The sequence below is a fragment of the Oryctolagus cuniculus genome, chromosome 12 (assembly GCF_964237555.1).
Source record: "Oryctolagus cuniculus chromosome 12, mOryCun1.1, whole genome shotgun sequence".
Lineage (NCBI taxonomy): Eukaryota > Metazoa > Chordata > Mammalia > Lagomorpha > Leporidae > Oryctolagus > Oryctolagus cuniculus.
This window is the reverse complement of record NC_091443.1, coordinates 30,400,466-30,472,554: the sequence shown is the minus strand read 5'-3', so window position 1 is coordinate 30,472,554 and position 72,089 is coordinate 30,400,466. Positions and strand designations below refer to the sequence as shown.

At 39.0% G+C, this 72,089-nt stretch overlaps 1 non-coding gene and 3 pseudogenes across 1 annotated transcript; 1 reads left to right on the top strand and 3 right to left on the bottom strand.

The window, feature by feature from the left end:
* LOC138844794 (large ribosomal subunit protein uL6 pseudogene) overlaps window positions 1-12,459 on the bottom strand; it is a 17,075-nt pseudogene extending 4,616 nt beyond the window's left edge.
* LOC127483881 (U6 spliceosomal RNA) lies at window positions 649-752 on the bottom strand. The gene has a single exon (XR_007910673.1). It is a non-coding gene; the product is annotated as a U6 spliceosomal RNA (small nuclear RNA).
* A 2,267-nt stretch (window positions 12,460-14,726) lies between the features above and the next one.
* Window positions 14,727-15,952, bottom strand: LOC100343746 (CYFIP-related Rac1 interactor B pseudogene; annotated as a pseudogene).
* A 1,851-nt stretch (window positions 15,953-17,803) lies between these two features.
* On the top strand, window positions 17,804-39,527 carry LOC103351246 (calcium uptake protein 2, mitochondrial-like; annotated as a pseudogene).
* The last annotated feature ends 32,562 nt before the right edge of the window (window positions 39,528-72,089 follow it).

Sequence of the window (72,089 nt, the reverse complement as noted above, 5' to 3'; positions counted from 1 at the left end):
CTTTACCTGCTGCACTACAGCGTCAGCCCCATAATCTTAAAATGTAGCTAAAGATACTATTGACAACTCTATTATCTGAATCTCTCTTCTTTATTCTTTTTTTAAAGATTTATTTATTTTATTTGAAAAGAGAGAGTGAACGAGATAGCAAGAGAGAGAGAGAGAGAGATCGAGAGAGAGATCAGTCTTCTATCCACTGGTTCATTCCTCAAATGGCCGCAACAGCTGGAGCTGGGCTGATTTGAAGCCAGGAGCCAGGAGCTTCTTCCAGGTCTCCCATCTGGGTGGCAAGGATCCAAGAACTTGGATCATCTTTCACTGCTTTTCAAGGCAAAACAGCAGGGAGCTGGATCAGAAGTGAGCAGCCAAGACTTGAACCAGCGCCCATATGGGTGGCTGGCATTGCAGGTGGCTGCTTTACCTGCTATGACACAGGACTGGCCCCCTCTCTTCTTCATTCTTGCATCTCTAGGGCCTACAACAAGGCCATGAACATAACAGATGTTCCATAATTATGTGATGAATGGATGTGACCAAATGAACAAAGTTTCTGTTTATGGATACTTAGTAAAGTTCTCTTGATAAAAGATACTTTAATAGAATCATCTTGGAGAAATCAAAGCCAATTTATTTTTTTTTCTATTTTTTTAAAATATGGAACACTTTACGAATTTGCATGTCATCCTTGTGCAGGGGCCTTGCTCATGTTCTGTGCATTCCAATTTTAGTATATGTGCTGCAGAAGTGAGCACAAAAGCCGATTTCTTATTCCTTTTGATTTGCTTTTTCCCCCAATGAATCTAGAAGATGTTAAATTATTGATGTGATGTCCCAAAATTAGGTAACATAAAGTACCAATGAAGAAAAATAAAATGGATGTTAAGTCCTATTAGCATCAGTAAAGCATATATTCCTAAAGAAGTCGTTATGATATTAACCCCTTCAGTGGTTAGAGATTTCATTATTAAGATAACTGTGCGAAAGCAGTAGCTTTTTTTTTCTACCAGTAGCAAGGTTTGATGTATCAGAAATATTTTATTGCCATATCCTCTGTATTTGCTTTCCTACTACAAAGCCATATACCCAACACAATGTTTCTCTAGCAATTTTTGTTTCCTGAACTAGGAAGCGTTGAAATAGAACTATTTCTAAATGGAAAAGGACCATGATGATTTCAACTTTATTATGAACAAGTGACCAAAATGTTGAAAACAATGATAGTAAATCAGGACATTAGGAACTTATGAGCTCAGACTCTGAGCTTTCTTACTAACCAGAGGGGATTTGGAAATATTTTACACTATGCTTTTATGGTATTACTGATGATGATAGACTCAGTCTGTATGTTAATTCAGTCTCTCTCTCTCTCTCTCTTTCTCTCTTTCTCTCTCTTATACTTGAAACATACATATGTTTCTAAAATCTTTTCCAGAGATACTGCAGTACTCATGTTGGAGATTAGTTCAACAGTAATAAATTATTGAGTACATCAAGCCAAATGCACTCCTTTGGCTATATCTAGACAAGGGCCATGGCTAATATTTCATCCTGCTTTGTAGTCCTCTGTGGTTGTGTATAGTTGCACTTCTGAAGTCTCAAAGTATTTGGAGTCTTAGATCTTCAGAATCACATCTGCACCTCAATATTTCCTTTCATTTGGATGCAGAGAAAATTTTAAATGGAAGTTATTGAGCAAGAGGACTATTGGACAGACATGTCATCATAGAAAAGATGATAACAAATTTTGATCTCAAGAATAATGTAGTAAGTGAGAATAATAAAGCTTCCACTGAATTCACAGCATTGCTTTGTTAATAGTAGCTATCTTGCATTTTTGTACTTTTCTAAAACATGAAAAAGATGGCTTATGTAAATGAAATATACAAGCCTGAAATATACAATGCTGAACATACTCAGCATGGCTTAACACATGTATTGAGAAAGCATTCCACATTTTGGCATGATATGGACCTGAATATATTTTTTTCTGCATCTTTTCCCTGTAAGACAAGATGTGCCTGCCAAATCTATGATTTATGATTTTTTGGAACATTTATCTGGAGATTCTGTTTATGTTTTACAATTTAAGTTTAACATTATCAAAGTGCCAAGACTAATAATTAATAGACAGGATAGGGAGTGGGAAGAAAGGAACTTTTGGCCCTGAATATGTGGTTTCATTTATTTGGAATCTCCCCTCTCCCACCTTACATATTCTGATTATAAAATTAATAAATTTGTCGGCTGGCGCCGCGGCTCACTAGGCTAATCCTCCACCTAGCGGCGCCAGCACACCAGGTTCTAGTCCCGGTCGGGGCGCCGGATTCTGTCCCAGTTGCTCCTCTTCCAGGCCAGCTCTCTGCTGTGGCCAGGGAGTGCAGTGGAGGATGGCCCAAGTGCTTGGGCCCTGCACCCCATGGGAGACCAGGAAAAAGCACCTGGCTCCTGGCTCCTGCCATCGGATCAGCGCGGTGCGCCGGCCGCGACGGCCATTGGAGGGTGAACCGATGGCAAAAGCAAGACCTTTCTCTCTGTCTCTCTCTCACTGTCCACTCTGCCTGTCAAAAAAAAAAAAATTAATAAATTCAAGGCAAGGGGAACTTGTAAACTATAGAAAATTATTGAAGGAAACATTATGCTTCATAGAAAACCACTGTTAGTTAACAGTTTGAAATTTCTTTCTATTCTAAATTTGCAGATTTTATAGATGTAATTTGTAAATATATCTTATAAACATTTTACATTTTTTCCCATGTAAGACCTTAGAAATAGAATTATTAGTTCAAAATTAATGTATATTATAGATGTACTTAATAAATATTTACATTGTTCTCAGAACCTTGATTTTTTGGATAAGCTCATTTTGCTCTTTGATAAATTGCTATTGCCTTAAAATTATGATTACATTTAAATACTTAAAAGTATATCCCAGGAACTTAATATCTTTGTGTACAAATATGCATTTTAGTTACCTAAGTTAATTTTTTATTGTAAGTGAAAGTCTTAAAGGGGATGCCAAGAGATAATCTTTGAAGTTCTGATGCCAGGAAGTCTCACAGGCTTGAGCATTTGTGAAAATCTCGATTCTTTTTTTTTTATTTTTTAAGAGTTATTTTTATTTATTTGAAAGGAGGAGTTACAGAGAGGCAGAGGCAGAGAGAGAGAGAGAGAGAGAGAGAGAGTGAGAGAAAGAGAGAGAGGTCTTCCATCTGCTAGTTCACTCCCTAGATGGCTGCAATGGCTGGAGCTGAGCCAATCCGCAATCAGGAGCCAGGAGCTTCTTCAGCGTCTCCTGTATGGGTGAAGGGACCCAAGCATCTGGGCCATCTTCTAATGCTTTCCCAGGCCATATCAGAGAGCTGGATTGGAAGTAAAGCAGCCAGGATTTGAACCAGCGCCCATATGGGATGCCGGCACTGCAGGCAACAGTCTTATTCGTTGCTACAACGCCGGCCCAAGAGTCAGAGCCTTGAGAGTTTTTCAAGGGGTTTGGAAGTATTAAAATATAGTGATGTGTCTTATATAGAATAGAATAGCTGCTAAAATATCAAGTTTGGAATTGGACCTCATTGCTTTCACTCCACCTCAACATGAATGTCATAAGTACCCATTTTCTTATTAGGCCAATATGGGTAAGTATCCTAGTGAGCTGAATAATTCATGGTGAATTTGTTTAATCAGTTCTCTTCAAAAGATTAGATTTCATTAACTTTCTAAAGTTACTCATGAATAAAAATAATAACAATAAAAATGATATAATAAAAGATTATAGTAAATTTGAATACAAATTATGTATATTCACAATGATTCTTAAACAACTACAAACAAGCCCCCTCACCCTTTTTAATATATATTTTATTTATTTGAAAGACAGAGTTACAGAGAGAGGTAGAGACAGAGAGAGAGGTCTTCCATCTGCTGATTCACTCCCCAATTGATGGCAATGGCTAGAGCTGCACCAGTCCAAAGCCAGGAGCCAGGAGCTTCCTCTGGGTCTCCCATGTAGGTGTAGGGGCCCAAGGACTTGGGCCATCTTCTACTGCTCACCCAGGCCATAGCAGAGAGCTGGATAGGAAGTGGAGCAGCCAGGACTAGAACCGATGCCCATATGGGATGCTGGCGCTTCAGGCCAGGGCTCTAGCCTGCTGCGCCACAACGCTGGCCCCGACAAACAAACCTATTGTGGTAGGAAAGCTACCACCTTCACAGAAATTTGGCAATGCTCAAAATGGGTGAAATTAAAGATGGGTATTTATAGACTTTTAGGCCTGGAATAAGTGATAATTTTTATCATTTTACAACTGTCGCTCCCCCTCTTCGTGGAGGAACGACACAGGACCCTACGCTGTTCTTTCGTCTGCTCGGCCCTCCCCGGGTTTGCTGCTGGTTCTTCCCGGGTTGGCTACTATCCCTTCCACCTCCGTGGAAGGGCAGTTCCCCCTGGCCACATTCCCCACTTCCGCAGGGGAGCGGCACACCGCCGGCCGGCTCTCTTCGGGGGCTGCACGGGTTCCCTTAGATGTTCCCCATAGATGTTCCTGGTGCATGCCGTCTCTCTCCTCCTTTATAGTCCTCCTCCGCCAATCCTAACTCGGCTGCCCACACGCCGAGTACGCTGCTCTCCTCCAATCAGGAGCAAGTCCTGCTGTTTATTGGTTGAACTGGAGGCAGCTGTGCGGAAGCTGTTTACTTCTCTCCCAGCGCCATATTGTGGGAGAGCAGATGCATAGAATAAGTCTTAATTTCAGTAACTTAGTCCAGTCCGGATTGCTCCCCAGAGATCCCCCTTTCTTTTTATTTTTGGCGTTGATATGCGCCTGTCTTCGGTGTCCCGCGGCACACACTCTGCTCTACTTGCTAGAGTTGCCACAGGCTCTTACAAGTCCTATCAATCAGGCAAACGAATCCGGGTCCTCTCTTCGCCATTGTGAGGAGGTTTTTAGGCGCTGATGCGTGCCTGTGTTCGGTGCCCTGCAGCGCATGCTCTGCTCTGCCCGCAGGGGCTTACAAAACCTATCAGGCAAACCGAATCCAAGCCTTCTCATTGCCTTTTTGTGGGGAGGCCTTACTGATGTTAATTCGTGCCTGTCTTCGGTGACCTGCGGCACATAAGCTGGTAGCTGCCCGCAGGTGCTCATCGCCTCACTTAATTAGGCAGACCGAATCCAAGCTCTCACATTGCAGTGTTGTAGGGAGGCCTTTTTATTTCTCTATTTCTCTATCTCCGGGCATTCCTATTTCTCCCATTTTACTTCTATCTTCCAGCATTCCTATTTCTCACTTCACTTCTAAACTTCTGTTTCTCTTATCCCTGCGGCTTTCCGGCACCTCGCCCCGCCGGCGGGTTCCCGGCTCTGCGCCGCTTCAGCCCGCGCGCCTCTCTCATCTGCGCAGCTTCCCAGCTTTGCGCGGCTCGGCTTCGCGCGCTCCGCGGTCTCCACGCTTAACCCTTTCGCGTCTGAACCACGGCCTACGCCAGCCCCGTTCCCTATTTATTCACGCCCCGTGCTCTCTCTGCACAAGGCGGCTTCCGCGAATGTTTCCGCCACCACCGGCATTCAGTCCAAGTTCCCCGGACTAACCTGGCGAATTTCAACCTGGCGGCCCACGTCTCTGCTTCTGGTTCCAGATCTTCGCCTCTTGCTCCCCGGAGTGACTTGAAGAATTCCAAGGTGGCTTATGTCTCCGCCTTGGCCTGCACTCGCGGCTTCATCCTCCCTAACATTTTTCTCTACCCGGTATGTTTCCTTAAGTTTTCTTCCAACAATATTCCTCTCATTTCTCCTGGCTACTCCCCACAGTCCGTATCCGAGTCCAAGCCTCCTCCAGGTTTCACTTTCGCTTTCAGTCTCCTAGCTTCCCCGCCATAGTCCGCATCCGAATCTATGAAAGCTTTCACTTTCTCTTTCAAATCCTGACTTCTTTCCCACAGTCCATATCCAAGTCTATGCCTAGGCTTTCAATAGCTTCTTCCGGCACCTTTCTCGTCCCGCTTTTCCCTAGGCTGTTTGCTAGTCTCTCTCTCCGGTATTTTCCCTAGGCTGTTTGCTAGTCTCTCTCTCCGATATTTTCCCAATTCTTCCCGTTTCTTCCCTCCTAAGTTTGCTATCCGTCCTAGGTTTCCTATCCGAGTCACGTTTCTTATCCGAGCTAGGTTTCCTGTCCGAGTCACGGCACCATTATGTCGCTCCCCCTCTTCGTGGAGGAACGACACAGGACCCTACGCTGTTCTTTCGTCTGCTCGGCCCTCCCCGGGTTTGCTGCTGGTTCTTCCCGGGTTGGCTACTATCCCTTCCACCTCCGTGGAAGGGCAGTTCCCCCTGGCCGCATTCCCCACTTCCGCAGGGGAGCGGCACACCGCCGGCCGGCTCTCTCGGGGGCTGCACGGGTTCCCTTAGATGTTCCCCATAGATGTTCCTGGTGCATGCCGTCTCTCTCCTCCTTTATAGTCCTCCTCCGCCAATCCTAACTCGGCTGCCCACACGCCGAGTACGCTGCTCTCCTCCAATCAGGAGCAAGTCCTACAGTTTATTAGTTGAACTGGAGGCAGCTGTGCGGAAGCTGTTTACTTCTCTCCCAGCGCCATATTGTGGGAGAGCAGATGCATAGAATAAGTCTTAATTTCAGTAACTTAGTCCAGTCCGGATTGCTCCCCAGAACAACTATTAGAATTAGACACTTTAGGGGCTGGTGCTATGGTGCTATGGTGCAGTAGGTTAATCTTCTGCCTGCAGTGCCAGCATGCCATATGGATGCCTATTCTAGTCCCTGCTGCTTATCTTCCTATCCAGCTCTCTGCTATCACTTGGGAGAGAAGTAGAAGATGGACCAGGGGCTTGGGCCCAGCACTCACATGGGAGACCTGGAAGAAGCCCCTGACTCCTCTATGGAGCAGCCGGGACTTGAACTGGCAACCATATGGAATGATGTGCTGCAGGGCGAGGCTTTAACCTGCTGCACCACCGGACCAGCCCCTGAAGGGAAATTTTAATATTTATCTCTATTTAAAGTAGATTTTCCTAGCAGTAGATTTGTCAGATGTTTTAATGGGTTACTTCAATCTGATTGTTACTGAGTTCAGAATAACCATCTATATTGTATACTTAGGGGAAAATCTCAACATGACAGCATGATTAACAGATAAATTCATTGTGGACACTCCTTAAATGAGAAGGTCAGGATGATTTAATTCTGATATTTTTAATAGTATATTTATATGAATAGAAGACACCTCAGGGATAACAAAATAATCACCACCTCCTAGGCATCCCCCTTTTACTGCTATACCATGGTAATGATTCTCACTGTTAGAAGGCTGAACATAGTACAGTAGGTGATCAGACATATTTTTCAATTGTGTTGAAAATCTTTTGAAAGTGTATGATAATCAAATACTAACTAAAAAAATTCCATTTATAGCAGCATTAGAAAATTTGTAGTGTGAAATCTTGAAAGATAAATTTATTTTGAAAATAGAGTTCTTCAAAGATGAAAAATTATGCAAAAATACATTTTGGGATTATAAATATTAGGCAATGAGAAATAGTTTTTATTTTCTTTTTCTGTCAAATCAACAAAATATTAGCACACTTGCGATAACTAGAGTCTCTTTTTTAATTTATTTATTTGGAAGACAGAATTACAGAGAGAGAGAGGGAAGAGAAAGAGAGAATCTTCTATCTGCTGATACACTCCCCAAATAGCTACAATGGCTGGGGCTGGGCCAAGCTGAAGCCAGGAGTGAGGAACTTCTTCCACGTCTCTCATGTCGGTGTGGGGGCTGAAGTATTTGGGCCATCATCTTCCATTGCTTTCCCAGGCACATTAGCAGGGAGTTGGATTGGAAACTTAATAGCTGGGATTTGAATTTGAGCCCAAATGGGCTTCCAACATTGTAGGCAGTGGTATAACCCACTGAGCCACAATGCTGGCCCCCAAATATTGTACATTTAACAGACTAAATAACTAGTTTACCTAAAACTTTATACTGAAATATTTTTTATTCTAATCAGTTGTACATTTAAGGATGCTAACAAACCAAAGGAAAAAAAAATAACTGTTCAGCAAAATCTGTTTTGCCGCTACTTCAATGATTATGACAAGTTCTTTTCAATTATTTGAAGTCAGTTTTATAGAGGTTGCCTAGGTGACTTTAAGATGGGCCTCACAGATGGTAGGCAGGTTGACTGGTCAGATTTTATGACATAATAGCCTTGGCTTGATGGAAAGAGCATAGTGTAGGCTTTGAAGGGGGAGTTCATAAGTAAACTGTTGCTTGATAAGTGAGCTGTCTGCCCAAGTGAATAGGATGTTGTTTCAGATATTGATTTCCAGGGATTTCAAGCAGTAAAGTTTATTTGTTGGTTTATAACCCTACCTTTTTTGGCAAATAGCTCGGTCATGTTGACCATGTGTGTCTAATTTCTTAGTTCTAATAGTAATATATACAGGTGGTCACAGTTCTTGATGTTTTATATAAACTTTTACTTAGCATATATGAGAATACTTCAAAATATTCCCAGAAAAAAGAAATTAAAAGATGTTTATTTTGGTGCAAAATTTTATTTCATATATGCTGAAAGTTAGTACAAGAAGACATGAATCTCAAGTAGATATAATCTTTTCTTGGAGAGGCCTCTAAAATATACACAAAAGGGACATCAGTACATGGGAAAAACTGTACAGTTTTAGTTGAGCAAATGCCTGGCAAGATGTGCATGTGGCTTATCCTTGAGATTCAAACACAGTTTGTCTTTCCAGCCCTAAGTTCCATCTTAACTCAAGTCAGCTGCCAAACCTGAAACAATAACTACATCAGGTGCTTGAGGGAACAAAGAATAGCGAGTATACCGGCCAGATCGTAGGTGGTCCAGGCTCCATTTACAAATCCAGTAGCTTGGAAAGAAAGTAAAGATACAAAAATGATTGAAGTGTGATGTCCTTTCACATAACCAGAAAGCATTCAGGGATGTGATTAAACCAATTAACAATTCTTAAGGGCAAGAATGGGGGTGGGTAAGAGAGAATCAAGATGGAAAGTAAGCAGAAGAATACAGCTTTTCTTTATTCCCTGAATGGAAACCTTCCTCTTCTGAGAGCACAGAGGATTATTTTTTGTCATTCAAAGTTCAACAAGAACATCTTTTTAAATGGTTCAAAGAGTAAAGTTCAGAATAAATACCCTTGGTATTAAAATGTTAAAAGTATGACTCATTAAGAAGTACACTATGCAGTCAGATAACACTATTGCCAATAAATAATTCAGGTTACTTTTATTTTTAATTATTTTAGTATAAGCTGTATCTTTTCTCAAACTATCTTATCTCTTTTTTGTGTGTAATGCATTTTGACTTGGGATTTATCTACCCTGCTATTGCAACCTGTGGATGAAAGATTAAAACCTAAAGGGCTAAATATAAAAATTCTAACAATAGGAAACAATCAAGCAAAAATCTGAGGGATTAGGTGAATGCATTAGAATTTTTATAACAAAGAAGAGGTGTGTGTTATTAGACTGTCCCTGTTTGCTCTGGTTCAAGATGAGTCTTAGGAGTTTTGGGTCATGAAAGGGAAAAATCTCTCCAAAATATACTGACAATACACCAAAGAACAGCTGTTCAAAAATGGAACTCAGAATTCCTGAATGAGACTTGTGCAAAGTGTGAAGGGTTAAGAAAAACAGGTCATTTAAGAGAACAAGTCTGAATGTCCTTTTTAACAGTTGAAGGCAATTTAGCTGAATATGCAAGTAGGGAGGTTCAGCAAGGAGGGAGAAGAAAGGAAAGTGCTGGCACAATTGAGAGCTGCTTTGGGGTTATAGAGAGAGTATATGCATTTTGAGTGGACTAAAAATTGAGGTCCCTTTACATCAATGTCCTTTAACTATTTGTTTAACATATATTTTGGGAATCAGGGAGTAATTTCTATTTTTAATAATGATAACAGAAGTTTTCACTATTTGGTAGGCATTATTACAACCTCTTCACAGTGTTTACTCATTTAATTTTCTTTTTTTTTTTTTTTTTTTTTTTGACAGGCAGAGTGGACAGTGAGAGAGAGAGACAGAGAGAAAGGTCTTCCTTTGCCGTTGGTTCACCCTCCAATGGCCTCTGTGGCCAGTGAGCTGTGGCTGGCGCACCGCGCTGATTCGAAGGCAGGAGCCAGGTGCTTCTCCTGGTCTCCCATGCAGGTGCAGGGCCCAAGCACTTGGGCCCTCCTCCACTGCACTCCCAGGCCACAGTAGAGAGCTGGCCTGGAAGAGGAGCAACCGGGACAGAATCCGTCACCCCGACCGGGACTAGAACCTGGTGTGCCGGTGCCGCTAGGCGGAGGATTAGCCTAGTGAGCCGTGGCACCGGCATACTCATTTAATTTTCATAACAATTGCTGTGGTTTATATGCACCCTAAGGTTGCATGTATTGCAGTTTGATTCCCATTGCGAAATAGAGTGGAAACTTAATCTGACCATAGTGTTTACAGAAGGGATCTTCCAGAATTGATTGGGAATAGGTAAATTCACTAAAGTACAGCCCACTTGATTGATTTCTGATAGCTTAATAAGAAGAGGGAATAAACTTAGAAGAGACAGACACAGACAAATGCACTCCCTGTCGCTTGCCATATGATGCCTGTGTCATCAGTTACTCTGCCAGCAGTAAGGCCATACCAGAATTATAGAAAACTGTTTTTCTAATTATATAGAGAATATCATTGGTATTTTACAAGAGATTGTGATAGATGAATAGATTTGTTTAGGTTGTATGGATCTTTTATTTTTATTTTTTAATTATTTATTTATTTTTTTGACAGACAGAGTGGACAGTGAGAGAGAGAGACAGGGAGAAAGGTCTTCCTTTGCCATTGGTTCACCCTCCAATGGTACCGCGGCCGGCGCGCTGCGGCCAGCACACCGCGCTGATCCGATGGCAGGAGCCAGGTACTTATTCTGGTCTCCCATGGGGTGCAGAGCCCAAGCACTTGGGCCATCCTCCACTGCACTCCCCGGGCCACAGCAGAGAGCTGGCCTGGAAGAGGGGCAACTGGGACAGAATCCGGCGCCCTGACCGAGACTAGAACCCGGTGTGCTGTCGCCGCAAGGCGGAAGACTAGCCTACTGAGCCGCGGCGCCGGCCAGATCTTTTAATAATATTAATTCTTTTACTCCATGAATAAGGAATATCTGTCTAATTTTTGTGTCCTCTTAATGATTTTTTATCAGTGTTTTAAAAATATCATTGTAGAGATTTGTAGATTTCTTTGATTACATTTACTCCTAAATATTTAAGTTTTGTAGCTATTATGAATGGGATTTCTGTCTTGATTTCCCTTTCAGCAAGATGATTACTGGTGTATAAAAATGCTACTTTTTTTGTATGTTGATGTTGTATGCTATGACTTTACTGAATTGATTTATCAGTTCTAGTAGCTTTTTGGTGAAATGTTTGATTTTTTCTATGTACAAAATCATGTCATATGCAAATATGGATAATTAGACTATCTTCTTTCCAATTTTGATGTTCTTTATTTAATTTTCTTACCCAATTGCTTTTAATAGTGTTTCTAATTGTATATTGAAAAAGAGTATTGAAAATGAATGTCCTTGCAAACTGTTGAAATACTTACTTAAGGTATACTAAGCTGATCTTCTGTATATTAAGATAATCGAAAATGAATCTTGATGTGAATGAAAGGGGAGAGGGAGTGGGAAAGGGGAGGGTTGTGGGTGGGAGGGACGGTATGGGGGGGAAGCCATTGTAACACATGAGTCGTACTTTGGAAATTTATATTCATTAAATAAAAGATAAAAAAAAAAAAAAAGAAAATGAATGTCCTTATATTATTCCAGATCTTAGGGAAGTGCTGCAGAACTTGATGAGAATGCTCCCAGTTCCCTCATGGCATGCATGAGTGACACTGAAACTTGCAGTCTGGCCACCCAGCACCCTGAGGAAGGGGACTCCCTCAAGCCTGGTCATCTGGAATTGTGCATTGGCTTCTGTTGGTGCAGAGCCCCAAGAAACACAGGGAATGTCACTAGGTCTTATAGAGTGAGTCTGGAGCTTGTGCTGAGCAGTCCCAAAGCTTCAGGATTCACAGAGGCTTGCTGTCTGTTCTCTGAAGTGCCCTGGCTTTGGGAGCTTCTGGTGGCAACTTCAGTACCTAATACAGAACAAAGTTCATCAGCAGCTGTGCTGCCGCAACTTGGATCTGGGACTTTGATAAGGAGGCAATGGGGGTTCCTATTTTGAAGCAAAGCAATCTCTAAAACCCAGCCATCTTTCTGGACTGGACTTACAGACGCTGGGGACTGTGGGATTCTCCTGTAATCAGGACTACCCATCTGCAGTGACGGTGCAAGTTTTGGATCTTTCTGCTTACCTTTTCCTTGCAAAATGGAGCTCCCCTAGCTGGGGAGCCAGAATGGAGCTGTGGTGTGTGCTTTTTTTTCCTCTTCCCATGCTAGCTTTTCAAGTCTGTGTTGTTTAGTGTTCCTGTCACTTTTTTTCCTGAAGTTTTCCTTCAGTCAATCTCTTGGCATATTTTTATTTCTATAGTGGTTCAGACTTCCTTTGTGACTCTGGTTCTTCTCTGTGATGGAGGTGAGGGCAGGGCCTCTCTATTCAGCCATCTTGGATCTTGATAGGTAACATTTTTTTCTCCATTTTATTGAGGAGGAAATTTGAGGGCAAGGTTATATGTTATATAGTTAAGTATTTTTTAGCTCTTTATTTTTAACCTTTTTTTTGTCAGCTTTTCCCTTGTCTGCTTCTTAGAGGCATCCATTAAAGAAACTACTCTCATAAGAAAACTATTGAAGAAAGAGAATTTAGTTGTCATTTGGTAGGAAAGGATGGGAGAGTTGGAATGCTCAACGTTTCTCTAGAAAAATCTCCATTGCTAGTACCTCTTCAAATTTCTTTTCTTTGTCTTGTAACACATTTTCTCTTCTTTCATTGCTTCTGGTTTTTTCCCTTTGAAGCTTCTCAATCTTTTTGTTTTTTCCAACATAGAAAATTTTAGCTCTACTCCAGCTTCCATGAGTAAATTCATATCTTCTACCAACTCCTCAGATTGGCAAAAGCGAAAGCCACCATCTTTCTGTACCAAAATCTCAGAAGAAGCAGTCCCTACACCCTGCCTATATAAGGGTAAACATTAGGAGGCCAGATTCATTCAATACTACTTTGACATTTATGTAGTGTAGTCCACTCCCTTGAATGAGATTAAGATATAAAGAATCTAATAAAGAGTGAAGGTCTGGACTCAGATCAGCAGGGTTCTCATTCCAGATTTTTCAGTTTCTTTTCTGTGATTGTGGGCATTTCTTTATCTTGATGTCCTTGTCTGTTAAATCAGGATAACTTCTGCCTCAGATAAGGTTATGATAACTAAATGAGAAAGGATTTTAGAAGCCTATGGCAGTTGACACATTGAATGCATCATTATACAAGGAATACTTTGCCAAAAAAAAAAAAAAAACCACCACATTTAAAACATTACACCAGGGTTTTTAAAGTACTACTTCCAGATTTGCATCCCAGATGGCTGCTTTAATGCCATAACCTATTTGAAGATGATCAATTAGAAAATGGAAGATGGATCAGCGAAGAATCTGGAGAATTTCTGCACGAGTAGATCACAGAAAGCAGCTCTTTCAAGCTGAATTTTGAAGGCCTCCATTCAACCTGACTCTGTCTTTAATTCCTTGCTTGTAGTATCTTCAATTTGTCTCTGATTTGATAGAAACAAAAAGTTGGAGAACACTATCTGTAATGGCTGCTATTTATTTCAATAAAACAGTACTCTATGCACTAACTGGTTAGCTGTGATGAAAACTGTCTATTCAGCTGTCAAACAGAAATTTAAAGTAGCTTTGATGCTATATAGTGAGGATTATAAATTACCTATCTAAGTGTAGAAGTAGAATTTGGAAGGAATGCATGTTTACCACTCTAATCTACTGTCTTAAATCTCTTATTTTCTACTTTAATTTCTCTTTTCTCTCATCCTTTCTTCTCTCAATCATGATAAATTACAGTTCTTAATCATGGTATTTTGATGCTTTTGACACTGCCTACCAGCTTCTTATCCTGTGTGGTTTTCTATGTGACAGATTTGCTGTGGAGAACTAGTATTTTTTTTTTTTTAGAAAAATGAAAGCTGATTTTTATTTTATCATCAACAGCCATTCTTTAAACATGAACATGCATACGTAATATTCTACGCACACATCACAGTTTTTAACGTTAGTTAATAAAGGTTAAACACACAACATACATCCTTACAAAAAAAGTCAAAATGCAAAATTAAAACTTTAAACAAAAGTCTTACTAATTTAAAAAACGTTTGTGTTGGGTACCATTTGTACAACACAATTAATTTAAACATTTTCATTTTGGCTGCACATGAAAAAAGCGGCAGTAGAAAATAAAGTTGTTGAGGGCTTTTAAATAGCAGAATAGGCAGTTTTGCCATGCAGGAGAAGCAATATTAAATATTAGTTTTCAAAAAAAATCCACATTTAAAAATATTTAGTTCAAGTCACAGAATTTTTCTCAGTAGAGACCCCAATGCAATGCATAATTAGCTGCCTTAGATGGCCTTTTTGAAAGGACAATATCCCTTCAGAGTGTAACTTTACTGATTTTGGCACAGAAAAGAAGTCTTAAGAACAAGAACATGATTAAAAAAGAGGGAAGAGAAATAAAAGCAAGAATAAATGAGATAGTAATTGCAATCACTAAAAAACTGTGCATTCTCAGTCATTGCAGAACACTGTCTTCTGTCCACAGCAGGGCCCACTCCAGGACTGTTACTGCAGCATGGATTTAATTTGCTTGGAGGTAGTCTCATCATTCAAATGTTTTGTTGTGTACCTGAGAGCATTTAGAAGACCTTCTACACTGTTGGGAGGCTGGTCCTTAAGAACTTTGATACAACCTTTCATATCAATTTTGGAGGTTTTGGCAAATGCTCCTACTGGATGCACATGGTCATAGAGGATGATAAGACCCACCATTACTCTCAAGCAGAAGGATACTGTTTCTTCATTTGTAAACCTGCTTCTGTATTCTGGTGTTTCAAGCATGACTCTGCAAACACTAGCCATGGTGCTTAGACAATCTGTGGTATTTTCTATTGGTAAATTTTTATTCTCTGAGACAAATTTTGTCATGGCATCACTTAATGTTTTCAGCATTGGGGTTGCCTCAGCATAAAACAAAGACATTCGATTTGCCAATTCATTATTTACTTCATTTTCTCCTTCTGCTGGAACATTATTAATCCTCATCCGACTCAACATTCTTCTGTAATAACTGAAATCGTTCTGTATGGCAGGATTCGTCATCTTGAGTTCATCAAACCGGAGTGTAAAATGAAGAATTTCTGCAAACTGTTTAGCAAGAGCCTGCTCTTGCTCTAAATGCTGGGTGGGAGAGTACGGGGTACTTGTCAAGGCTCCCAAAAGACCTCGTAGTGCTGCTTCTAACCTCTGAGAAAATTCATAAAATTTCTTTAATTTGCCTACTAGTGGAACAACGGCACCCCATGCCTTCTCTTGCAACTTCTCATCTGCTGGATGCTGGATTGCCTCACGTATTTCATGGCCAGCTCCTCTGTATGACTGCAAGTCTTCCAAGATGCCTTCTGCATCTTTTAAGACTACATTCACCTGATTATAAATTTCCTTCTCAGACTCTGTAGGCTGGGCATTTTCAAAATCAAGGAAAAAAATTTGGCCCCTGCTCAAGGTCTGTGCATGTCAAAACTTTAAGAAGATTCCCCATGTTAAGGTACCTTCAGCCAGTGCTGGTGATTCTGTCATTGTCCTATCAACTCGGTTACCTTGAACGTGTTATTCAAACTCCACGCCTCAGTTTCTTTTCCTTCGAGAAGCCTAACCAGCGCTCGCACAAAAGGAGGACGCTGCCGCCTACGCGCCTCCCCCCCGCCCGGCCCCGCCGCATCGCGGGGGCCGGGCGTCAGCGCGCGCCGCGCCCGGGGACCGCCCGAGCCGGCCCCCACCCCAAAACCCGCGGCGGGGCTCGGCGACCTTGGGCGAGTCACCGCGGGCCCGGAGGAGGCTGCGAGAACTAGTATTTTGAAATTCTCTTTCTGTATATGAAGTATATATTCAATGGTAAACTTTTGGCTAATGGCATTAGCACATTTTCATACCATTCTGATTTTTTTATTTTCTTAATTTAAGGAAAGCAAGATGATTCATAATCTGGCAACTCAAATATATGTTCTGTTAACATTTGGCATTTGAGACATTCTCTTTCTCTCTTTCTCTATTTCTTCCTTTCCTTCTACCATATAACATAAATACAAACAATATGCAATTTGACATTGTTTTCCATACCATGAAATTTATAAAACAAGCACTTTGTAAAATTAGAACATATACACATGACTTTTTTCACTTAGTATTTTATTAAATTAATAGAAAAATTTCAAATATTTTCTAAAGCTTGTGAAATATATTTCACTCATATTTTGAATATTTTAATCTATCTACTTTTGCATGTGTTTATTTCAATTGTTTCTAATGGTGTTTAGATTATAATAGATTAATAATAAATGTATTTATTCATAAATCTTGCTGTATTTCTATTTATTTCCTTAGTTTAGGTATCTGCGAATGGAATTGGTAAGACAAACACAATGCCACTCTTTATACATATATCTTTTTTTAATGTAATACATAAATGTATAAAATAAATTTATACATAGATAAAACTTTAAGAATACAGTGGTTCTTTCCTCCATACCCACCACCCCGCTCCCATCCCACCTCCCATTCCCTCTTCCATCTCCTTCTTCATTATGGCTCATTTTTAGTATGACTTTATATACAGAGGACCAACTCTATGCTAATCATATATTTCAACAATTTGCCCCATGCCCACACACAAAATATAGAGTACAGTTTGGGGAGATAATTTGCAGTTGATTCTCATATCACAATTAAATAGGGACAGAGGTCCTACCTGGGGAGCAAGTGCACAGTGACTATTTTTCCTTTAACAATTAACACTCTTTTTTGTGATGCCAGTGATCATCTGAGGCTCTTATTGTGGGCTGGTAGGGCTGTGGAGGCCTTTTGTGACCATAGACTCCATCGGTATTTGGACATGGCCATAAGCAAAGAGGATGTTCTCCTCTCCCTTCAGAGAAGAGTGTCTCCTTCTTTGATGACCCTTCCTTTCCTCTGAGGTCTCACAGAGATTCTCTGTGTAGGATTTTTTTCCCACATAGTCTTGTCTTTCCACGCTTGAGATACTCTTGCAGGCCTTTCAGCCCGACCAGGAAGCCTTATGGCTTGATTCTGAGGTTAGAGTGTTATTTACTGGGAAAGTCATTCTAGGAGTCTGCTGTGTGGACTGCTTCCCATGTTGGTCCTTCCTTCCTTTTAAACTTAGACTGGACTATCTGTTGCCTGTAACATTTAATATGACCATTGTAACAGTGAAAATGGTGTTTATACCACTGATTCTAATGGGTTTGGAGCCCTATGATTAGTTCTTAGGCTGTACCCTGAGAGGTAAGTATATATGCCTGTATGCAGAACTATACTGTCTCACAGTTTTAGACTACCTCTTCCATCTCTTATTCCCTCCCTTGTTTTTAACTGGGATCTTTTTCCAATTGCTTTAAAATACATATAATTAACTCTGAGTTACATAGAGAGTTCAGCATATAGTGTGAAGTAGAGAGATGAGAGAGAGAGAAATAAAACAGAAAAAAAAAACAACTGACAAAACAAAACAAAAATGATATATACAGTAAAAGGTAACAATGGTTTACTGTCTCTCGACAATCAGATCAAGGATTCTTGAGGACATTGGTCTTAAAAGTGAGTATTTTGCTTCTTTAGCTCTCATTTTAGCTGCACTATTATTTCTCCCAAATCAGGGAGAACATATGGTGTTTGTCTCTTTGGGACTGGGTTATTTCACTAAGTATGAGGTTTTCCAGCTTGCTCCATTTTGTTGAAAAGGACCCGATTTCATTTTTTTTTTTTACTTCTGTGTAGCATTCCATAGTGTACATTTCCCACAATTTTTTTTATCCAGTCTTCGGTTGATGGACATTTAGGTTGCTTCCATGTCTTAGCTATTGTGAATTGAGCTGCGATAAACTTGGAGGTGCAGATAGTTCTTTTGTTTACTGATTTCATTTCCCTTGGGTAAATTCCCGGTAATGAAATGGCTGGGTCATATGGTAGGTCTATATTCAGGTGTTTGAGGTATCTCCATACTGTTTTCCACAGTGGCTTTATTACATTCCCACCAATAATGGGTTAGGGTGCCCTTTTCCCAGCATTCTCTCCAGCATTTGTTGTTTGTTGATTTCTGTATGAGGGCCACTCTAACTGGGGTGAGGTGAAGCCTCATTGTGGTTTTGATTTGTATTTCCCTTATGGCTAGAGATCCTGAGCATTTTTTCATGTGTCTGTTGGACATTTGGATTTCCTCTTTTGAAAAATGTCTGTTAAGGTCCTTGGCCCATCTTTTTATTGGATTGTTTGCTTTGTTGCTGTGGAGTTTCTTGATTATTTTATAGATTCTGGTTGCTAATTCTTTATCAGTTGTGTAGTTTGCAAATAATTTCTCCTATTCTGTCAGTTGCCCCTTCACTTTCCTGACTGTTTCTTTTGCTGTAAAGAAACTTCTTAATTTGAGATAATCCCAATTATTCATTTTGGATTTGACTACCATTTATTGAAGAAGCTGTCCCTGTTCCAGGAGTTGCTTTTAGCTCCTTTGTTGAATATGAGTTGGTTATAGATGTTTGCATTAATTTCTGGTGTTTCTATTCTGTTTCATTGGTCTATCCATTTGCTTTTGTACCAGTACCAGGCTTTTTTGATTATAACTGCCCTATAGTATGTCTTGAAGTCTGGAATTGTGATGCCTCTGGTTTTGCTTTTACTGTATAGGGTTGCTTTAGCTATTCTTGGTCTCCTGTCCTCCATATGAATTTAAGCATAATTTTTTCCAGATCTGAGAAGAATGTCTTTGGTATTTTGATTGGTATCACATTGAATCTAGAAATTGCTTTTGGGAAAATGGACATTTTGATGATATTAATTCTTCCAATCCATGAACATGGCAGATTTTTCATTTTTTTGTGTATTCTTCTATTTCTTTCTTTAATATTTTGTAATTTTTGTCATAGAGATCTTTGACATCCTTGGTTAAATTTATCCCAAGGTACTTGATTGATTTTGTGGCTATTGTTAATGGGATTGATCTTAGAAGTTGTTTCTCGGCCATGTGTATACAAAGGCTATTGATTTCTGTGCATTGACTTTGTATCCTGCTACTTTACCAAACTCTTTTATGAGTTCCAATAGTCTCTTAGAGGAATATTTTGGATCCCCTAAATTAAGAATCATATCATCTGCAAATAGGTATAGTTTAACTTCCTCCTTTCCCATTTGTATCCCTTTAATTTCTTTTTCTTGCTTGATGGCTCTGGCTAAAAGTTCTAGGACCAAATTGAATAGCAATGGTGAGAGTGGACATCCTTGTCTGGTGTCAGTTTTCAATGGAAATGCCTCCAACTTTTCCCCATTCTATATAATGCTGGCAATGGGTTTGTCCTAAATTGCCTTAACTGTGTTGAGGAATGTTCCTTCTAAACCCAATTTGCTTACAGTTTTCATCATGAAAGGGTGTTGTATTTTATCAAATGCTTTCTCTGCATCTATTGAGATGATCATATGATTTTTGTTTCTCAATTTGTTAATGTGATGTATCACATTGATTGACTTTCGAATATTGAACCATCCCTGCATACCAGGGATAAATCCTACTTGGTGAATGATCTTTCTGATTTGTAGTTGGATTCAGTTGGCCATGATTTCGTTGAGTATTTTTGCATCTATCTTCATCAGGGAACTAGGTCTGTAGTTTTCTTTCTCTGTTGTTTATTTTCTGGGTTTAGGAATTAAGGTGATGCTGGCTTCATAGAAAGAATTTGGGAGGATCCTTCCCTGTCAATTGTTTTGAATAATTTGAGAAGAACTGGGATTAGTTGTTCTTTAAATGTCTGGTAGAATTCAACAGTGAAGCCATCCGACTCTTCTTTTAGTAGCGCGTTTATTACTGATTCAATTTTTTTCATGGTTATGGATCTGTTTAGATTTTCTTTTTTTAATTTTAATTTTAATTTTTTAAATTTTTTTATTTAGTAAATATAAATTTCCAAAGTACAGTTTATGGATTACAATGGCTTCCCCCCCCGATAATTTCCCTCCCACTCGCACCCCTCCCATCTCCCGCTTCCTCTCCCATTCCATTCACATCAAGATTCATTTTCAGTTCTCTTTATACACAGAAGATCGATTTAGTATATATTAAGTAAAGATTTCATCATTTTGCACCCACTCAGAAACACAAAGTGTAAAATACTGTTTCAGTACTAATTATAGCATTACTTCACATTGGACAACACACTAAGGACAGATCCCACATGAGAAGTAAGTGCACAGTGATCCTGTTGTTGACTTAACAATTTGACACTCTTGTTTATGGCGTCAGTAATCTCCCTAGGCTCTAGTCATGAGTTGCCAAGGCTATGGAAGCCTTTTGAGTTCGCCGACTTCGATCTTATTCTGAGAGGGTCATAGTCAAAGTGGAAGTTCTCTCCTCCCTTCAGAGAAAGGTCCCTGCTTCTTTGATGGCCCTGTTCTTTCCACTGGGATCTCACTCACAGACATCTTCCATTTAGGTCTTTTTTTTTTTTTTCCAGAGTGTCTTGGCTTTCCATGCCTAAAATACTCTCATGGGCTCTTCAGCCAGATCCAAATGCCTTAAGGGCGGATTCTGAGGCCAGAGTGCTATTTAGGACATCTACCATTCTACGAGTCTGCTGTGTATCCTGCTTCCCATGTTGGATCGTTCTCTCCATTTTGATTCTATCAGTTAGTATTAGCAGACACTAGTCTTGTTTGTGTGATCCCTTTGACTCTTAGACCTATCAGTGTGATCAATTGTGAACTGAAATTGATCACTTGGACTAGTGAGATGGCATTGGTACATGCCACCTTGATGGGATTGTATTGTAATCCCTGGTATGTTTCTAACTCTACCATTTGGGGTAAGTCCGATTGATCATGTCCCAAATTGTACATCTTCTCCCTCTCTTATTCCCACTCTTACATTTAACAGGGATCACTTTTCAGTTAAAATTTAAACACCTAAGAATAATTGTGTGTTAATTACAGAGTTCAACCAATAGTACTAGCACAAAAGAAAGAAAAAATACTAAAAGGGATAAAGTATTACATTGTACATCAACAGTCAGGACAAGAGCTGATCAAGTCGCTGTTTCTCATAGTGTTCATTTCACTTCAAGAGGTTTCCCCTTTGGTGCTCAGTTAGTTGTCATCAATCAGGGAGAACACATGATATTTATCCCTTTGGGACTGGCTTATTTCAGTCAGCATAATGTTTTCAAGATTCCTCCATCTTGTTGCAAATGACCGGGTTTCATTGTTTTTGACTGCTGTATAGTATTCTATAGAGCACATGTCCTATAATTTCTTTATCCAGTCTACTGTTGATGGGCATTTGGGTTGGTTCCAGGTCTTAGCTATTGTGAATTGAGCTGCCATAAACATTAATGTGCAGACAGCTCTTTTGGTTGCCAATTTAATTTCCTTTGGGTAAATTCCAAGGAGTGGGATGGCTGGGTTGAATGGTAGGGTTATATTCAGGTTTCTGAGGAATCTCCAAACTGTCTTCCATAGTGGCTTAACCAGTTTGCATTCCCGCCAACAGTGGGTTAGTGTCCCTTTTCCCCACATCCTCTCCAGCATCTATTGTCGGTAGATTTCTGAATGTGAGCCATTCTAACTGGGGTGAGGTGAAACCTCATTGTGGTTTTGATTTGCATTTCCCTGATTGCTAGTGATCTTGAACATTTTTTCATGTGCCTGTTGGCCATTTGGATTTCCTCTTTTGAAAAATGTCTGTTTAGGCCGTTGGCCCATCTCTTAAGTGGGTTGTTTGTTTTGATGTTGTGGAGTTTTTTGATCTCTTTGTAGATTCTGGTGATCAACCCTTTATCTGTTGCATAGTTTGCAAATATTTTTTCCCATTCTGTCGGTTGCCTCTTCACTCTCCTGACTGTTTCTTTTGCAGTACAGAAAATTCTCAATTTGATACAATCCCAAATGTTAATTTTGGTTTTGACTGCCTGTGCTTCTGGGGTGTTTTCCAAGAAGTCTTTGCCAGTACCTATATCTTGCAGGGTTTTTCCAATGCTCTCTAATAATTTGATGGTGTCAGGTCATAGATTTAAGTCTTTAATCCATGTTGAGTGAATTTTTGTGTAAGGTGAAAGGTAGGGGTTTTGCTTCATACTTCTGCACATGGAAATCCAATTTTCCCAGCACCATTTATTGAATAGACTGGCCTTACTCCAGGGATTGGTTTTGGATCCTTGATTAAATATGAGTTGGCTGTAGATGTTTGGGTTGATTTCTGGTGTTTCAATTCTGTTCCATTGGTCTATCCATCTGTTTCTGTACCAGTACCATGCTGTTTTGATTACAACTGCCCTGTAGTATGTCCTGAAATCTGGTATTTATGATGCCTCTGGCTTTGTTTTTGTTGTCCAAGATTGCTTTAACTATTCGAGGTCTCCTGTGTCTCCATATGAATTTCAGCATCATTTTTTCTAATGATTTTCTAATAAATTTTCTATATATATTTTCTTTTTCCTTTTTTTCTTTTTTTTGACAGGCAGAGTGGACAATGAGAGAGAGAGACTAGAGAAAGGTCTTCCTTTGCCATTGTTTCACCCTCCAACGGCTGCCGTGGCCGGTGCGCTACGGCCGGTGCACCACGCTGATCCCATGGCAGGAGCCAGGTACTTCTCCTTGTCTCCCATGGGGTGCAGGATCCAAGCACTTGGGCCATCCTCCACTGTACTCCCTGGCCACAGCAGAGAGCTGGCCTGGAAGAGGGGCAACTGGGACAGAATCTGGTGCCCCGACTGGGACTAGAACCCGGTGTGCTGGTGCCGCAAGGCAGAGGATTAGCCTAGTGAGCCATGGCGCTGGCCTCTATATATATTTTCTAATATATGGTTTGAGTTCCCTGTGATCTTTTGCTGTGAGGTTTCCTTACTTTACCTTCTTTCATATTGATGACTGTGTTTCTGTGTTCCTGTGTGTAACACATCTTTAAGCATCTTTTGCAAGTCTGGACGAGTGGCGACAAATTCTTTCATTTTTGTTTGCTATGAAAGGTCTTTATTTCACCTTCATTCTCAAATTAAAACTTTGCAGGATATAATATTCTGGGTTGGCAGATTTCTCTCTTAGTACCTGGGCTATATCTTGCCATTCCCTCCTAGCTTGTAGGGTTTCTGATGAGAAATCTGCTGTGAGTCTAATTGGAGATCCTCTGAGAGTAATCTGACATTTCTCTCTTGCACATTTTAGAATCTTTTCTTTATGTTTCACTGAGGTGAGTTTGATTACAACATGTCATGGTGAGCATCTCTTTTGGTCATGTTTACCAGGGGTTCTATGAGCTTCCTGTACTAGGATGTCTCTGTCCTTCTCCAAACCCGGGAAGTTCTCTGCAAGTATCTCACTAAAAAAACCTTCTAATCCTTTCTCTCTCTCCATGCCTTCAGGAACTCCTAGAAGCCGAATGTTGGGTTTTTTAATAGTATCCTGTAGATTCCCAACAATATTTTTTAGATTTCTAATTTCCTCTTCTTTTCTTTGGTTTGACTGTATCCTTTCCTCTCTGTCTTCTAAGTCCAATATTCTCTCTTCTGTTTCACTGACTCTGTTTTTAAGGCTCTCTAATGTGTTTGCCATTTGATCTGTTGAGTTCTTCATTTCTTTTTGATTTCTCTTCACTATCACATTTTCCTGTTCTACTAGTTTCTGCGTTTCATTTTGATTCCTCCTTAAGATTTCATTTTCTCAAAGGAGATTTTCTATCTTGTCCAGTAAGGAATTCTGTACCTCAGGCATTTGTTTTTGAAAACTCCTAAATGTTCTTATCACAAATTTTTTGAAATCCGTATCTTTCATTTCTTCCATCTCATTATTTTCATAATCTTGGCTTGGGGTGTCTTGTTCATTTGGGGGTGTCATAATGTCTTCCTTGTTCTTGTTTCCTCGGTTTTTGCGTTTGTTGCTTGGCATTGTGGAGATATCTTTGGATTCCTCTTCCCTTGCTGTGGTGTTTTTTCTTGTTATACTGTGACTGTATTAAGTGGACTGTCTGCTTTTGATGGAGCCTTAGAGGCTTGAGATAGGTGTGGCCTGAGAGCTCTGTTTGGTTCCTCAGGGTTAAGGGTATGCCAAAGGTGACACTCCCAGGTTAGGCATGGTAAATCTCTCTCTCTCTTTCTTTCTTTCTTTTTTTGATTCAGAAGGGAAGTAATTCTGTACAGCTGAAAGGAATTGGAGGTAGTTAGCAGGCGAGTGATATACCCACAGGATCCAGAGATGGGAAGCTCTTTCCCAAGGACCACACAGGGAATCTTTGTTGCCCTCAGTGTGGGCTCAAATTCTCCTGCAGTCTCCCACTGTGTTGCCAAGGTTACGAACTGTAGCATCTCTGGAGAGTATTCAAGTGAATTCCATGAGTTCTCTCCCCCACCATCTCTTTTTTCACAGTCTCAGTTCATTACCACCACACATTCACTAGGTCCTAATCTCCTGTTATTGCTCCCCCCACCCCCCCACCCCTGCCCAGAGTCAGGTTTTTCTGCCAAGCTGAGGGCCGGTGCAGACCTGAGGTCACCCTGCTTATGATGTATGTCCAAAATGGCACCTGCTCTTTGTCTTGCTCACCTTTGAGAGGTGAGCGGAGAGAGACAAACTCGTGTCCGTATCAGTCACTTTTTTTTCCTCTCTCTTCTAGTTAGCCTGGTGATCTTTTCCCCACAGGGTTTCAAGCCTCGTTCCCTCTGGTCTCCTCTTTCCACTTGCCCACTGGTGTCTCGGACTATTGAGGTTCAGCTCACCTCGCGTTCCAGCGCTGGTGTGTTGATTCTGCCACTGGTGTCCCGAACTGTGGGCTCCCATGCTCTCCATGAAGGTCCACTGTGAATTACTAGTTCTGGAAGAGTTTCCTCTGCTGTTTCTTCCCCTACTCTTCCTTGAACCTGCAGTATCTCCACTTTTATTAAACTGTCTCTTCCTGGACTATCAGTGTGCTCCCTTCCTATTCCACCATCTTGCCGCTCTCTCCCACTTCTAAACTTTCTAGAATTGTTTTGTTTGAGTTGTTAGCAATTAATTGATTTTTTTATGGACAGGAAAGGAAAAACTGTCAAAGAGAACAACAGAATTCCTAATGCATACATAAGAGAACAATTATGACTTTACTTTCTGCTTCTACTTTGGTTAAGAAAGTGCTCCTGTTTAGATTTTCTATGTGTTCATGGCTCAGTTTCTGAAGGTTGTGTGTGTACAGGAATCTATCCATTTCTTCTAGGTTTCCCAATTTGTTGGCATACCACTCTTTGTAGTGGTTTCTGATGATTCTTTTTATTTCTGTTGTGTCTGTTGTTACATTTCCATTACCATCTTTAATTTTACTGATTTGAGTCTTCTCTCCTTTTTTGGGTAGTTGGGCCAATGGTGTGTCTATTTTGTTTATTTTTTTCAAAGAACCATCTCTTGGTTTTGCTGATCTTTTGTATTGTGTTTTTGGCTTCAATTCTGTTTATTTCTTCTCTAATCTTTAGTATTTTTTTTCTTCTGCTGTATTTGGGTTTGGTTTGCTGCCGCTTTTCTAGATCCTTGTGGTGCATAGAGAGGTCATTTATTTGGTACCTTTCCAGTTTCTTGATGTAGGCAACAATTGCTATAAACTTTCCTCTTAGCACTGCTTTTGCTGTATCCCATAAGTTTTGATATGTTGTATTGCCATTTTCCTTTGTTTCTAGAAATTTTTTGATTTCTCTTTTGTTTTCTTCTATGGCCTACTGTTCATTCATAATCATGTTGTTCATTCTCCGTGTGTTTCCATATGATGCAGAGATTCTTGAGTTGTTGATTTTGAGTTTCTTTGTATTGTGGTCTGAGAAGATGCATAGTATAATTTCAATTTTTCTGAATTTGCTGAGGCTCCCTTTATGGCTTAGCATATGATCAATCCTAGAGTAAATTCCATGTACCGGGAAGAAATACGTGTACTCTATGGCTGTGGGGTGGAAGGCTCTGTAGAAATCTACTAGGTCTATTTAATTCATAGTGTCAATTATCTCTTTTGTTTCCTTGTTGGTTTTCTGTCTGGTTGATCTGTCCATTGGTGAAAGTGGGGTATTGAAGTCCCCTGTTACTATTGTATTTGGGTCTTTATCTCCCTTTAAGTCCTTTAATAATTCTTTCAAGTAGCCAGGCACCCTGTAATTAGGTGCATATACATTTATAATAGTAATGGCTTTGTGTTGGATTGATCCTTTAATCATCTTCATCTCTTTTAATAGCTTTTGTGTTAAAGTCTATTTTGTCTGATATTAGGATGGCCACACCAGCTCTTTTTTGGTTTCTGTTAACTTGGAATATCTTTTTCCATCCTTTCACTTTCAGTCTGCATGCATCTTTGCTGGTGAGATGTGATTCCTGAAGGCAACAGATAGATAGGTTTTCTTTTTTAATCCATTCAGCTAGTCTGTGTCTTTTGACTGTAGAGTTGAGACCATTTACATTCACTGTGACTATTGTTAAATACTGTCAATAGGAGCCTAAGATCAGAGCTCAGTACAGTTCTGATGACATTTCAGCCAAGTCATGGGGAAGTTCTTTGTCAAATTGCCCATCAGAGAACTCACATTTGAAGCCAGGACCAGTTGGCGTGTGAACCCAACTGTACTCGTGGGAGCAGCAGCTAGGGGCTGTTAACTCCACAGCAGGTTCTTTTGAAGAAGATGTTAGTGGTACACTGCCATGACAGCCTTAGTTATACATGTACACAGCTTAAAAATAAAGTAGCACTACAATCTAACAGTGAAAATAATAGTCGATGCCCATTCCTACTCTTATCTAATTCTGTTCCCCTAGCCAAGACTTTTAATTCTTTTAGCTATTTCTTCTGGTGTTTTCAAGTTTCTAAATGACATTCATAAACTGCTATTTATAAAATTTTTCATTGTACACATTAGCTTCTGAATTCCTATTATGAAAGATGAATTTTAGCTCACTTACATATGCCTCAACCACTCCTCCCCTAACAACCATTTATCCTCCTTTATTTTCCTATCATATTTGCATAACCTTTGGTTAGACATGTATTCAGTGTTTAGATTTTGTAAATATACGTAGCTAAGCAGAGATATTACTTTTCTCCTTGGAATTAATAATTACCTTCTTTCTGTGATGCGTTTTATTACTTATTTTTATTGAAGCTGTTTACTATAGAGTCACTGTACATGATTGTTTTCATCCTGGAAGGATTTCTTTTTCTCTCCTTATAAAGCAACATAAAGGGGCAGACATTTACCCTAGTCATTAAAATGCTGCTTGGATTCCTGAGTCCCAGGGTTTTAATTTTAGCTCCACTCCTGGTCCCAGTTTCTTGCTAATATTAACTCTAACAGGCAGCTGATGATAGCTCAAGTACTTGAGTCGCCATATCCACAAAGATACTCAGATACCAGGATACCTTTCTCCTTCCTCCTCTATCCAACAAATATAAAAATAAAAAACCCAAATATCTAATTAACTCCTACTCATTTTGGGTCTCATTTACTCTAGACAACTTCTATGTCTGGATCAGATTCTTATTTTATTTTAAATTGCATATGTGTACATCTCTTCCCTCTCTTATTCCCACTCTTATATTTAACAGCGATCACTTTTCTTTTAAGTTTCAACACTTAAGAATAATTGTGTATTAATTACAGAATTGAACAAATAGTATTATGTAGAACAAACAGAAAAAAATACTAAAAGGGATAAAATATTAAGTTGCTCATCAATAGTCAGGGCAAGTCACTGTTTCTCATAGTGTCCATTTCACTTTAACAGGTTTCCTTTTTGGTGCTTGGTTAGTTGTCACCAATCAAGGAGAGCATATGATATTTGTGCCAATGGGACTGGTTTATTTCACTCAGCATGATGTTTTCGATTCCTTCATTTTGTTGCAAATGACCAGATTTCATTGTTTTTTTACTGCTGTAGAGAGGGAAGAGATGTACAATTTGGGACATGCTCAATCGGACTTGCCCCAAATGGTGGAGTTAGAAACATACCAGGAGATTCCAATTCAATCCCATCAAGGTGGCATGTACCAATGCCATCTCACTAGTCCAAGTGATCAATTTCTGTTCATAATTGATCATAATGATAGGACTAAGAGTCAAAGGGATCACATAAACAAGAATAGTGTGTGAATATACTAATTGATAGAATAAAAAATGGAGAGAATGATCCAACATGGGAAGTGGGATACATAGCAGACTCATAGAATGGCAGATGTCCTAAACAGCACTCTGGCCTCAGAATCAGCCCTTAAGGCATTTGGATCTGGCTGAAGAGCCCATGAGAGTATTTTAGGCATGGAAAGCCAAGACACTCTGGGGGGGAAAAAAAAAAGACCTAAATGGAAGATGTCTGCGAGTGAGATCCCAGTGGAAAGAACAGGGCCATCAAAGAAGCAGGGACCTTTCTCTGAAGGGAGGAGAGAACTTCCACTTTGACTATGACCCTCTCAGAATAAGATCGAAGTCGGCGAACTCAAAAGGCTTCCATAGCCTTGGCAACTCATGACTAGAGCCTAGGGAGATTACTGACGCCATAAACAAGAGTGTCACATTGTTAAGTCAACAACAGGAGTCACTATGTGCTTACTTCTTATGTAGGATTTCTGTCCTTAATGTGCTGTACATTGTGATTTAATGCTATAACTAGTACTGAAACAGTATTTTACACTTTGTGTTTCTGAGTGGGTGCAACCTGTTGAAATCTTTACTTAATATATACTAAATCGATCTTCTGTGTATAAAGAGAACTGAAAATGAATCTTGATGTTAATGCAAGGGGAGAGAGAGCGGTGGGGAGGGAAGTTATGGGGGGGGAAGCCATTGTAATCCATAAGCTATACTTTGGAAATCATATTCATTAAATAAAAGTTAAAAAAAATAACTAGCGCAGCCTTAAAAATTTGCATATGTGATGATTCGTTACTTATCCTTTTAAGCATTTCACAGTTCTTTATATGAAAACATCCAAAATCCTTTCTTCTAGTTTTTTCATAGAAAAATGTAAAATTTGTTAAAATTGTCATAGTCAGGCCGGCACTGCAGCTCACTTGGCTAATCCTCTGCCTGTGGCACTGGCACCATGTGTTCTATTCCTGGTTGGGGCACCGGATTCTGTCCCAGTTGCTCCACTTCCAGTCCAGCTCTCTGCTGTGGCCCGGGAGTGCAGTGGAGGATGGCCCAAGTGCATGGGCCCTGCACCTGCATGGGAGACCAGGAGGAAGCACCTTGCTCCTGGCTTCGGATCAGCACAGCGCGCTGGCCTTAGCGGCCACTCAGGGGGTGAACCAGTGGAAACAGGAAAACCTTTCTCTCTGCTCTCTCACTGTCTAACTCTGCCTGTCAAAAAAAATTATCGTAGTCACCCTACTGTGCAATTGAACCCCAGGACTTCTTACTCCTATATAGCTATAACTTAGTAGTCAAAATTAAACCTTTCCCTAATCCTCTTTCCCCAGCCTGTGGTAACTATCATTATATTTTTAACATTTCCTAAAAAAAGATTTATTTATTTATTCAGAAGATACACAGAGAGAAAGAATGATTGATCTACCTGCTAGTTCACTTCCCAATGTGTGCAATGACTGGGGCTGATCTAGACCATGGCCAGGAGCTTGGAATTCCATCTGGGTTTTCCACTTGTGTGGCAGGGGCTGGAGTACTTGGGCCATCTTCTGCTGCTTTCCCAGGATTATTAGCAGAGAACTGGATCAGAAGTGGAGCATCTGAGACTTGAACCAGTACACATAAGTGATGTTGGCAATGAAGATAACAGCTCAACTTGCTGAGCCACAGCACTGGCTCTGATATATTTTTAACTTTTCTGAGATCCACCAATTTTTTTAGACTCCACATCTGAGTGATATCATGTGCTATTTGTCTTTGTGTGCTTGGCTTATTTCACTTAACATAATGACCTCTTTGGTTAAATTTATTCCAGGGGATTTTTTTTTTTGTAGCTATTAGAATTGAGATTGCTTCCTTGATTTCTTTTTTTTTTGAGACAATTCTCTTTATTATTTTTTTGTTTTCTTTTTTTATCTTTTATATTATTATTAATTATTTTTTAATAATTTTTTATTTAGTAAATATAAATTTCCAAAGTACAGTTTATGGATTACAATGCCCCCCCAATTATTTCCCTCCCACTCGCACCCCTCCCATCTCCCACTCCCTCTCCCATTCCATTCACATCAAGATTCATTTTCAATTCTCGTTATATACAGAAGATCGATTTAGTATATATTAAGTAAAGATTTCAACAGGTTGCACCCACTCAGAAACACAAAGTGTAAAATACTGTTTCAGTACTAGTTATAGCATTATTTCACATTGGACAACACATTGAGGACAGATCCCACATGAGAAGTAAGCACATAGTGACTCCTGTTGTTGACTTAACAATGTGACACTCTTGTTTATGGCGTCAGTAATCTCCCTAGGCTCTAGTCATGAGTTGCCAAGGCTATGGAAGCCTTTTGAGTTCGCCGACTTCAATCTTATTCTGAGAGGGTCATAGTCAAAGTGGAAGTTCTCTCCTCCCTTCAGAGAAAGGTCCCTGCTCCTTTGATGGCCCCGTTCTTTCCACTGAGATCTCACTCGCAGAGATCTTTCATTTAGGTGTTCTTTTTTTTCCCCCCAGAGTGTCTTGGCTTTCCATGCCTAAAATACTCTCATGGGCTCTTCAGCCAGATCCAAATGCCTTAAGGGCTGATTCTGAGGCCAGAGTGCTGTTTAGGACGTCTGCTATTCTACGAGTCTGCTATGTATCCCACTTCCCATGATGGATCATACTCTCCCTTTTTGATTCTATCCGTTAGTATTAGCAGACACTAGTCTTGTTTGTGTGATTCCTTTGACTCTTAGACTTTTTTAGATGATTCGCTATTGGACTATAGCAATGCTACTAATTTTGTACATTGACTTTTTATTCTGCAAGTTTGCTGAATTTGTTTATTAGTTATAATAACTTTTTGGTTGAGTCTTTGGGATTTACAATATATAAGAACATATTATCTGCCAACAGTGACAATTTGACTTACTCTTTTTCAATCTGGATACCATTTATTTTTTTATGTTGCCTTATTTCCCTAGCTAGGATTTCCAGAGCTGTGTTGAATAAAAATGATGAAAGTGGGCATCCTTGTCGTGTGCCAGAAGAGAGAAATACTTCAGCTTTTCTCTGTTGAACATTATATTAGCTATTGATTTGTTATATATGGCTTTTATTATGTTGGGGTATGTTCCTTCTATACTTAATTTGTTCAGTTCTTGTTAGGAAGAGGCTGGGAAAAGAGGATTTGTTCAGTTTTTGTTGAATTTTATCAAAGTCTTTTTCTGCATCTATTGAGATGATCATATATGTTTTGCCCTTCATTCTGTTGATGTGATTCATATTTAGTGACTTGAATACCTGAATCATCATTGCATCCCTAGGATGAATCCCACTTGAGCATGGTGATTAATCTTTTTAATATGTTGTTGGATTATATGATTATATTTGATAACATTTTGTTGAGGATTTTTTGCATCTATTTTTATAAAATATATTGGCCTGTATTTCCTTTTTTGTTTTGTCTTTGTCTCATTTTGGTATCAAGGCAATACTGACCTCATATAATTAACTTGGAAGAATTCTTTCCTCTTCAATTTTTTGAAATAATTTAAGAAAATTGTTTTTTATTCTTCCTTAAAAGTTTGGTAGAATTCAGCAGTGAAGCAAATTATTTCAAGCTTTTCTTTTATGGAAGGCTTTTTTTTTAGATTTACTTATTCATTAGAGAGGCAGAGTGACCACAATGGCCAGAACTGCACTGATCCAAAACTAGGAGCCAGCTATGACACAGTGACAACTCCCTAGAAAAGATACTTGATGTGATTTCTATTCTTTTAAATTTGTTTAAACCTCTTTTGTGATCTACCACATAACCTGTCCTTGAAAGTAGCAGCTATTGGGTGGAAAGTTCTTAGATACCTGTTAAGTCCAATTGATCTAGAGTGCATTTTTTTTAAATTCTGTTTTTTCATTGTTGATTTTCTGTCTAAATGATCTGACACTGGAGTGTTAAGGTCTACTATTATTGGAGTCTATCTCTCCACTTGGGTCTATTAATATTTGCTTTATGTATTTGGGTACCGGAATATTTGATACATATATGCTTACAGCAGTTATTTCCTTTTTCTGGATTGAACCCTTTATCATTACATAATGACCTTATTGGTCTCTTTTTACTGCTTTTGATTTAACATCTGTCTTAACTGATAGAAGATAGATATTGTCTACTCCTGCTTTCTTTTGAGTTCTGTTTTCATGGACCATCAATGTCTATCCTTTTAGTTTCAGTCTATGTATATCATTAGAAATGAAGTGAGTTTCTTGGAAGCAGCATACAGTTAAATTCTGTTTTTTAATCCATTTGGTCACTCTATGTCTTTTAATTGGAGAATTTAGTCCATTGACATTTAAGGAAATTATTGATAAAGTCTTACTGTCACTATTTTGACATTTGTTTTGTATTTTTATTGTTAGTTCCTTTTTTTCCTTTCCTTCTATTACAATCTTCATTTTTGTATAAGTGGTTTTCTGTATTGGTGTACTTTGATTCATGTATATATCGATTTTATTTTTTGGTTACTTTGTGGTTACTTTGAGTGTTACAAAAAAAACTTCTTTTGGCTATAACAAGCTTTCTTGAAATAATAGCAACATTGATTATACAGATATGGAAAGAAAAATATAAAAAGCAAAGAGAGAAAATCCTAACAAAGCACTGCATTTGTGTTCCACCCCCCCATTTTGAATTTTTGATGTTACATTTAGCCTCTTTAGTATTGCCTGTTAACAGTTTAATTCAGTAATTGTAATTTTTAAAGTCTTCACAGTAAAGATATAAAGATTTACATATCATATTTACAGTATTAGAACATTCTGAATTTGTTTAGTTAATTTAACTAGTGAGTTTCCTATATTCTGTTATTTCCTTTTTACTTGTTCATGTCTCTTTCTTTTAGTTTGAAGGACTCTCTTTTGCATATTTTGTAAGGCAGGTCTAGTGGTGGTAAATTCTCTCAACTTTTTTTTTTTTTTTTTTTTTTTTGACAGGCAGAGTGGACAGTGAGAGAGAGAGAGACAGAGAGAGAAAGGTCTTCCTTTGCCGTTGGTTCACCCTCCAATGGCCGCCGCTGCAGTCGGCGCACCGCGCTGATCCTGGCAGGAGCCAGGAGCCAGGTGCTTTTCCTGGTCTCCCATGGGGTGCAGGGCCCAAGCACCTGGGCCATCCTCCACTGCACTCCCTGGCCATAGCAGAGAGCTGGCCTGGAAGAGGGGCAACCGGGACAGAATCCGGCGCCCCGACCGGGACTAGAACCCGGTGTGCCGGCGCCGCAAGGTGGAGGATTAGCCTATTGAGCCACGGCGCCGGCCAAATTCTCTCAACTTTTGTTTGAGAATATCTGAAGGATAGATTTGCTGGGTAAAGTATTATTGACAATTTTTTTCCCTTCAGAATTGTAAAAGTCTAATTCCAACCCAACTGGCCTATAATGTTTCTGTTGAGAAATCTGCAGTCAGGAGAATTCAGACCCCTGTATGTGATACTTGTTTTTCTCTTGTAAGTTTGAAAATCATCTCTTTATTTTTAATTTTGGAGAACTCGATTATAATATGTCTTGGGGGTAGATTTGGTTGAGTTGAATCTGACTGGTGACCTTTGACTTTTCTGTACTTGTATAATTGTATCTTCCTCTTGGTTGGAACAGTTTTCTGTCATTCTCTCTCCTAATATGCATTATACCCTTTTGGCATTCTCCAATCTCTTTTGAAGCCCAACAACTCAAATATTTGTTCTTTTCATGCTATCCCATATTTCCTGTAAGTTTTTTTTCATTTCCTTTGATTCTTTTTTCTTTTTTTCTCTGCCAGCTGTGTATTATCCAATAGTCTCTCTTCAAACTCATTAACTTTTTTCTGTTTTATCTTTGCTTTCTAAGATGCTTTCTATCACATTTTAAATTTCACTTAGTGTACTTTTCAAATGAAACATTCTCATTTTTGTTTAATTACTTTTTGTTTAATATACCTTTCTGGAAAATCTCTCTGTTATAATATTGAATCATATCTCTGTGGTGCCTTAAATTTCAATGAGCTTTAAAAGAACTATTTTAAAATCTTTGTCTAAATGAGCATTTGGAAATTTCAGTTCCTAAATGATTGGTTTCTGGTACCATATTTCGCTTTTTGAGTGAGTTCATGGATCTTTCTTTTTTTTAAGATTTATTTATTTTTTTTAATTTGAGAGGCAGAGTTTCAGGCAGACAGAGGAAGAGACAGAGAGAGAGGTCTTCCATCCACCACTAGTTCATTCCCCATATGGTCGTTCCAATTTTAGTATATGTGCTGCCAAAATGAGTACCCCATGTGGTCGTAATAGCCAGAGCTGTATCCAAAGCCAGGAACCAGAAATATCTTCCAGGCCTCCCACATGGGTGCAGGTGCCCAGCATTTTGGCCATTTTCCACTGCTTTTCCACACCATTAGCAGGGTTCTGGTTTGAAAATGGAGCAGACAGAACTTGAACTGGCATCTTTATGTGATGCTGGCATCCATAGGCGGAAGCTTAACCTATGCCATAGCTCTGGCCCCTCATCCCTGGAATTTCCTGAGGCTTGTTGGTATACAGTGTCATCTGTGCTTTGAAGGGTTAGTTGTGGTAAACAACCTTATTAAGTAGATAATATTAATGCACCTACTTTGCAAATGAAGAACCTGAAATACAGAGAAGTAACTTCAGTCATGATATGTAGCTACTAAGTGGCAGAGCTAAGATCAGAACCTAGTCTGGTACCCATTACTATTTATTGAGTAGTAGATGGAATGAAGGAATTACAAAAAGTTCTTTAGGATTCTTTTATCTGAAGCAGGAATATATTAGGGCACCTTTAGTCCTCATAGCTAGTTATTCATGAACAGTATGTACAAACTTCATTATTATGACATATTACTGTATACTAAAAGAAAAGCAGCATCGAAAGTATTTATAAATCAGGTACTAAATTTATTCATTATTGTGTAAAGAAAACTATGCAGATTTGATCCCTAACTTTTTTTTTTTTGACAGGCAGAGTGAACAGTGAGAGAGAGAGACAGAGAGAAAGGTCTTCCTTTTGCTGTTGGTTCACCCTCCAATGGCCACTGCAGCCGGCGTGCTGTGGCCAGCACACTGTGCTGATCTGAAGCCAGGAGCCAGGTGCTTCTCCTGGTCTCCCATGTGGGTGCAGGGCCCATACACTTGGGCCATCCTCCACTGCACTCCCGGGCCACAGCAGAGAGCTGGCCTGGAAGAGGGGCAACCGGGACAGAATCTGGTGCCCGAGTCGGGACTAGAACCTGGTGTGCCGGCGCCACAGGCGGAGGATTAGCCTATTGAGCCGCGGTGCTGGCCTGATTCCTAACTTTTAAGTCTTCCAGAAGTTAACTATCAAAACTATCAAATGAAATTAAAATGTCCTTTTTTATCAAATGAGCTAACTGAGTGGATCTCTTTCTGCCTTTCAATTCTTTTGGTGATATGTGACACTTTATGTGATAATGTTCAATATCTATAGCCTAATCTATTGGGATACAGTATTTTTGTAAAACAACTCAGCTATTAAAAATTATAGTTTACGTTTTGGGCTTCTAACTTATCCATTTTTAATGCTTTCAAGAATCAGTTCTTTTAGAAAAGAATTTTTTAAAAGATTTATTTGTTTATTTGAAAGGCAGAATTACAGAGAGGCAGAGGCACAGAGAGAGAGAGATCTTCCATCCACTGGTTCACTCCCCAAATGGCCACAACAGCTGGAACTGGGCCAATCCGAAGCCAGGAGCCAGGATACAGGAGTTTCTTCAGGGTTTCCCACATGGGTGCAGGATCCCAAGGACTTGGGCCATCTTCTGCTGCTTTCCCAGGCACGTAACAGGGAGCTGGATTGGAAGTAGGGCAGCTGGGACTCCAGCTGGCACCCATATGAGATGCTGGCACTGTAGGCTATACCAGCTATGCCACAGCATTGGCCCCTAGAAATGAATTTTAAAACCATTCCATACCCAATAGTTTGAACCACTCCTCCACTATTTTTCACCTTAACATTTTCTATTTATTTGTTTTGTAATGCATACAAAAACTTTACCAAAACACAAACTCCTTTCTTAGTGTGTATAAGAGCTTTTATTTTCTCAACAATCGTTAAATGTTAGGGCAAAGTGTTCTTCCTCTGTAAGTTGGATGCTTACGTTTGTTTCCCACTGCAACTAGCTCAGTATTTTGTTTTAATGGAAACTGCCTCATCATATTGAAGAATTTACTTAGCATTTAAAAATTGTATTGGCAAAATTAATTGCAAAGAGAATTGAGTCCATGTGTTTGCTCTAGATAACTTACAATTTGATGTTACTTCTCTAATATTTGACTATTTGAAATGGAATTGTTTATGCATTGTCAAAGATGATGTACAATGTTTCACTGAAGTTGGAAGTTTCATTTGCAAGACAGACTGCAGCATAAAAGTAGCAGTCATAAGCATTTAAAAATTATTATCTCCTCTTAGAGAAATATGATGGTTGTTGCGAATCACCAGAATGGAGGTTAATCAGAAGCTGGTAATATAATTTCATGTATCCTTGTTTTATAGTACTCTAAGTAACAGGTTTAGTCAGAAAACTTGTGCTGTACTTGGATCAGCTTAATGAGAAAAGATCTTTTTGTGACAGGCTCAGTATTATGCAAACTGGGTGAGGAGGGTGAGCTATATATACTCCTTCCTGGTGTAATTTTAAGAATGCTAAAATTCATGGAGTATAATATTTATTGATGTTATGGGCATAGGTGACTTCTGTGAAATCTGATCAGGCTTGGTTAAGATGTTGACCTGTCTTAGGTAACCAAGGTAAGCTTTGATGACCATGTTATTATGATAGATGATGAAAAGTATTCTGATAGAGGAAGTAGAGAAATACTAAAGATAAATAGGCCTGCTTTATAATTTTATGAAACTGTTTGACTTCTCTGTTTGCATTTGTTAGCAACCAGAGAATGGCAAGTGACATTTATGATTTGATTGAGGACCCATGTAAATCTTGGAAGAGACAGCATTAAATTAGAGTGTTTATGAAAGGTAATTCATGGCTGGTGCTGTGGCTCACTAGGCTAATCCTCTGCCTGCGGCACTGGCACCCCAGGTTCTAGTCCCGGGTTGGGGTGCCAGATTCTGTCCCAGTTGCTCCTCTTCCAGGCCAGCTCTCTGCTGTGGCCCGGGAGTGCAGTGGAGGATGGCCCAAGTGCATGGGCCCTGCACCCGCATGAGAGACCAGGAAGAAGCACCTGGCTCCTGGCTTCGGATCAGTGCAGTGCGCTGGCCATAGCGGCCACTCAGGGGGTGAACTAATGGAAACAGGAAGATCTTTCTCTCTGTCTCTCTCTCTCTCACTGTCTAACTCTGCCTGTCAAAAAAAAAAAAAAAAAAAGAAATAAAAAAAAAAAGAAAGGCACTTCATGTTATAGGTGCCATTCACACATTAGATGCTGTATGAAATGAATGAAAAGGCATGTAAAACAAAGAGGCCAGGAGATGATGAATGTAGAATAACTTTGTTCTAGAGAGAAGTGACCATATTTTTCTTGCTTTATTGAATTACCTCCCCTTCTACCTTTTTACATACAGGAGAAACAACCTCTTGGAATGTTATTTATAATTCCAAAAGCAAGAATTAATTCACTAATTAGAAGTTATTTATTAATGTCTTAGGAGGTAGTGGTACTGCAGCACGTTGGCAAAGATGGGAGTTCCTGGATCTGAAGAGGGTCCTGTTGACACTTTGCTTGGCCCTGAGCCTTTGACAGCAGGAGCTGGAGCTGCTTGTTGCCACTAAAAGAGTACCTCATTGTCAGCACAGAAGAACGTTGACTGGAGTGATAGGGAGTTGTTTCTTCTGAAGCGGTGGTTCATATCATTTTTTCACTAGATCATGAAGGAAGAATCTCATGTGACATTAGCAAATAGAGTGTAAAATTTTAAACAAGAAATTGAAAAGGATATGGTGGATACACAGGCAGGAGTCTTAAATCAACTTTTTATGTGTATGTCCTACAGATCTTGGCTTTAAAAAGCTGGTTTCCTATACTGGGTATCTTTTCTTGTTTAGAATCCTCATCAAGCCCCATACTGGGTTTCATGTTGATTTTAAAATGCTGATGCAGATGGTAATTTGATGATTGAGAAAAAGGAATATTTTTAAGCTGCAGGGATCATAAATAAACAAGATGACTTGAAGACAATGAAGACTAATGAAACAGATTGTCAGGAACAGTGAAGGAACTTGAGTAAATACAAACTTTCAGATTAATTTCTTTGAAAAAAGAGGTGAAAAGAAATATAATTATAAATAATTTATGGAAAATGTATGGAAGATTTATGGAAAATTTATAAATGAAGGTTCACAAAATGGACTTTTTTCAGTTTTCTAAAGGCTCATTTCATGAGAAAAGTAGTCTTTTTAAAATGGCTCTTTTTTACTAACCCTACAAATAAAGGCGTTTAATTGAAAAATGTCAGAGAGAAGTTGTCAGCAGGAGAGAACATTAGTTTGGATGAGTTAAAGTCATTTGCCACTTTATCACCCCATTGGAAGACTTTGCTATTACCATGCAAATGTTTAGTTTAGCTCTTTGCCCAGGTTAGGTTAGTGGAGTGGTTTTTTTTTTTTTTTTTTTTTTTTAAAGAAAGAAAATATTCCATGTAGAGAGGCTGGTTAATGGGTACGGGGACAGTTGTTTAGAGCAATAACTTCTAATGTTCTATGGAGCAGTAGGATAACTATGCTTGACAAAGTTAATCAGCTATTTCAAAATAGCTAGTAGAGCAGATTTTGAATGTTCCCATCACATAGAAATGATAAATTTCTTTGGTGATAGATATGCCAATTATTCTGATCTGATAATTACACAGTATCCATGTATTGAAATGTCATCTGTTTCTCATAAATGAATATATTACTATATGTCAACTAATTTTTTTGGTTAAAAAACTTTAAAAAGAGAGCAACAGGACAGGAGCTCTCAGACAATATTTTGGACACCATCTGCCAGATTTGTGATTTGGTAAGTGATAAATGTCTTACGGAGTATTTCCTAGAGTGTTAAAGAATAGGATGTTTTGAGGGTTTGGAGTACCACACCAACAAAGTATGCAGGAATATTGGGAATATTCTAAAAAAAAGAAAGCATCAAATATGTAAGACAAATCTCATGACAAGCTGAAAAAGAAAATTTTTTTAAAAAATATAATATGGTAACTATATTGCTCCGAATGTCAGAACTTTTTAAGTACAGCTGATTTTCTTAAGTGTTCATTGATTTCTTTTATAATATAAAGATGCTGAAGTTATGTTCTGTGCTTTGGTAGGATGAGAAGACTAGCTATGCAGTGATTTCTTAGACAAGAGCATGTTGTACTTTCTGGAAGGGTAAACAAGAACTTAGGGAAAAAAGTGCTTGACACACAAGGCATTTATCAATTATAGAAGTTGTGATGTTACTAAGAAAATAAATAAATATAAAACCTTTTATTCAAGGTGAATATTTTGGAACTGTGTGTTTAGCTACCATTGAGATAACCTGCATCCCATATAGAAGTGCTGGGGATTGAATCCCCCTTTTGCTTCCAATCCAGCAACCTGCTAATGTGACTTGGAGGCAGCATATAATGGCACAAGTACTCGAGTTTTTGCCACTTGACATGGGAGACCTAGATGGAGTTCCTGGCCTCCTGGCTACAGTCTGGTCCAACCCTGGTTGTTGTGGGCATTTGAGGAGTGAACAGCAGATGGAAGATTTGTCTCTTTCTGTCACTTTCCCTTTATAATAAAAAATGAATAAATAAACATTTAAAAACCTTTTCATAGTTTTCCATTTATCTTATATATGACTTTCTCATATAATTTGTCAGTTAATTTATCTATATATTAGTTACCTTAAAATAATAAGTAGTTGTATGATTGCCTCCAAGATGATGGAATAGGGAGGGAGCTCACTGATAGTCCAGGAAAAGATAGTTAACAAAAGTGGAGATAGTGTAGTCTCAGGGAAGAGTTAGAGAACAAAATGGCAGAGGAAACTCTGCTGGAATTAGAGGGACACGGTGGATCTACATGAGGGCATGAGTGCCCACAGCTTGGGAGCCCAGCTGCCGAGAGTCTCCTCCAAACTAGCACTGGAAAGAGAGGTGAGGCAAAACTGTAGTAGTCCAAGACACTGGCAAAAAAGGGACAGGAAGAGCCTAGAGGAAACAAGGCTTGAAGTCCCATGGGGGAAAGTACAGCAGCCTAACTAGAAGAGAGAGAGAGAGAGAAAAAAGGGATGGTACAGACACAATTCTGTCTCTGCACTCACCTTACAAAGGTGAGCGAGGCAATAGAGCAGGCACCATTTTGGACATATGTAACAGCTGTGCCAGCTGGGGGCTACGACCACCCTCAATCAAGCAGAAATACATGACTCTGGTGGGGAGTAATAACAGGACACTAAGATGTAGTGAATGTGTGGAGCTTATGAACCGGGACTGTGAAAAAAAAAAAAAACAACAGAGTGTGTGGGAGAACTCACAGTATGGCTGAGATGTGAGTAGTCTCATTGGAAGATGCTGCAAGCTCAGGCCGCCTTGGCTACCGTTGAGAGACGTTGCAGGGGAATCTGAGCTTACACTGAGGACTGAACAGATCCTTTGTGTGGTCCTTGGGAAGGAAGATGAATATTATACCCACTGGGGCTAGCACTCAGGCCTGATGGCAATCGAGGAGAAGAGCTCAGATGAGCAGAATTACTTCCCTTCTGAATAAAAAAAACAGAGAGAGAGAGAGAGAGAGAGAGAGAGAAAGATTTACCATGCCAAACCTGGGTGTGTTACCTTTGGCACACCCTTAACCCAGGAGAAATGAACAGAGCTCTCTGGCCACACCAGCCACAAGCCTCTAGAGATTCACCAAAAGCAGACAGTCCACTTAATCTAGAGTCATAGTTTAGTGAGAAAAGCCACCACAGCAGAAGAAGAAGAAGAAGGAGAAGGAGAAGGAGAAGGAGAAGGAGAAGGAGAAGGAGAAGGAGAAGGAGAAGGAGAAACCAAAGAATATCTCCACAATGCCAAACAAAAACATGGAAATCTAGGAAACAAGAACAAGGAAGACACTATGATGCCCAAAATGAACAATGCACTCCGATTTAAGATTATGAAGATGATGAGATAGAAGAAATGCAAGAAACAGAACTTAAAAAAATTTGTGTTAAAAGCATTTAGAAGTTATCAAAAACAAATGCATGAACTACTGAAATCCATGCAGGACATGATAGAAAATCTCTCTCGTGAAAATGAAATCTTAAGGAGGAATCAAAATAAATGAGGAATTTAGTAGAACATGAAATTGAGATATTGAAGATAAATCAAAATGAAATGAAGAATTCAATTGAACAAATAAAGAACACAGTTGAAAGCGTTAAAAACAGTGTCACTGAGGCAGAAGAGAGAATATCGGATTTAGAAGACAGAGCACAGGAAAGTATACAGTCAAAACAAAGAAAAGAAGAGGAAATTAGAATTCTAAAAATATTGTTGGAAATTTACAGGATACTATTAAAAAATTCAACATTTGGTTCTAGGAGTTCTTGAAGGCATAGAGAGAGAGAAAGGATTAGAAGGCCTTTTTAGTGGGATACTAGCAGAAAACTTTCCAGGTTTGGAGAAGGACAGAGCCATCAAGCACAGGAAGAACATAGAACTCCCAATAAACATGACCAAAAGAGATCCTCAGCATGACACATTGTAATCAAACTCACCTCAGTGAAACATAAAGAAAAATTTCTAAAATGTGCAAGAGAGAAACGTCAGATTACTCTCAGAGGACCTCCAATTAGACTCACAGCTGACTTCTCATCAGAAACCCTACAAGCTAGGAGGGAATGGCGAGATATAGCCCAGGTACTAAGAGAGAAAAACTGCCAGCCCAGAATATTATATCCTGCAAAGCTATCATTTGTGAATGAAGGTGAAATAAAGACCTTTCATAGTAAAAAGAAATTGAAAGAATTTGTCACCACCCGTCCAGCCCTGCAAAAGATGCTTAAAGATGTGTTACACACAGAAACACAGAAACACAGCCATCAATATGAAAGAAGGTAAAGGAAGAACACATAGTAAAAGATCACATGAAGTTCAAAGCGTGTATTAAAAAATATCTTTGGGAAAATGGCAGGGAAAAGTTACTACTTATCAATAGTCACATTGAATGTTAATGGCCTCAACTCTCCAGTTAAAGACACAGACTGGCTGAATGGATTAAGGAACAAAACCCATCTATTTATTGCTTACAGGAAACACATCTTTCCAACAAAGATGCATGCAGACTGAAAGTGAAAGGTTGGAAAAAGATATTCCATGCCAAAAGAAACCACAAAAGAGCTGGCATAGCCATCTTAGTACCAGACAAAATAAACTTTAACACAAAAACTGTTAAGAGAGACAAAGAGGGGCACTATATAATGATTAAGGAATAAATTCAGTAGGAAGATGTAACTATTATAAATGTATATGCACCTAATTACAGGGAACCAGGTTATTTAAAAGATATGTTAAGGGAATTAAAGGGAGGCATAGACTCCAATATAATACTATTGAGGGACTTCAATACTCCACTTTCAGCAATAGACAGATGAATCAGACAGAAGATCAACAAGGAAACAGCAGATTTAATTGGCACTATAGACCAAATGGATCTAGCAGATATCTACAGAACTTTTCATCCTACACTTGAAGAATACACATTCTTCTTAGCAGTACATGGAACATGCTCTAGGATTGACCACATACTAGACCATAAAGCAAGTCTCAAAAATTCAAAAGAATTGAAATCATACCATGCATCTTCTCAGACCACAGTGGAATGAAGCTGGAAATTAGCAACTCAGGAATCCTTAGAGCATATGCAAACACATAGAGACTGAACAACATGTTCCTGAATCAATGCTGGGTCATAGAAAAAATCAAAAGAGAAATCAAAAACTTTCTGGAAATAAAAGAGGATAACAACACAATATATCAAAACTTATGGGATACAGCAAAAGCATTGTTAAGAGGAAAGTTTATAGACATGGGTGCCTACATCACGAAACTGAAAAGGCACCAAACAAATGAGCTATCAATGCATCTAGAAAAACTGCAGCAAACCAGACTCTAAACTAGCAGGAGAAGATAATAATTAAAATTAGAGAAGAAATCAACAAAATTGAATTGAAAATAACATTAAAAGTACAGCAAACTTAAGAGCTGGGGTTTTTGAAAAAATAAACAAAATTGACACACCATTGGCCACACTAACTAAAAGAAGGAGAGAAAAGACCCAAGTCAATAAAATCAGAGAAAGAAATGGAATGTAACATCAGATACCACAGAAATAAAACAAGTCATCAGAAATTACTATAAAGAGTTGTATGCCAGCAAACAGGGAAATGTTTCACAAATGGATAGATTCCTGGACACATACAACCTGCCTAAATTGAACCATGAAGACATAGAAAACCTAAGCAGACCCATAATTAGACAAAAATTGAATCAGTAACAAAGGCCCACCCAACAAAGAAAAGCCCAGGACCGGATGGATTCACTGCTGAGTTCTACCAGACATTTAAAGAACTAACTCCAATTCTTCAAAATTATTCAGAACAATTGAAAAAGAGGGAATCCTCCCAAATTCTTTCTATGTATCCAGCATCACTCTAATTCCTAAACCTGAAAGAAACGTAGCATAGAAAGATAATTACAGACCAATTTCCTTGATGAACATAGATGCAAAAATCCTCAATAAAATTCTTGCCAATAGAATACAACAACACATCAGAAAGATCATCCACCCAGACCAAGTGGGATTTACCCCTGGTATGCAGGGATGGTTCAATGTTTGCAAATCATCAATGTGATACACCACATTAACAGACTGCAGAAGAAAAACCATATGATTATCTCGATAGATGCAGAGAAAGCATTCGATAAAATTCAACACTCTTTCATGATGAAAACTCTAAGCAAATTGGGTATAGAAGGAACATTCCTCAATATAGTCAAAGCAATTTATGAAAAACTCATGGCCAGCCTCCTATAGAATGGGGAAGAGTTGGAAGCATTTCCACTGAGACCCAGTTCCAGACAGGAATATCCACTCTCACCAAGCTATTCAATATATTCCTGGAAGTTTAGCCAGAGCCATTAGGCAAGAAAAAGAAATTAATGGGATACAAATTGGGAAGGAATAAATCAAACTATCCCTCTTTGCAGATGATATGATTCTTTATTTAGGGGATCCAAAGAACTCTACTAAGAGACTATTGGAACTCATAGAAGAGTTTGGCAAAGTGGCAGGATATAAAAGCAATGCACAAAAATCAACAGCCTTTGTATACACAGGCAATGCCATGGCTGAGAAAGAACTTCTAAGATCAATCCCATTCACAATAGCTACAAAAACAATCAGACTTTGAAATAAACTTAACCAAGGATGTCAAAGATCTCTACAGTAAGAATTACAAAATTTTAAAATAAGAAATAGAAGAGGATACCAAGAAATGGAAAAATCTTCCATGCTCATGGATTGGAAGAATCAATATCATCAAAATGTCCATTCTCCAAAAAGCAATTTATAGATTCAATGTGATACCAATCAAAATACCAAAGACATTCTTCTCAGATCTGGAAAAAATGATGCTGAAAATCATATGGAGGCACAGGAGACCTCAAATAGCTAAAACAATCTTGTACAACAAAAACAAAGCCATAAGCATTACAATACCAGATTTTAGGACATACTACAGGGCAGTTGTTATCAAAACAGCATGGTACTGGTACAAAAACAGATGGACAGACCAATGGAACAGAACAGAAACACCAGAAATCAACCCAAACATCTACAGCCAACTTATATTTGATCAAGGATCTAAAACCAATTCCTAGAGCAAGGACATTCCATTCAACAAATGGTGCTGAGAAAACTGGATTTCTACATGCAGAAGCATGAAGCAAGACCCCTACCTTACACCTTACACAAAAATCCATCTACATTGGTTAAAGATGCATGAAATTATAGAGAACATATGAGAAACCCTGCAAGATATAGGCACAGGCAAAGTCTTCTTGGAAAAGACCCAGGAGGCACATGCAGTCAAAGCCAAAATCAACTATTGGGATTACATCAAATTGAGAATTTCTGTACTGCAAAAGAAACAGACAGGAAAGTGAAGAGGCAACCAACAGAATGGGAAAAATATTTGCAAACTATGCAACAGATAAAGGGTTAATAACCAGAATCTACAAATAGATCAAGAAACTCCAAAATAATGAAACCAACGTCCCATGTAAGAGATGGTTCATGGACCGAAATAGACATTTTTCAAAAGAGGAAATCCTAATGGCCAACAGACACATGAAAAAATGTTCAGGATCACTAGCCATCAGGGAAATGCAAATCAAAACCACAATGAACTTTCACCTCACCCTAGTTAGAATGGCTTACATATAGAAATCAACTAACAACTAATGCTGGTGAGGATGTGGGGAAAAAGGCTCACTAATCCACTGTTGGTGGGAATACAAATTGATAAAGCCACTATGGAAGACAGTTTGGAGATTCCTCAGATACCTGAATATAGCCCTACCATACAACCCAGCCATCCCACTCCTTGGAATTTACCCAAAAGAAATTGAATTGGCAAATGAAAGAGTGGTCTGCACCTCAATGTTTATTGCCGGTCAATCACAATAGCTAAGACATGGAATTAACCTAAATGCCCATCAATAGAAGCCATCAAAGAAGGAGGTACCTTTCTCTGAAGGGAGGAGAGAACTTCCACTTTGACTATGACCCTATCAGAATAAGATCGAAGTCAGCGAACTCAAAAGGCTTCCATAGCCTTGGCAACTCATGACTAGAGCCTTGGGAGATTACTGACACCATAAACAAGAGTGTCACATTGTGAAGTCAACAACAGGAGTCACTGTGTACTTACTTCTCATGTGGGATCTGTCCTTAATGTGTTGTCCGATGTTAATTAATGCTATTACTAGTACTGAAACAGTATTTTACACTTTGTATTTCTGTGTGGGTGCTAACTGATGAAATCTTTACTTAATATATACTGAATTGATCTTCTGTATATAAAGATAATTGAAAATGAATCTTGATGTGAATGGAATGGGAGAGGGCGTGGGAGATGGGAGGGGTGTGAGTGGAAGGGAAATTATGGAGGCTGAAGCCATTGTAATCAATTAATTGTACTTTGAAAATTTATGTTTACTAAATAAAAAATAAATAAAAAAAGAAAAAAAAAGAAGACTGAATAAAGAAATTATGGGATATGTACTCTATAGAATATATATATATTCTCTCTATATATTCTATATATATTCTGTATATATCTTATATATATATTCTATATATGTATATACTCTATACAGTAGTAAAAATGAAATGCAGTCATTTGCAGCAAAATGGAGGAATCTGGAAAACATCATGCTGAGTGAAATAAGCCAATCCCAAAGGGACAAATATCATATGTTCTCTCTGATCAGTGACAGCGAAGCACCTAATAGGAAACCTGTACAAGTAAATGGATACTATGAGAAACAATTACTTGATTAGCCCTTGTCCTGACTGTCAAGGAACAACTTACTATTTTATTCTTTTTATTATTTTTTATTCTAGTTTTTATCATTGGTTGAGCTCTTTAATTAACACACAATTATTCTTAGGTGTTTAAAATTTAACTGAAAAGTGATCTATGTTAAATATAAGAGTGAGAACAAGAGAGGGATGGGATGTACAATTTGGCTCATGTTCACTTGGACTTACCCCTAATGGTAAAGCTAGACAAGTGCCATGGGATTCCAATTCAATTCCATCAAGGTGGCAGGTACCAATGCCATGTTACTTGTTAAAGTGATCAGTATAAGTTCATAACTGATCATAATGATAGGATTAAGTGTCAAAGGGATTACATAAATAAGACCAGTGTCTGTTAATAATGGATAGAATTAAAAAGGAGAGAATGATCCTACATGGAAAGCAGAATACATAGCAGACTCATAGAATGGCAAATGCCCTAAAAAGCACTCTGGCCTCAGAATCAGCCCTTAAGAAATTTGGATCTGGCTAAAAAGCCCATGAGAGTTTTGCAGGCATGGAAAGCCAAGACACTGTGGGGAAAAAAAAATGACCTAAATGAAAGGTCTCTGTTAGTGAGATCCTGGTGGAAAGTACAGGCCATCAAGGAAGTAGGTAGCTTTCTCTGAAGGGAGGAGAGAGCTTCCACTTTGACTATGGCCTTGTCTAAATAAGATCGGAGCTGATGAACTCAAGAGGCTTCCATAGCCTTGGCAGCTCATGACAAGAGCCCCGGGTGATTACTGACGTCATAAACAAGAGTGTCAGTTATTAAATCAACAATGGGAGTCACTGTGCATCTACTCCCCATGTAGGATCTCTGTCCATAATGTGTTTTACTATGCAAATTAATGGTAAAACTACTACTCAAACAGTACTCTATACTTTGTGTGTCTGTGTAGGTGCAGTCTGTTGAAATCTTTACTTAATATATACTAAGTTGATCTTCTGTATATAAAGATAATTGAAAATGAATCTTGATGAATATGGGATGGGAGAGGGAGTGGGAGACAGGATGGTTGTGGGTGGGAGGGAGGTTATAGGGGGAAAAGCTGCTATAATCAAAAGTTGTACTTTGGAAATTTATATTTATTAAATAAAAGTTGAAAACAAAGCAAAACAAAAAATAATAAGTACATTTTTCTTATGTTATTTCAAAACATAATAAATATTTACAGAGATAAAAATAATTTGTGAAGCACATTCTGTTTGCAGCAGTGTTCTAGATCCTGGGATGCTAGCAATAAAAATTCTTCTTACATAGCTTCTGAGACTGAGAGAGAGTGAGAGCGAGAAAGGATGGGAAAGAGAGAGAGAGAGAGAGAGACCTTCCAAATGATGATAAAATCAGGGTGTAGGTAATGGATGAAGTTATTTTATATAGGATAGTCATGTTAAGACTTTCAATATGCATTTGAGCAGATTTACAAAGTAGTAGACATTTGGCGAGAGAGTCTAGAGAGAAATGCAGAGGTGCACATTGCAAATCATTTGGTGGCCACAGTATGTTTGCCAACAAGCTGACTTGATCTTCTAGGACTTCTAGTATATCCCACCATTTTGTCTTTTCAGGGAAATTCCATTAGTTTACTTCTTTATTGATCACTTGTTAAGAATAACATCTGTTATTTATTGTGTTCCAATATATCCATTGTATTCTATAGGATTTGGGAGTGGGGAGCATGATCTTGCCTTACTCCGCATAGGTACCTGATGGTAGAAAATCCACTTTCTATTTTGTGCTTTATCTCACTGACAGTGTTTTAAATGATGCTGCCATGTACTTCCTGTAACTGGAATGAGATGCAGTGCTTTGCAGGAGAAAGTATCTTTCCATCCACTGCACATTACAGGAAGAAATGATGTATAAGAAGGAAATGCCCACTTTTCTGAAAGAGGGAAAGACAGATTAATGAGAAATATCAAGCTTATATTTTTTATCTTATGGATGAATCGCAAATGTTTTTACTCTTGGCTTCCTATTTCCCACTCTAATCAAACATCATTCATCATCTGTTATAAATCCTAGGTGGGCCAAATTTATGAATTGCTGCTAACTCAGGAAGCTTATAAGTAAACCTTTGCTTGATAGTAATGGTTGCTTTCATTACAAAGGAAAATAAATATATTCTCCTATGTATTATTTGGACTCAACTTGCTTTTCAGGTCTCAATTGCTAGTCCTCTTATTACCTTTTATTCTAGATGACCAGATTGCTTTACTGATTTCTTCCTCTCCTACATATACTGACCTTGAGTTTCACATGAATCTTTAAGACTTGTCTCAATTTTCCCCTTCCTTATTTTACTGGATTGAAAGACCATTGATTTGTATGCTCTAGTTAGGGTTTAACATAAAGATCTGCTTAGTGGAGAGTGAATAACACATGAATTTTTCTGTTAATTCAATTAGTACTGATTTGACACTTATGCTATGCAAGATACCATGCTAGATGCTGTGAAAGCCACAGGGATGAGTTGGCCTTCCAAGGATATGTTCTATTAGCAAAGGTAAGACAAGTCTATCACTTTAAGACAAGATGCTGATAAGGCTAATGAAAACCTGAGAGGATCATGAAGATTTGTTAGCTCTAGGGTTTTTGGGAAATATTAATCTGATGACTGTATCACTATCTTAAGTTTTCAAAATGTTCACACATTGTATCAATATTCTTCATGGTTATTGCCTACAAATTAAGACAGTGAAGCTCTGACATTGTGTAGACAGAGTTCAAAAGGAAATCCAATACTTTAGTGAAGTATTCATTAGGCTTTACCAAGAGACTTTATATTCTTATTTTTAATTTAGTAAGAGTTTGTCGCTTTTAAGCTTTACCCCAGGCTTCTTGGATTACCTTACGACTGTATGGAATGGAGTGGTAAATTCAGTAGTCATTTGCATTCTTTTTATTGTCTTTTAAAATAATCCTTGAAATAAATTCTTTTTTCTCCTGTAAAATACACGAATTAACTCTCTCTCCGTGGAAGTATTTTGAATTATGTTGATTGGAGGATAAATCAGGAGAACTGCATTTGTGTATATGAATGTTTAAATAATTATCGTTAATTTAAGTGTTCTTAAGAGAGCTTTAGCTACTCAAATGAGCATTTACTTAATTTAAATTGAATTAAAACTGATCTATGAGAGAAATGATTTCTAAAGTGCAACTTGAGTTTCATGGAAATGGGAGAAATCAGAGATGTGTTTCAAAGATGTAACATTGTAAGGATGGGATTTTGAGAAACATGACTGCATTATTCCTGAATGTTAGACTGGGACAAAATTATGGTGCCAAATGGGTCTCCCAAGGGGCAGACAACCTTTTCCAGAGGTTTCTTTCCTGCAGGTGCTGAGTTCTACAAAAGGATAATTTTTTTTTTTGCTTTCAAATTTAGGAGTGTCTAGGAAATTCCCTGAAGAATAATTTTATGGAGAGTATATTAAAATATTCCAGTCTTCGCTCACCTTCTGGATAGCTGACCAGAACTTATAAGGGAAGGAGATTACATAAGGGCCTGTTAAGTAACACGAAATAGGTGCCAAAGCAACCAGTTTGTTTTAGAAATATTTTTTAGAAAATTGCATTAGTAAATCAATATATATGCTATTCTTTTGTTTCCCTGATAGGGATAGCTTGGTCATGGTTTAAATCTTAAAAGCATTTTGTCTGATTTGGTGTTTCTGTTTTAATTAAAAACAACTCTAGAAGTATGAGCAGAAAGTGGAAAGAGCAACCTAGTGAAAATGAACATGACTCACAAATGTGGGTAGGGTCTTTTGTATTGGCTCTTGGCCATCATTATACCTTGAATATTGGTATCAGAAGGAGCACAAGTTTGTTTTTGATTATCAGATAGGTGAGAGCAGGCAGCTGAAGTAAGAAAACAACTGAAAGATCCAGCTAAGGATTAAACCTCCACCTGCAGTGCCTGCATCCCTTATGGGTGCCAGTTTGTGTCCTGGCTGCTCCACTTCCTCTTCAGCTCTCTGCTATGGCCTGGGAAAGCAGTGAAGGATGGCCGAATTCCTTGGGCCCCTGCACCAGCATGGGAGACCTGGAGGAGGCTCCTGGCTCCTGGCTTTGAGCTGGCACAGCTCCGGCCATTGCAGTCAATTGAGGAGTGAGCCAGCAGATGGAAGACCTTTCTCTCTCCCTCTCTTTGCCTCTCCTTCTCTCTCTGTGTAACTCTGACTTTCCAATAAATAAATAAATCTTAAAAAAGATAAGAAAAATCAAGCTGAAGATCTTAAGAAAAGGCCACGAGGATTTTGCAAAGATTTAGAAGAGCTAAATCATGGAGGGGACATGGGACAGGAAAAACATTCAAGTCAAATTTATCTAAGATCTCTTTTGGCAGGGACCCTGTAAGAAAAGCTAACATAGCTTGCTATGACTATTTTTAGAAAATCCTGGTTACAAGATTAGCCATTTGCTGGCATCAGGGCAGTTAGGTGGCAGAAATATTTTTACCACTCCCTGATTGACAAGGATGTTTATTGTGCCAAGACTGTTTCCGAAAGTAGCATGGCTAATACTGAACACCTGCTTTTATTGGGAGAGCCTGGAATTTTGGTATATGCCAGACAGAGGTGCCAGTATAATCTGTCTGCAGTAAAAACCTTGGGTACTGAGGCTCTAATAAGATTTATTAGTGGTCAATATTTCACATACGAGAGTCCTTCCAAAAGTTTGCAAAAAGATGGAAATAAAAGATTCATTTTATAATATGTATTTTCCATGAACTCTTTGACGATCTCTCATATGTCACAATCAGTGCTAGAGAAATTAAGCTACCACAGGGACAAAGCTCTTGAAAGTGTCTTTCTGGTCACCCATAAACTGCCCCATACATCTTTTCCTTTTGCTGATTTTACCTTGCATCCTTTGCTATAGTACATCATAACTATGAGTCCTATGAGTCTGCCTTGCAAGTTATTGAATCTGGGGGTGGACTGGAGACTCTAGGCATTGAACCATAACTGGAAAGTTTTAAGGATGAAATGAGAGTTATAATGTGGGATGTAGTACATTTGGGAATTTAAACAATGGATGAGTTTTTGGACCCATTCTTTACTAGTATTTAAATGTGCACAACGTTGCACAGAAATTAACTTATTTGGACTAGTCAGACTAAGACAGGTGGGGCCCGTATATTCTTTCTCAAACTCCCAGCATAAACTGTGAATCTGGTGAATTTAATCTTTTAGAAGAATAATGGGTAACTTGTTCATGGAAAATCACTAAGTGGACATTCTGTGGAAAACTAGTTCTAGCAGTGCAGACACAGAAAAGGAGAGAAGGCCCTATATTCTGGCAAGACAAAAATTTTATGGCTTTACATTAAACATTCAGAATTAATGTGATAAATATTTCCTAGTTAAATGCAAAGCAAGTTTCTTTCATTTCTCTTTTTTGGTGACGATATTTCATTGATAGCAAACTGTTAGAAATTGGAGCAAAATGGCGTTACATCTAAGAGAGAGTGCTAATTGATAAATACCTGGAATTTAGTGTTAGCAAGTAGTCTGGCTTGTACAATCAGTATCCAAGAGGGATAAGGTATCTATTTGGAGAAACAAGTCCCATGCTTTAAAAAAATTACAATAAAAAATTCAGTCTTTTAAAAACAATGGTTATTTACTTTTTGTGAAAGACAGAGGGAGAGAGTTCTCCCATCAGCTGGTGCACTCCCAAGCGTCTGCAGTAGCTATGGCTGGGCTGGTCAGAACTAGGAACACAATCTGGATCTCCCACATGGATTGCAAAGATCCAGCTACTTGAGCCATCATCTGCTGCTTCTCAGGATAGTCACTAGTAGGAAACTGAAATTTCTAGAATTGGGAGTGAAGCTGGGACTTGAACTCAGGTACTCAGATATGGGATGCAGGTGTCTCAAATGGAGTCTTACCTGTTGTGCCAAATGCCCATGCCAAATTTTAGTCTTTTAAGAGACTATTTATAATTTTCTTCTTTTAAATTTTTGAGATAATATATCTTAAATTTACATTATAGTCGAAGGTTTAATGCTCCAGTAAATAGAGTTCAATAAATAAAAAGTAAAAAGATCATACTTCAGCAGCAATATAGACAAGGGATATAAACAAAAGTCAAATGAAAATATGCTCAAAATTTAGAGTAAGTTTTAAAATAGTCATAAATAATTAAAACTATAGTAGTTTATAATTCTTAGCAATTTGCTTGATAAAGATTTAAAGCAAAGTTTGACCTTTAGGTTTGACCTTTAGACATGAACACATTATATCAAAGAAAAACCTGAACCACCATATTTATAGCAGCACTGTTCACAAAAGCCAAAATATGGTAGCAAACAAGATGTACATCATCAGGTGAATGAACAAAGAAAATGTAATTTATATATATATATATACACACACACACAAAATGGAATATTATTATCTGTAAGAGACTATTTTTTTTTGACAGGCAGAGTGGACAGTGAGAGAGAGAGACAGAGAGAAAGGTCTTCCTTTTGCCGTTGGTTCACCCTTCAATGGCCACCGCGGCCGGCGCACTGCACTGATCTGAAGCCAAAAGCCAGGTGCTTCTCCTGGTCTCCCATAGGGTGCAGGGCCCAAGTACTTGGGCCATCCTCCACTGCACTCTCTGGCCACAGCAGAGAGCTGGCCTGGAAGAGGGGCAACTGGGACAGAATCCGGCGCCCTGACCGAGACTAGAACCCGGTGTGCTGGCACCGCAAGGCAGAGGATTAGCTTAGTGAGCCGCGGCACCGGCCAAGAGACTATTTTTAAAGAAATCTTTGACTCTTCCTTGACCTGCCCACTCACCAAGGGGAAGTAGTAGAATATCCTTTTGAGCTGTATAATATGTGATTTAGGTGTTATGGCTTTGGGTGTTTTGATACTTATAGATTTGTGAAAGCATGGAGAGGCTGCCACTGTGCAACACTGAGAATGCTACAAAGATGAACACTGAAGATAGTGATTCCTTACAGAAACAAATAAAAGATTTATATTCTACCCTGTTACTGTTGTGTTTCCTAAATTAGGGGAGACAGCTTTGAAATCATGTGTTCTTGGGACTGCCACATTCTTACCATCCACTACTGATTGGTACCTTTAAACACTAGAAAGTAATTGGAATGTTGTTCAAAAAGCAAATGTGTTTGGAAGATTTAATATAATTGATTAATTTGGATAATTTAGATTAAGGTAATTATTTAGGATAGAAGTGAAGATGTGAATTTCACTTTGTGTTGAGTCTTTCATTTAGGACAACATAATATCAAATAGAATGAATATATAGCTTATTCAACAGGATACATTTGAGCGTGAAAGAGGACCTGTAATAATTACATTAATACAACATGTACAAACTGGAATTCTTCCTGAGACAACTGAAACATATGGTCATCCCAGACACTACATTTCTACTTCTTTCATGAGATTCACAGGTATTTGTGAAATTGTGAAGTATTTTAAATGTGGAAGGAAATACTCATTCAGAAAATGTGTTGATAATAAAATATGGCCTCAAAATTCTTTGTCACTTCTCCCCTCAGAGGTGGCATTTATGACACCACCCCTTGAGTCTGGGTGGCTTCTGTGACCAACAGAGAATGATGGAAGTGACGATATGATTAAATCAATATACAATGTAGCTTTTGCTTTGTTCCCTAAGACACTCCTATTTGGAACTCTAACTAACCAGGGGCAGCCATGTTGTGAGGTAACAAACCTGTATATATGGAGAGGTCATACGCAGGTGTTTTGATCAGCAGTCCTTATCTTTAAGTTACACCAGTTTTCATATAGGTGAGTGAATGAGCCTTTAGATAACCCCAATTTATAGCCTTCAAGTCTTCCTAGCTGAGGCCCATGCCATTGTGGAGCAGATATGAGCCATTACTGCTTTATCCTTTCTAAATTTCTGACTCCAAATCCATGAACATAATAAAATGGTCCTTTTAAGCCACTGTGTTTTAGGGTAATTTGATGTATAGTATTGTAATGGGAGTACTGTGCTTTCTATTTGTGTATTTTCTCTTTCAAGGGACTCCAATACTTGCTCCCCAGTACAGCTGGCTCTGAGTAGAGAAATCACACTCATCTACAAATATACCATTGGTCCTCCCTGAGACTGATTCCTTTGTTTTTAGCTACCTTATCCACATATTAGCTATCCTGAGGCACATCTGTTTTCTTTCTTTCTTTTTAATATTTATTTTATTTATTTGAAAGACAGAGTTACAGAGAGAGGTAGAGACAGAGACAGAGGTCTTCCATCTGCTGGTTTACTCCCCAATTGGCCACAACAGCCAGAGCTGCACCGATCTGAAGCCAGGATCCAGGAGATTCTTCCAGTTCTCCCACCTGGGTGCAGGGTCCTAAGGACTTGGGCCCTCTTCTACTGCTTTCCAAGGCTATAGCAGAGAGCTGGATTGGACGAGGAGCAGCTGGGACTAGAACCCGGAGCCCATATGGGATGCCAGTGCTTCAGGCCAGGGCTTTAACCTGCTGCACCACAGTGACAGCCCCTGGCACATCTGTTTTCTTGAAACTTGCTTTATGGATTGTTGTGCTTGAATATTGGTTTGTTCCCTTGAGCTCATGGAACAGTTTAATCTCCAAAGTCATATGTTAATGGTATTAAGAGCATGGAAACTTAAATTGTCTATAGTGTTTGGAGGTAAGGACATTGGGAAGTGATTAGGATTAGATAAGGTCATTAGAGTGGAGCCTCCATGGTTAATACTAATGGTTTTACAAGAGGAGAGAGAGAAAGAAACCACACATACACCAGCATATTCCCTGTCTCTTGCTGTGTGATGCTATGTGCCACTGTGGGATTCTGCCAAAAAGAAGGCCATCATCACATGAAGTCTTATACCTTGCACTTCCAGAATCATGAGTCAAATAGGCCGCTTTTCTTTATAGCCTGCCACAAGTATTTCTTAATAATAACAAAAAGCTAACTAGTATATATACTCTGATATTTAATAGACTCTTTTTGTTCCTCAAGTTACAAAATAATACACCCCAGTATCAACGTTAGAGCTTTTTTTGTGTGTCTTTTCTCCTTAGGTGTGAGTGATAATATAAGCTCCTTGAGGGCAGAGGACATGTAGTATATTTTGTCTTGTGTAGCACAGTACAGTGATCAACAGAAGAAAGAAAGAATATATATTCTTGGTATTTCCTGGGACCATATTTATATTTTGAAATTTCCCTTTGACTTCAAAATGCGATAGATATCAGATATTGATATTTGAATGGTATTATACAGTATAATTATGAATTATAAAGAAAAACCAAGAGAGACTATGTTAGATGTACCTGTGCAAGATGAATTAATAAGATTCTGGGAAACAAAAGCACACAAAATAGTTTTATTTGTGGGATAAACAAGGTTCCCACAATGTACCAGTACATAATCCTTTATTACTAGGTAGATTTAGGTCCTTTTAAAGCCTTTGATCATGTTTTACAGGATAATAAAATTTCTTGGGGTAAAGCAAAGTCTAAATTCTTTCCCATAAATTAGTTGATATTTTATTTTGCCTAAATCAATGGTTGTCTTCCAGTAAGGAAAGCTTTAAGACAGGTTTATTAACAGAGATAAAAGAAAAATCTCAGTGAACTAGAAAAATGTCAAAGAAATGCAGAACACTTTCAGGCTAATTTTTTTATGAGGGTTTCCAGGTTCTAAGAACATGATGGTAGTATGGTCTTGATGAAATTTGATACCCCTTGGGTGGGTATTTGGCTTGGTTGTTAAAATGCCAGGTGGGATGCACTCATCACCTATCGGAGTGCCTGAGTTCAAGTCTGCACTCTGCTTCTGATTCCGATTCCTGCTAATGTGGGCCTTAGGAGGTGGTAGGTGATGGTTCAAGTAGTTGGATCCCTGCCACGCATGTGAGCGTCTTGGGTTGTGTTTGGGAGACCTACACTGTGCTCCCAGCTCCTGGCTTCAGCCTGACCCAGCCTTCACCACTGCAGGCATATGGGATGTGAACCAGCAGATGGAAGCTCTCTGTCCATCTGCTTCTCTTTCTCTCAAATAATTATTTTAAAATGACACTCTTGCAGTATCTGTGGGCTGATAGTTATTCCGTTATATTTCCTCTTCCTGAACCTTACTGAATGTTGAAATCTGCAATGTTGGGTAAAAGCTTCCAAAATTTTCATTTTATCTCCAGGAAATAGCATAAAGTAGCAAGGGAAGATTTGGTGCTAAATTAGATAACTGAATATGGACAAACTATGCATAGCTATAGGGAATTGTTATTGGAAATACTTTTTTTTTTCAAAGAAACAGTAAAGACACTATTTCACAAAACTATCTAAATGTGGTCTGTTTAGTTTTTTTAAGAAATAATGTTAAATCCCAATTATAGGTTCTATAGAATTTTAGTCATAACTGAAGACCTTTAAGTTTCTGCTTATTCATATTTTATTGTGTCTCAGAAACTGTCTTATTCCAGTTCTGTATATGAACATGGTATCTTTTATCTTGTACATTTTTTTGACATTTTATCATTCTAAGGATGTGATACAGGATTAGAGAGTTTTTAGTAAATAATCATAATTTTTTTTTTTTTTTTTTTTTTTTTTTTTTTTTTTTTTTTTTTTTTGACAGGCAGAGTGGACAGTGAGAGAGAGAGACAGAGAGAGAAAGGTCTTCCTTTTGCCGTTGGTTCACCCTCCAATGGCCGCCGCTGCAGCCGGCGCACCGCGCTGATCCTGGCAGGAGCCAGGAGCCAGGTGCTTTTCCTGGTCTCCCATGGGGTGCAGGGCCCAAGCACCTGGGCCATCCTCCACTGCACTCCCTGGCCATAGCAGAGAGCTGGCCTGGAAGAGGGGCAACCGGGACAGAATCCGGCGCCCCAACCGGGACTAGAACCCGGTGTGCCGGCGCCGCAAGGTGGAGGATTAGCCTATTGAGCCACGGCGCCGGCCCAATAATCATAATTTTTTAAAAAAAATAATCATAATTTTTTAAAAAACTTTGACTTCGGCCGGCGCCACGGCTCACTAGGCTAATCCTCCGCCTCGCGGCGCCGTTACACCAGGTTCTAGTCCCGGTCGGGGGCGCCGGATTCTGTCCTGGTTGCCCCTCTTCCAGGCCAGCTCTCTGCTGTGGCCAGGGAGTGCAGTGGAGGATGGCCCAAGTGCTTGGGCCCTGCACCCCATGGGAGACCAGGAGAAGTACCTGGCTCCTGCCTTCGGATCAGCGCGGTGCGCCAGCCGCAGCGCACCGGCCGCGGCGGCCATTGGAGAGTGAACCAATGGCAAAATGGAAGACCCTTCTCTCTGTCTCTCTCTCTCACTGTCCACTCTGCCTGTCAAAAAATAAAAACAAACAAACAAACAAAAAAACAAAAAAACAAAACAAAACAAAAAAACTTTGACTTCTCCAATACCATGGCTCCTAAAAAGTCTTGATTTGCTCACAAGGAGAAATAGTTCATCAAGAAAGTTCTTAGACCCTGCAAAAGGAGTTTTTCAGGACTTATATGTCACAACTGTTTTTACAATAAATTCAGGAACCTAGTGAGACAATTTGATGGTATCAGAAAGCTATTTTAATTAGATGATTTATAAGATGTTGCAAAAGAAATCAGATATTGAATAGCCCAGATCAAGAGATAGACATATGGGTTCATTTTAAAATTTAGGAATGTGGGGAGAGACATGTTAGTAGAATATGCACTGTGGTTCCTACTTGTAAAACACTAGTTCAAATAAAAAGTGAACTGGATCTTTGACTTCTTGTTTTCTAAAACATCTCTTAGTACTGTATCCTTGAGGGACATATAAATCACAAAAGTATTCTCCAGGTCATTAGCGGTAGAATCTGGAGAACATTCTAGTCACTTAGGTCAATGGTTGATCATCCTTTGCTTTTTTTATTGACTGGGTGGACAGTGGGGCATAGGAAAGGGCTGGTGACAACATCTTTTCATGTTCTGAGTGAAATTTTAGAGAGCTCATATGTCATGGATTCTATTTGAAATGCAAGGTTTACAATAAGAAAATACAGATAAGGGAACAAGGAAAGACTTCAGCTTCATTTCCTATGGTACAGCAAGCATTTTTTTTTTATCATGGAAGAATAGTAATAAAATTTGCATATTAACTTTTTTGCTTACTTTTAACAAAAAAGCTACCTTTAATAGGGTTGATTAGGCATTTGGGGATTGAAGTATAAGCAGAAGCACAATTTACCAACTGGTTAATTGCGTTTTTCTGTTGTATACCTCGATTAATTTGGTCTTTTAATAACAGTAATGAAGCATAGTTAGAAAGAAATGAACCTTGTTGAAGGGAACTGCTTACTTGCTATTACCTACTTACCTCTGAGCCCCAGAAACTCTCCATACTCGCAATTTTAAAAGTAATATGTGCTCCTTATAGAAAAATTTTCTAATATACACTAAGAAAACAAAAATCCTTTATATTGCTACTACCAAGACATAACTACTATTAATATTTTTCTCTATTCATAATTTTTAATATTTATGAAATGCTATTGAATATATAAATGTGTACATCTTTAAAAATAAGCAGCTTCCAGTTTTATTGTAAATTCTTCATGGACATTTTTAATACTTGCATTTAATATTCTGTTGGTTCCACTTTGAGAGTAGTCAACCCTTATGGGTATTGGTAAGTAATAGGATCAGCAGTTTAAACAGCAGGCTGCTTCAATCGATCCAATCCCAAACCAATTTGCCCAGCTGCCACGAAAATGAGCTTTGCCTTATTCTGGCTGAAAGTGTCTTTCTGGTAATGATGCAGATAGGTAGAATATGCTTTAGGAATGCACAAAACTCTTTTTGTTTATTTATACAGATTATGGCCAAAGTCAGCAACAGGAACATTGGTCTGCCATGCCTAAGGCATTCCCAAATATCCATTCACAGCAGAGACCTTGTTAGGAAAAACCCCACTTTCATTCCCTTTGTCTTTTAGTACTTTTTCAATTCATTAATTCTGTGAGTTCCTCCTAGGATATTCCCTAAGCTGGAAAACTATTCCCCAACTAGAACTAGAACATGTTGCTTTACTTCTAGTTCACAATTACTTCATTTTCATATTTTTTCTCAAAGAACAGGTAGCACAAAGAAGAGGGCTTAGATATAGCACAACAGGAAAAGTGTGTATTCAATTTTTTCCTGATACCTCAGCACTATTAGATTAAACATCTGCAGAAGTCTTGATGACTTTTACTTTTTTTTTTTTTTTAGATTTTAGTAGGTTTTTTTTGAGAGGTAGAGTTACAGACAGTGACAGGGAGAGACAGAGAGAAAGGTCTTCCATTCACTGCTTCACTCCCCAAATGGCTGCAATGGCTGGAGCTGGGCTGATCCAAACTCTGGAGCCAGGAGCTTCTTCTAGGTCTACCATGTGGGTGCAGGGGCCCAAGGACTTAGGCAATCTTCCACTGCTTTCCCAGGCCATAGCAAAGAGCTGGATCAGAAGTGGAGCAGCTGGATATAGAACTGGTGCCCATATGGGGTGTCCATGCCACAGGTGCAGGATTAACCTACTGTGCCACAGTGCTGGCCCCGATGACTCTTCTATACGTGCTTTTACCCAATGTATATTTTCTGAGGTCTGTCTTCTTTTTTCTATCTGATTTTCCAGAGGGTTCTACTTACTAGTATATTATACTCTGAATGTACTGACTTATTTTGCTCTGACAATGCTTTAAATAATCTCCTCTAATACAAACAGTGCTGGGGCTGGCGCTGTGGCACACTGGGTTAATCCTCCACCTGCGGTGCCAACATCCCATATGGGCCGGATTCTAGCCCCAGTTGCTCCTCTTCCAGTCCATCTCTCTGCTGTGGCCCGGGAGGGCAGTGGAGGATGGCCCAAGTGCTTGGGCCCCTGTACTCACATGGGAGACGAGGAAAGAGCACCTGGCTCCTGGCTTTGGATCAGTGCAGCTCTGGCCATTGCGGCCATTTGGGGAGTGAACCAATGGAAGGAAAACCTTTCTCTCTGTCTCTCTCTCTCACTGTCTGTAACTCTACCTGTCAAATAAATAAAATCTTTAAAAAAATTACAGATAGTGCTGATTGATACCATGTTCCACACTACCCAATACATTTCAATGGATTAATAAACCATACTTTTTTAACTTATCTAAAATATCTGCATCTTTTACCATTAAGATTTTTTTTTGTTTTAGGTTATATTCCATGAAGTAAAATTAATGGGTCAAAACTTATGAGCATTTGCGGCTCTAATACATATTTCCCAAGTACTTTCCAGTGCAGTGGCAAATAACCTGCTTACAAAGTAATCACTGAGAATGATGTCAGGATTCTGACTATAATTTTTAGGAAGGATGGATATATTTATTGCTTTACATATATTTATGACCAACTAAGACATATTTTTAGCTTGAAGTTTCATGATGGAATAAATAAGACTTCCATTTAGAGGTAAACGGGTGGGGTCCGCGCAGTCCGCCCGGAGGATTCAACCCGGCGGCATGGTCCGGCCGTGCGTGAAACCGTTAAGAGGGAATAAATAAGACTTATCCTCCGCAACACACAAATGAGTGATAGTAACTTTCATCTATTAAATGTGGAAACTTTGAATACCATCCGTATCATTGTTATCAATCTCCAACTGTACTTTTCTAAGAGACTAATGATCATCGTTTATTTATTTATTTATTTTTTTGACAGGCAGAGTTAGACAGTGAGAGAGCAGAGAGAAAGATCTTCCTTCTATTGCTTCACCCCCCAAATGGCTGCTATGGCCGGCGTGCTGCACAGATCTGAAGCCAGGAGCCAGGTGCTTCCTTCTGGTCTCCCATGCAGGTGCAGGGCCCAAGCACTTGGGCCATCCTCCACTCCACTCCCGGGCCACAGCAGAGAGCTGGACTGGAAGAGGAGCAACCAGGACAGAATTTGGTGCCCCAACCAGAACTAGAACCCAGAGTGCCGGCGCTGCAGGCGGAGGATTAGCCAAGTGAGCCGCGGCGCCAGCCCATCTTTTGTTTATTATGTCAAGAGAGCATCTGTTCTTCCAGTATGAGTTTTCTCTAAAATAGCCTTGTCAAGTACCAAAACATGTTCAAATGTTCCATGCCTTTTTCTAACTTCCTTTCAGTTGGAATCAATGTTTTAATGCCTAATATTCTTATTACTATTGCAGAAAACTTTGTTTCTGTCACCCATGAATGTTAAAAATTTCTTAAATTCCTAAATATGTATTAACATGGATTAGAAAAGTTGATTTTGCTATTATATTTTTATTTGCATGGTTTATAAATTTCTCAGGAACTCCTTTTTTCCTACCCTTTCTCTTCATCTTATTCATTTATTCTCTTGCTTCTATACTAACTCACATGCTCACATACTGAATTTTGATCTCAAGCTACTATTTTAAATATCAGTTATTTAAATGATAATCGATAACTCAGATTTTCCACTTTTTCCCATATCTCTACCAGGTCCAACTTTGTATAAAAATATCCAACTGCATAATTCATGCTTTTACTGAGATGTTGAGTACACATCTTCCATATTCATTGTCTTTCTTCCTTGCCCAAAAGATGCTTGAACAGCTTAAGCCAGTAGATGACAATTCTGTTCCTATAGTTGCTTAGGCCAAAACTTGGAGTGATTATCTAATCCATTAATGAATCCTCTCAGTCCTTTAAAATATAAGCGAAATCCACACTTCTCACTATCTCTACTTCCACTAAACCATTTTCAAGCATCATAAGCTGTTGCCTATATTATGGCAATAATCTCCTAACAGGTCTTCTTATTTATATCCTTGAGCAACTATACCAGGCTAAATTATAAAAGCCCAAAATTCATGTTCACCTGTAATGTCAGAATTTGATCCTATTTGTATACATACTCTTTGCAGATACAATTAATTAACAAGAAGTCACCCTGGACTAAGCTGGGTTCTAATCCAATGACTGGTGACTTTATAAGTAGAATATACAGAAACAAAGAGGAAAAGGTCATTATAAAAATAAGGCAGGGGCCAGCACTGTGGCATAGTGGGTACAGCCACCACCTGCAGTGGTGATATCATAAATGATACAGTAGAGATATCATATAGATGCCGGTTCAAGTCCTGGCTGCTCCACTTCCGATCCTGCTCTCTGCTATGGCCTGGTAAAGTAGTAGAAGATGGCCTAAGTCCTTGGACCCCTGCACCCATGTGGGAAGACCCAGAGGAAGTTCCTAACTCCTGGCTTTGGATGGTGCAGCTCTGGCCATTGGGGCTAATTGGAGAGTAAACCAGCTGATGAAAGACCTCTCTCTTTCTCTCTCTGCCTCTCCTTCTCTCTTTTTCTCTCTCTGCCTCTCCTCTCTCTGTATAACTCTGACTTTCAAATAAATAAATAAATCTTAAAAAAAAGAAAGAGGGCCAAGGAATTACAGTAACCACCATAAACTAGAAGCATCAAGGATAGATCCTCTCCTAGAGTTTTCAGAGATAGAAAGACCCTGGAACACCTTGATTTTGGACTTATGGTTTCTAGAAACATTAGAGGATTGGAATACTTTGTTATGGAAAACTTGGGAAACTAATACAGTCACTGGTTTCATTTTCAACAGGGCAGCTCAAACTGGTCAGTGACTTCACTTTCACTCAAATTAAATACCCAGGTTCTTTCAGTGATTGAAAACACACCTTTATATTAAATTACTCTTATCTGTCAGAACTCATTTTCTTTGCTCCTCATCACTCACTTCTCTTTGTTATACTTTAACTATACCATGTTCCCACTGTAGAACCTAGGAATTTTCTGTTTTCTCTGGCCAGAATGCTTTCTCCTAGACCATGTTATTTAAAATTGTAGAGTGACAGTGCTATAAGATAGTGGCTGAGTAAGACTCTTCAGTAATTGTCTCCCTACAGAAACCATGTGAGTGACCACAGTGCCTAATAGTAGTATTATAATGATAGTATTATAGTAGGGATTATAATGATAAAGTAGTATTATAATGATAAAGGGTGCATTGAAGAAGGCAGAAAACAGTTGACCTTGATACCCCTCCTCCAGCTCCATGCACTGAATTATGAAGAGTGACATCCCCCACTTAAGAAGGGAAAGGGAATTCAGTGAAGACCTTGACTTGAAACCCAGTACAAGGCATGTCATAGTGGACCCCAGTGCCAGGATCAGTCCAGTGGCCCTTTCCTTCAGGCCTGTGAGTGCATTCTGAGCTTCTGGATCCGTGTTTATAAGGTAGTCAAAGGACTGCTTCCACTGTCTCGCTCCCAACCTTAGATAGTACAATGTGGAGCAAGATTATGTATTCTGGTACAGAAAGTGTAGCAGGATCAGAACTTCACCTTGGACTCTGTGCTGGGATGGTGAAATATTATATTGGAAGGACCCCAAAAGACCTTATGCCCAGGCCAATACCCAGAATGGAGCCTGTGGTCCAGCCCCAGTGCCAGGCAGAGACCTATAATCCTAATCAATGAAACTTATATTCTAAGCATCACTCATGGCTTGTTTGCATTAGTTTCAGGCCACACTCCACCACAGAAGCAGGTGGCCCATAGCAATGTGGGCCTTAATCCTTATCCTGGGCTTCACTTATATTATGCTTTTAGCTGCAGCTATGACCTAGTATTGTGGCATTGGTGGACATGGGGTTGCCTAACCCATTCCTCTCCCAACCTCAAGCAGCATAACATGTAGAAAAAAAATTGTCTCACTGGAAGGAGCAAAGGGGGGTAGGTGCCAAGTTGTTGCATTGAAGCCTGTGACCAGTTTCTCCATGGTGAATCCCAGGCAGAACCCCATGGTGCCTGGCCACAGGCCAATTACTATGGAAAGAATATATAGGTCTACCCTAACTCCAGGCAAAGCCTTGTTGGGGACAGAATACCCTTTTTAGAGACTCCTCTAGAACAGTCTGAACAACATACTAAGTGGGCATTTGTGACAAATTTGTACTTAGTGTATTTTTTTTTCTTTTTTGACAGGCAGAGTGGACAGTGAGAGAGAGAGAGACAGAGAGAAAGGTCTTCCTTTGCCATTGGTTCACCCTCCAATGGCCGCTGCGGCCGGCGCACTGCGCCTATCGGAAGGCAGGAGCCAGGTGCTTTTCCTGGTCTCCCATGCGGGTGCAGGGCCCAAGCACTTGGGCCATCCTCCACTGCCTTCCCAGGCCACAGCAGAGAGCTGGCCTGGAAGAGGGGCAACCGGGACGGAATCCGGTGCCCCAACAGGAACTGGAACCTGGTGTGCCAGCGCCACAAGGTGGAGGATTAGCCTAGTGAGCTGCAGCGCTGGCCACTTAGTGTATTCTTTAGTGCTGAAGCAGTGACAACACAGCAATGGTGGATTTGTGGCACATTTGGATTTAGGGAAACATCTAGGCCTAAATTACAAACGTGGTCACAGGCTCAGAAAACATAAGCAGTCTGTTTAGTTTTTTTGGAAGGACAGGCAAAAATAAAGCCATATTATGAAGAGTAAAAGAAATACATAATACTTTGCTTCACAGATATCATGTACCACCAGGCATCAAGAACTTCCAGGACATAGCCTCACTTAATGGACAAAATCAGGTACCAGAAACTGACCATGTAACAAATAATATGTGTGAACACTTGGATAGAGAATTTAAAATAGCTGTATTAAAAAAAATCTCAGTGAGCTTAAGGTAAACACAGAACAACAATTCAGTGCTCTCAGAGAAACCTAACATACACATAAAAGTAATTTTAAAAATTCAAACAGAAATCCTTAAGCTGAATAGCATATTACGTAATATAAAAAACATGAAAGAAAGTATAAAAGGTCAAACAGAAGAAAGAAGCAGTGAGCTTAAAGATAGGCTATTTGAAAATACAAAGAGAGAAATAAAAAGAATAAAGAAGATGAAGAAAGCTTATGAGAACTTTGCGAGAATATTAAAAGAACAAATATTTGGGTGATTATGCCTCAAGAAGGCCAAAGAATGGAAAGCTTATTTAATGGGATAATAATAATTAAAATACTCCTTAAACTCTAAAGATACTAGTATTCAGTAATAGGGTGGTCAAAGGTTGCCAGACAGATTAAATTAAACAAAGTCTACCCTACAACATATTAATCAAGATCCCGAAGAGGATTCTCAGAGCTGTGAGAGAAAAGAAACAAGTAACACATGAGAGAGTACTAATTTGCCTGACTGCAGACTTCTTGTAAACTTTACAAGAAATGAAAGGAGGCCGGCGCCGTGGCTCACTTGGCTAATCCTCTGCCTGCGGCACCTGCACCCTGGGTTCTAGTCCCGGTTGGGGTGCAGAGTACTAGTCCCGGTTGCTCCTCTTCCAGTCCAGCTCTCTGCTATGGCCTGGGAGGGCAGTGGAGGATGGCCCAGGTGCTTGGGTCCCTGCACCAGCATGGGAGACCGGAAGGAAAGCACCCGGCTCTTGGCTTCGGATTGGCGCAGTGCTGGCCATTAGGGGAGTGAATCAAAGAAAGGAAGACTTCTCTGTCTCTCTCTCACTGTCTAACTCTGCCTGTCGAAAAAAAAAAAAAAGAAATGAAAGAAGGAAAAAAAGTGCCAATTAAGAATACCATACCAAGCAAAGATGTTCTTTAGATATGAGAAAGAGAAAAAGACATTCCCAGACAAATAAAAGTGAAGATACTTTATCACCATCAGATCTGTACTACTAGAAATACTAAAGGGAATTCTTTTAAAACAGAAAGAGATTCTAACAAGTAAGAAAAAACATTAAAAAGAATAAACTCACTGGCAAGAGTATAAGGGAAAATTTGGAATACTCAAATACTAGAAACATGGTACGTAAACTGTTCACTTACATCTTTAGCATGAAAAGTAAACAAAAATTAAAATAATGATAATCACATTAATGTGATAGAGATAAATATAGAAAGATGTAAAATGGCATATCAAAAATTCAAAATGTGGAGAATAGAGTAAAAGTGTAGAGTTTCTTTACTAATGTGTTTTCCTTCATTATGGTTTCTTTATGATTAGCAGTTTGAAGTGGTCAGTTTCCTAACTGATAACCCTACCTGCAGTTAATTCATAATTCATTTTCTATCATTCCTCTTACAGTAAGAAGGATCTCTCTAATACCCAAGTATGATTATATCACTATCCCTCTAGAAATATTTTCATCACTTTCCTATGCTGCCAGAATAAAAAAGAATATTCCTTCCGTAACTATATCTTTATTTTTTCTTGAAGTGTTGCTCTGAGGTTCACTTAATGCTCCAACTTTGGTGGATGTTCTGTTTTGAGCCTTGTTTTCACCCTTACTCCCTTTTCTCTAGGACTTTGCATGTGTTTTCAGTACCCATGGAATATTTTGTCTGGCTAACTTCTTGATGTTACTCCACCTATTTGATCCCTACTCCTGTTAGCTCTTGGTCTATGGATTCCACCTCTATAATAACACTTTTCTTTTCTAGTGCTCATTTTGACTCCAACAATACTACATTCAACCACACAAATACCAAAGAAATATTAAATTTCTATGTTTTAAGATCAAAGAGGGAAGACAATGGAAGATTAAAGAGCTTTTTTCTCAGAGGGAAGAATGGGTGCTATAGTTTGAGGGAAGACAACAGAAGATCATCTGAAATTCATAGATGAGCTAGAATAGAGCAACTCAATCCTACTTGAACTTTCATTTCACATCAAGAGGAGAAATCGAAAAATTGTAAAGGGCAGAACACATAGTATTAAGGAGAATTGAAATCTCAGGAAGGTGAAAAAATAGGGAGCATTCATTTTCTTTTTGTAAGTGCAGATTTCTAGGCTCAGATGAGGTATATCCTAGGGAGGCGAAAGGATTTGAAGGTAATGTCTCATAGAATTTACCAATTTTTTGATCTTCATATTGTGAAAAATATCAGGGAAATGGACAGAAAACAAATTATGAATACATACTACCCTGATTTTATTTTTTTTATTTTTTATTTATTTATTTATTTTTGACAGGCAGAGTGGACAGTGAGAGAGAGAGACAGGGAGAAAGGTCTTCCTTTGCCATTGGTTCACCCTCCAATGGCCACCGCGGCCGGCGCACTGCGGCCGGTGCACCGCACTGATTCGAAGGCAGGAGCAAGGTGCTTCTCCTGGTCTCCCATGGGGTGCAGGGCCCAAGCACTTGGGCCATCCTCCACTGCACTCCCGGGCCACAGCAGAGAGCTGGCCTGGATGAGGGGCAACTGGGACAGAATCCGGCGCCCCGACCGGGACTAGAACCCGGTATGCCGGCGCTAAAGGTGGAGAATTAGCCTGTTGAGCAGCGGCGCTGGCCGACTACCCTGATTTTCTAAAAGATCAATAGATTTTGGGATATATAAAATTGTGAGCTTGGCATGGCTTATATCATAATACAATAATAAAATGATTGGTTGAGAAATTAGAAGGAAATTATGTCCAAACATGGGTTTAAAAGAATGATTAAATTTAGAAGTTTGTTGTCATATGTTTGTTTATTCATTCTTAGCCAATGTCTATTGAATATTGGATTGTCCTAGGAATTGTTATGGGTTCTGTTGGAAAAACAGGACCAAGAGAGACAAGTGGGGCAAAGACAATAAACAGGGAAAATTATGAATTGGAAAGATCACCACATATTATAGTAGATATTAGGAAAAAAAATAAAATGAAGGGAGGATAAATTTATATGTTGGGAGCTGAGGATTATATGGTCAGGAAAGGGCCTTTTGAAGAAATAAAATGGACTGATCTGGGTGAATATAAGGAGTCAGCCATGCAAACAACAGGGGAAAAAGGACTGTTTTCAAAGATTCAAGGGAAAGAATTAATACTATAGTTTGTATAGGATTTGGCTCCACCTACTCATTCAGACCTTAAGTCTCAAAAACCAAAATAACCCCTTTCCTTCTTAAGTAGCTTGTCTTAGGTATTTAGTTGTAGTGACAAAAGGCCACTAACACAATTAATTTGGATGCCTAAGGAGCTTAAATTAATTCATTATGTCTGAAGCATCGTGAGTGAGGGAGAAAGGGAAATTAGGTAAGGTTGGAGAAGAAAGGCCTTGTGGACCAAGATGAGAATTTAAATTTCATTCTAAGAGCAATGGGAAACCATGACTGTTTTAAGAAATAAGTACTTTCTGAAGAATTAATTTCCAAAATGGTTTGGTAAGAAGGGAGACAGGAAAACCAGATAGGAGGTCATTATGCAATCTAAGGTGGGAAGTGTTAGTAGTTTAGACTTAGGTAGTAGTAGTAGACAGGAAGGAAAGTGAAGGCTTAAACATTGTATGTTATAAATAGAATTATAAGGTTGAGCTAACTGCTTAAGAATAGGAAATAAAGAAATCAAGAGTAGCTGTTAGGCCTTAGAACTAGGTGAGTAATGATACTATTTCATGTCATGGGGGAAAACAAGAGAGGAATAGGCTTGTTGGAGTAGAAGTCAGGAGATGATTCAACATCAGCACCATGTAAGTTATTGAAGACTACTACATATCTAAGTAGATACATCAAGTGGGCAGTTGAACATAGGAGTCTGAAACTCAGGAGGAAGTTCTCGACCGAAGATATATATATATATATATATATATATATATATATATATATATAGACAGACAGACACATTTGGGACACAAATGGGGCATATATGAGGAACACATACCATATGTTTATGGTCTTCAGACTCATTGAGAGCACAGGTAATTATGGAAAAGATAGACAAGAGAGCCCAGGATAAATCCGATTTCTTGGAAGTTGGATAAGGAGGACAGTAATAAGGCATGAGGAATATTCAAAAAATTCAAAAGTTCATGGAAGAGTCCAAGTATCTTTTAATAGCACTTTCCATAAATTTTTCAAAGCCCTTTTGTGTAGGTTTAGAAGAAGGAAGCAAATCAAAAATGGTAGATGGACGGATTCTAAGAGAAAGGTGTTTACCAAGACAATGGTCAATTGCCAAGTGCTACTAAGATGTTGATAAGAAGACAGAAGTAAATCCACCATTGTTTCAATTTAGGCTAAGCTCCATCTCTTTTTGCTGTTCATGGACCTCTCTTTTGCATTATGAACTTTTATCTTTTGTTAGAAGCATTGACTTTCAAGCATTCTGTGAAATCACCCACTTAAAAAATTTTCTTGAGTGCTTGCTCTTCTCAACGGTTTTCCTTTATTATTTATTCTCTTCTTAGCAGTTTTATTAGAATGGTACAATTGATCCTTCATCACCACATTCTATTTAAATGGCTATAATTATGGTCTTATATCACTTACCCTTTGACATTTTTTAAAGATTTATTTATTTATTTAAGAAGCAAGTTAACAGAGAGGCACAGGCAGAGGTAGAGGGAGAGGTCTTCTATCCACTGGTTCACTCCCCAAATGGCTGCAATGGGCAGAGCTGCGCCAATTTAAGGCCAGTAGCCAGGAGCTTTTTCTTAGTCTTCCACTTGGGTGCAGGGGACCAAGTATTTGGGCCATCTTCTGCTCCCAGGTGCATTATCAGGGAGCTAGATGGGAAGTGGAGCAGCTAGGACTTGAATCGGTGCCCATATGGGAAGTCAGCACGACAGGTGGCAGCTTTACCCACTACACCACAACACCCCCCCACCCCGCTTTGCCATTTTGAATGAAGAATTCTCTAAACTGAAACCCCTAACGTCATTTGTTATACTTCTTTAAAGCATTTCTCTTTGCTTCCTTACTACTATGTTTTCCAGATTTTCCTTCTACCTAATTGGTTTTTGCTTTTTGTATTTTTTTTTAAGATTTATTTATTTACCTGAAAGTTAGAGTTACACAGAGAGAGAAAGAGAGGCAGAGAGAGAGAGGTCTTCCATCTGCTGTTTCACTCTCCAATTGGCTGCAATGACCAGAGCTGTGCCAATCTGAAGCCAGGAGCCAGAAGCTTCTTCCAAGTCTCCCACTTGGGTGCAGGGGCACAAGAACTTGGGCCATCTTCTGCTGCTTTCCCAGGTCATAGCTGAGAGCTGGATTGGAAATAGAGCAGCTGGGACTCGAACTGGCGCCCATATGGGATGCCAGCACTTCAGGCTGGAGCTTTAACTCACTACACCACAGTGTCAGCCCCTGCTTTTTGTATTTCTTTCTAGTTCCTTTTCTTCATCCTTGTCTCTAAATTTGTAGCACTTAAGGACCAGATCCTGGGCCCTTGGCTTTAAATACCACCTGTAATGCTGCCTAATTATCTATCTTTAACACCTATTTTTTTTTTTTTTGCCAAATTCCACACCCAATTCTTTGTACTTACACCTAGATTCAGCCTTCATCTCAAAATATTCACGTCAAAATCTGCATGAAATCTGGTCTTCCACATTTCAATTAAAATGTCCATCATCCATCTCCTTGATGAATGCAAAAATTTGAGGATTGATTCCAATTAATTAGCACATTGTGCTGGTTTTTCTTATTAATATATTTTTAGTAATATTTCCTAAATTTCATCATTTAAAAATTATTCCTATGTTTCAAATTTATCTGAATTAATCTGTGTTCTCCTGTGCCTAGACCATAATATCTTCCAGTTTTTTTTAATCATTTCTTCTCTTCTTTCCTATTCTCTATTTCTCATAAAATAATCATATTAGACTTCCCAAAGATAAAATTAGATCCTATAACCCTCTTAGTTTAACCCAAGGATAACCTTATGTTCTGTTTGCCCAAGACTATCCCACCTTAGCACTATTTTCTGATGTAACTCCAAGTAAGATAATTTTTGTAAGTAAGCTTTTATTTTAGAACAATGGTTCTTAACCAGGAAACATTTTGCTCCTTAGGGGACTTTTGGCAATTTGTGGAGATATTTTTGATTGTCATGACAGGTTAAAGATTACTCTTATTATCTAAAAAGGGTAGATCTGGGGATGCTGCTAAACAGCCTCAAATCAAAGAATTATCTGGTACTAAATGTTAATAGGATCAATGTTGAGAAACTCCTCATTAATGAGTGGCTCTTAACACTTAGTATGCAGCAGAACCACTTGGAAAGCTTATTGAAGCATATTCCTATGTGAGGCCCCTGGAGTTTCTTATTCAGAATGTATGGAGCGGGGTCCAAGAATTTAAGTTCAAATGACTCTGTCATTGCTGGTCACAAGGCATTATTTTACAATGTATGCTTTAGGGCT